The sequence below is a fragment of the Pelecanus crispus genome, chromosome 5 (genome assembly GCF_030463565.1).
Source record: "Pelecanus crispus isolate bPelCri1 chromosome 5, bPelCri1.pri, whole genome shotgun sequence".
In the NCBI taxonomy this organism is placed as follows: domain Eukaryota; kingdom Metazoa; phylum Chordata; class Aves; order Pelecaniformes; family Pelecanidae; genus Pelecanus; species Pelecanus crispus.
Window position 1 is genome coordinate 35,830,284 of NC_134647.1, and position 71,775 is coordinate 35,902,058.

General features: G+C 45.2%; 2 protein-coding genes across 3 annotated transcripts in view; one reads left to right on the plus strand and one right to left on the minus strand.

Annotated features, from left to right (window-relative positions):
- Nucleotides 1–13,504: 13,504 nt before the first annotated feature.
- NAB1 (NGFI-A binding protein 1) lies at nt 13,505–32,120 on the minus strand. 2 transcript variants are annotated; one of them, XM_009485113.2, is made up of 7 exons: nt 31,302–32,120; nt 25,488–25,621; nt 24,290–24,341; nt 18,522–18,632; nt 16,040–16,181; nt 14,739–14,888; nt 13,505–13,600 (listed from the first exon to the last, which is right to left on the minus strand). In XM_009485113.2, the coding sequence occupies exons 1-7, from the start codon at nt 32,118–32,120 to the stop codon at nt 13,509–13,511; spliced, it is 1,500 nt and encodes a 499-aa protein (XP_009483388.1). In that variant the 3' UTR covers nt 13,505–13,508. The 2 variants fall into 2 exon arrangements, with proteins under 2 accessions (XP_009483388.1, XP_075567133.1); XM_075711018.1 differs by lacking the exon at nt 18,522–18,632 and adding an exon at nt 22,665–22,667.
- Nucleotides 32,121–66,187: 34,067 nt separating this feature from the next.
- NEMP2 (nuclear envelope integral membrane protein 2) overlaps nt 66,188–71,775 on the plus strand; it is a 9,800-nt gene continuing 4,212 nt past the window's right edge. The window contains exons 1-6 of the mRNA XM_009479022.2: nt 66,188–66,292; nt 67,926–68,154; nt 68,326–68,398; nt 69,399–69,492; nt 70,188–70,302; nt 70,953–71,178. Of these exons, the coding sequence (XP_009477297.2) occupies nt 66,203–66,292; nt 67,926–68,154; nt 68,326–68,398; nt 69,399–69,492; nt 70,188–70,302; nt 70,953–71,178 (827 nt within the window). The 5' untranslated portion in view covers nt 66,188–66,202. The remainder of the gene's footprint in view (nt 66,293–67,925; nt 68,155–68,325; nt 68,399–69,398; nt 69,493–70,187; nt 70,303–70,952; nt 71,179–71,775) is intronic.

Consider the following 71,775-nt stretch of genomic DNA (forward strand, 5'->3'; position numbering starts at 1 on the left):
AGAGCAGCTGTTATCTGGTACTATTTGAGACATCTTTTCTTTGTTCTAGATCAAAGTGGCTCCTGTTTGTGCCCTAGCGAAGCCGTCAAACCGTTTCGTAACAACACGAACAAGAACCACTTTGATCTAGAAACAAAGGCAAGGTAGTTTAATCAGTATCAAGCCCAAACCACTCTTAATTAAAAAATAAAAAATAAAAATTGTTGAAGCTCTTATGTCATATGATGATGTGTCAGTAATTGTAAGGCACGTAATGCGCTGCCTTCATAGGTATGACATGAAAAGTTGGAATGTCAAAACATCCCCATGCACTAACCAAATTTTGAGATACCCAAACAAATGTTCCTCAAAATTCTAAAAAAAAATTACTTTTTTCCAAAATTCCAATTTATGGAAAACTTAAAATACTTGGGTGTGTTCTAATTCAGCAGTTATAGATTATTTCCCTTTGTTACATTTCATAAGAATCCTGAAATCTGGTGAGCTTTATACCTCTATCACTTACTGGTTTTCAAAAATGTCTTCTTGAAATGACTTCTGCTAAAGCCTAATTTGTTCAGCAACGTGTTATCGCATGAATTTGGTAAATTCTTTCTGAACCAGCAGATCTCGGGGTGGGGGTGGGGGGGAAGCAGATTTAGTAAATCCGGAATATTTGAATATTTCAAATACACGTTTCAGTTTCATCAAGAAGGTCCCAAGATAAATAGCCTAAGATTTTTCCTTAAATTTATGATACCTTTATAGATAAAAATAGCAAAATAAAATAAAAATATTTCCATAAAAATATTTTTATATGAATTGCATAAAACAAAGTTTTAAGATGGTCAAAAGACATTTCAGAATGCTTAATTTTTAGATTGTAAGATTACAAGCTTAGGGATGAAGTAATATTCCCTTGGTTTTCTCATCAGCTTTACTGGCCACCTCTTTTGCTGAATAGGGAAAGGAAAAAAAAAAAACATCATCTCCACCGTGCAGAAACAGTTCCTCGCTGGAGGCCGCAGTGGCAGCAGGAGAGGTAGGAAGGACCACGGGTTTGTTTTCCTCTGGAGAGCAAAGCTCCTTGAGAAACCCCGTCTCCTGCCCCCGGACTGCAGAGCATCTCTGCTTTCCCTTTCGTTTGCCGCCCCTCAGCCTTGATCGGTGCTCTTATTTATGCAAACTCAAAGCCCCATATTTTAAAGGACTGCTTCAGCACTTCAGCAGATGTGAAGCACAACAGCTGGATATTAATGCAACTTGGCATCACAACGATTTGGGGGCTTTTTTTTTTTTTTTAATTAGTGTGCTACCATATTACAACAAGGAAACAGTTTCTCTTCTTTTATTACCATCTTAACCCTGAGCCAAGTATTAAATAAGATTTAATTTAATTAGTTCTTACATTCTTCTCTTTTGCAGGATTATTCAGTAACACAAGGTTCTTACCCAGCTCCCTTTCTTGCAAGCAGATAAAAATCCTGCTGATGGTGGTGGGAACACATCAGACACCTAATTTACATGCAAGACGTGTTATTGGGTTATGAAAAGTAGAGATATTTTCAACCAGTCCTGCGGTTCACCTTTTGCTCTGCCACACGTTCACAAGCTGCTCTGCTCTGCGTGCGCTTCCACGGTACACGGGGGCATCGCCAGCGTCAGACCCCGCGCTCAGCACCGCGGGGCTCATCCCGCCCTTGGGTGGCTGCTGAAAAACTAAAGCTTCAGACTGTAGATTCAAGGTTTATATGCTGGCATCCCCTTATCCTGCTGGCATCACTCTTCTCCCTGATCTCTGGCTTTTCTCTGCAGGCTAGATGAGCCAGTTTTCCTTACCCTTGTGTTTTGGAGGAAGGATCGGTGGTCCTAGGAAATGCCACCGGTCTCCTCTCCAAGCACACTCCTGCTTGGGTTGTGGACCTCTGGCATTTTCAGCCCGCCTCTGCATCCGGAAGACATCCTCCCAGCTCGTTCATGAGACTGCCAGCTAGGACCCTGCCAAAAGCCTCGCTGAAGGCAAGGACTACGGCATCTATTGCATCCCCATGCTTCACCATTAAAAAAAAAAACCAGGATTAACTGGGTGGCTGCCATGCCCAAGCAGAGCTACGCTCAGTCTGTCATGGGGAGGCTCCCACTGGGATTTGAAGATGTGGAGTCACTGCTGCGTGTGCCCAAGGTAGAAACCCACCGAGCGGGACCCCAAGGGAGGGGGCTGCCAGGACAGAGCTCCGGAAGGGGCAGGCGCTGCGTGAACGTGGGTTGGAGCAGGAGTGAGCCCGAGTCTCGCCCCAAGCGGGAACAGCTGTGAAACACCGGCTGTGTCTCCAGCGCAGCCCCAAATGGTCCCCGGTGCTCGCTCTGGGCAGCGAGCGGTAACAGCAGCTGCAAAGGACGCTGCTGAAGGGTTTGACACCGCCGACATTTTGGCACTGCTAGCCATGGCCCATCACCTTGATCTGTCCCCTGGGGGACCAGGAGCAGCAACGCGCACTGGGCAGCCTGGACTGGACCCGGCTTGAGAAATCTTGTAGATGTGTTTGCTTTGGAGTGGGTGTCTCATCCTTTTGAGGCAGCAATAAATAACATAAATGTTGCGATTAGTCACTTAAAATCAATTGACATTGACAGCCACAGCCTGGATGGAGCACGGAAAGGGAAGCTTTTGCAAGGAGCCCTTGGGAAGGGGAGGCATAGTGTCGTTTCACGCAGATGATCTTTGAGGAGTAAAAAACTGTGCCCTAAGCTTATTAGCTAGGCAGCGCGTGCTCCACAAAGCACGCACTTCTGTCCAAAAATGAAGAGCATCACCTTGAAGCAGCGAATTACAGCAAAACCCAGAGTCTCTGGACAAATGCACTCAAGAGGACAAGCAGTACCCAGCTCTGAAGGCTTGTTCAGTCCAGAGCAGAAAACCCATAAGCTGAGTCAGGCTGCTCTGCTGTGAGACACATCCACCGATGTCACGATACTCCTGCCAGCAGGCTTGCCTGAGCAGGGGCTAAACCCTGCCCGTGGCCGACCGCCCTCCGCAGCCGGTGCCGGCTCTGCCTTGGGCATCCGAATCACCTGTGCCTCCGAGCGCACCGCTTGTGGCAAAAATGATAGCGATGCTCCAAAAGTAAAGCAAGGAGAAGTTTTGGCCACAAGCAGTATCTGGAGGAGACGTTGAGCGGCAGCAGCTCTGTGAGGGGAAGGGAGAGATTGATGGGAAGAGGGAGGAGGGGGGAGAAGCCTGGGCAGGAGTGGGCGTCTGGTCCAGGTACTGGTGACAGCATGCCAGGAGACTTTCGAGTCTGCGAAAAGCACTCTGTGAAAGAAAAAAAAAACATTCGAGCAGCAAGGTGAAAGGTCTGGAAAAAGCGGTGAGTGAGAGGAAAGGAGGAGGAGGAAACGTGGGCACAGAAGTAGGTGGTGCCACATAGCAAGTTTCTGATGTAGCCGGGAAAGGCATCCAGAGCTCCCGATTCCCAGTCCCACGCCCGCACCGGGAGACCATCTGTCCTCTCCTGGAGGGAAGGAGCCCCTGGGTCAGGCGAGAGCGCTTTCCTCATCCCGTGAAAAATAGCAGGCGGCACCAAGCCTCGGCATGGCACCGCTTCTTGGGGTTGCTGCTCTGGCAGCTCCGCTCCAAGCTAGGGCTGTGCCTGCTGGTACCTGCCCTACGGGAGAGCGGCATCCCTCCTCTGGGACCTGCCATACTTACCTGCCTCCTAAAATGGTGGCTCAGCAGATGCTTTAAAAGCATCAGATGATAGCTCTGCATTTTTTTTTCCCCAGTGCACAGCCATAGCTAATCCAATTCCTCCGCCTGGAACATTTTAAAGAGGGGGTTGGGTTGGGCTTTTGTCTGATGAAAGGTTGTCTTTCAGGAAGACAGACTTTCCCCCAAATTCTGTTGAACGCAGACCATAGAACAAAGCAACCAAACAAAATGGTTCGTTGGTGGGTCTCTTTTTTCTTTTTTTCCCCCTCCAGCCTTAAATCGAAGGAAAATTTTAACAATTCCAAACAGTAGTTCTTTTTCATGGTATCGTTTGTGGTTGTGAAAGCAGGCACAACATTCACCCCTTTCCCTAAGTCCTGACGCTCAGGCACCACTGGAGGAGGACTCATGAGCAGTGTTGGGAATGCCTTCGGGCTTGTCTGCGCTGCTCAGCTGCAGCGAGGGCACGTCGCCAATGCACTGACTTCATCCCCTGGAGCTGCCAACACCCCGCAGATCACCTGCCCTTGCCCTGTCTGCGCTCGCCGCGGCAGGTACCGGTGCCCTGAGCCACGGGGGTGACCTGTAGCAGCTCCAGAGCGGGGAGGACACAGTCCAGACAGGTCCTTTGGGAGGGTGCCCACCTACCGGCATGATCAAGGGGAAGCATGCTGGTGGCCCAAGTGTCTGCTGTTATGGAGACCGTGCTGCCCAGCACAGTCCAGGAGTTTTCTCATCTTGATTATTAAAAAGCAATGAGATGTAGGGGATGCCTACAGGGATGTTGGAGGACTGGATGCACGCACTCTCAGGTGTGCCCAGCCTCTCATCATCAGGCTCCCTCCAGGTATATGAGGTTAAGCACCCAAGATTAGGAGACCAAAAAATTGCTCAACAGTTCTGAAAATCAAGGTGTAGCTCATCCACAAAGAACAAGGCATCTCTGGTAGGTGGTTTAGCAGCTCCTCGTGGGGTCGGGAGCAGGGTAAGCAGCAGCAGGTGAAGCATCCTACCTCTTCCTCAGCACGGCTGCAGAGCTGCCCAGAAACCCTGGCCACGTGTTTCAAAGTGCTCTGCAAATATCACAGCCCGTGAAGAGCAAAATACTTCATGCTAATTTAATAAACAGGGTGTATAGCAGGGGGGTTGGATGGCTGTGCCCAGCCTCACTGCCAGCCAGGGACAGCCCACGAGGAAACTCAGACCTGCGTCCCCACGGCGCCCCTTGCCAGCAGCGCACCCCTCCTGGGTGCAAAGGGGTGCCAGCAGCTCCTCGCACAGCCCCAGCGAGGAGCAAACCAAAGAAGTCTCTTTCCATCCCATGGGAATGCAAACTTTTGACATTGTTCAAGAGGCCCCTTAGACGGAAGCCGTACATTTACATGTCCCTGCTTTCTCCCTGTGAAATGCAGGTGCCAATTTTGCTGTGTTACCAGTAATAAACTTTTAATGCCACATATTCAGGATCCCTTGTTTGCCCTGTAGAAAATTTCTTTTCACGCATCACAGTCAGACAACAAAGCACAGGCTGTTTAGCCGCAGGATTTAACACCTGTTGCAATACTTCATTGATCTAATCTTTTGTTTTAATTAAAAGCCTTTCAGTTTGTCTTGTAGGTTTTTTTTTCTTCCTGCACTGAACTCAGGCTAGCCACCTGCTTCGCCGGCTCCATCTCGGCCATGGAGTTCATATCAAACCTCTTTGATTTCCCCCAAATGCATGGAAATGGCTAGAAAAAAACCAAAGCCACCCCAACAAGCATCCACCTGGAGACCCAGCACCGTCCAGCTGGTGCTCGGTACAGCGAAGGGTGAAATTAAATGGCTCCAGGTAAGTGGGGAGCCAGCAAGGCGATTCGCACAGTGTCCGCTGCTCTTCAAGCCTCCTAATCTCTGTTTGAGGGAAGAAAGAAACAGCCTTTGGGAAATGAGATGGGACCCTGCTCTGTGGGCACCCAGGGGATTGTTTTGGACAGCAAGAGAAAGTAGTTTGCATGAAGGCGAGATTTAAACTTGGTTTCAAGCACTGACATGAATTCTTTTCTATCTCATAATTAAAACATCTACAGTTACATCAGAGATCTCCTGCAATGGATGCATACTTTAAAATGGCCACTTTGAATATCACTCTAACTTTTTTCCTCTGCAAATTTAAATAAAACCCAGGCTCCACCAGCCAGCAGAAGTCCTTTTTAGCCTTTTGAGTAGGTCACTCCAGAAGAGGAAAAATCAACAACCAGAGAAACGAGTTTTCAGGAGACAAGAAAGAGAAAAACCCAGCCGTAGAGATCCCACCTCCCCTGAAGCGATGCACTGGCACTGCCTTCCTCAGCCACTCACAACAACCCCGCGGCAAGAAGATGTGATTCACTGTCCCTCCGATTCATTGTTCCTATCAACCTTTAACAGCTTTTCGTATCTTTACGAGAAGTACAGCGACAGCCCTGTAAAACTGGCCACATACATGCTTAACACACCAAAATAATTTGAAAATGCTGTATTCGTGCCATTTCATAGAATCATAGACTCATAGAATGCTTTGGGTTGGAAGGGTCCTTCAGAGGTCACCTAGCCCAACCCCCCTGCAGGGAGCAGGGACAGCTTTAACTCGATCAGGTTGCTCAGAGCCCCGTCCAACCTGACCTTGAATGTTGCCAGGGATGGGGCCTCTACCACCTCTCTGGGCAACCTGCTCCAGCGCTTGACCATCCTCATTGTAAAAAATTTCTTTCTAATGTCTAGTCACCTTTCAAGGCTAGCAATACAGCAGGGAATCCTATGCAGCCCCAACCAGCCCTATGGAGTTCTCTGCAGCTAGTGCGGCCACCGCTGCACGTGAGAAAGAAAAGCCAAAATAATATCTAAGAAGATCACGGCAAGGCTTTGGGCATACCAAACGGCTGTGGTTTTCCATGCCTTCCTCCCTGCTCTGGCAAGAGGTATATATTAAAAGCCAAGATGCCTTTGGTGCCATCACCACCCACAGCATCCAATGCTCTCCTCTGCTTCCCCAAAGGCTGGCTGCTGCTGAGAGCCGGTGGGGCCGGCCGGCGAGGCAGCCAGGGCACAGCAGAGACGGCTGCTCCGTGTTGTACTGTGCTGTGCCGTGCCATGCCGCCGAGACCCATCAGGATGTGTCACAACACACGGCGTGTCATGCCTCACCGCTTTGTCAAGCAACAAGCAAAAAAAATGAAAAAAAAAAAAAAAAAAAAAAAAATTCGGATCTAATATGTGAGTGGGCCGGTATGTGCAAAAGAGATGAATATGAAATAAAACATGCTGGATGCTACCGTAATAACTGGGTGCACGCGGGAGAGGCTGGAAGTGAGCCAGGGTGGGGAGATACGAGCAGGATGCTCCTGGGAACAGCCTATGCGTGGCGGCGAAGCCGGAGCTCCTGAATGAGCGTGAGGCGGATCCCGAGGCCGCGGCGCGGGCACGAGGCTGACACCGCTCCGCCAAAACCGGCGGGAGCCCTCAGCCCCAGGTCACCTCCGGGCTGGGACCGTGCCCGCTCCCGGGCTCAGCCAGGGGCTCACCAGACACTCGGGGAGTTTCATTTTGTGTACAGGGAAAAGGCTGGATTTTGTCCTTTAAAAATAAGGCGCTTCTTATACACGCGCTGGGTCCAGTAAACTGCACTGCCAAGCACGGAGACAAATGACTTCAACCGGTCCTTGAGAAACATCAGAACGCGTCCCCTGATATTTCTGTGTTAAGGGGGAGACCAGCTCGCGCTTCTTTTTATGGCACAGCGATGCTGAACCTAAGGGCCCCTCGGGCAGCAGCTCTGCGTCTGTGCAAATCCCCTTTTGGGGACAAGCGGGGGGAGGGCCGAGGTGGCAGGCAGGCACCCGCTGCCGAGCGGCATCCCGGTGCCCTGCCCGCCGGAGGCGGCGGCGGCGGGAGGAAGGGCTGCCTTCCTGAGATCCCGTGGGTGTTCAACGCGGCCCCTTTTCAGCAGTCAAACACACATTTACGAAGCGCAAACTTTTAATGGCATATGGATGAGTCATTTGGGGGTTTCAAAATGCGTAAATATGATCGCATCCTAATTCGGTGTGTCACCGCTGAGCTACCCTGAATCTGTGGGGTTATGCGGCTCTGCAGAAACCTCGGAAATTCCTGCCCAACCTTGTGATGAAAAAATTCATTTGCATTCGTGTCACTGCACGCAGAGAGTTAATTTTTTTTATTATTATTATTATTATTATTATTTTGGCACTGCATTTCAACGGAGGTTTATGTGCAGTTTTACAACCCAGTACTGCTATGTGTTGCACCACCAATTTACAACTGAGTAATAAGTAAACACAAGATTTTTTGGCTACATAGGATTTTCCAAGGTGATTAAATAATTTTCTAAATAGCTCCAAGAATGAAGCTGTCTCAAAATTCCCAAGGTAATAGGAAATTAACTGCATACACACACGCTCTAAAGATATAGGAGGCATTCAAATTTACTGAGAAGTAATATAAAATATTTAAGAAAGCAAACAAAACTGAATAAAACCCCTTGCAATGTAAATTAAATCTCCCCTAACCAGCAGCAACTACCTTCGCTGCAACGGCTCCTCCAGGGGATGGCCCCTGCTCCACCCGAGCCCATCGCAGATGGTGCACGTCTCAGATACGCAGACTTTAAAGACCTCCAAATATTTTGTTAAATGGGCAAAAGCATTCATCCACCCTTTCAGCATCTCAAACCGCAGCCCCCCCAGGAGCAGTATTCTTTGTGGACTTACCCAAAGAACAGGGAGTCGGGAGCATCACAGATTTGGCTGGGGGGGGGGGGGTGGTTTTGGGGTGAGCAGTTGCCTGGGGCACCATCTGATGACCCAAGGACTTGGCAGTAGCCTACTTTGGGGTTTCCCAAGCTTTTCCATAGCTGGAGCCACCTCCGCTGCCTCCCTCAGCCCTGGGGTTGCTGGCTGCTGGAGCTGCCAGCTTACACAGGGAGGGCAGCCAGCCTTGACCCATCTCCTTGGGTGGGAACGGCAGCCCAAAACCACGAGAGAAGGGGACTCGCCCTTCACGAAGGCTGCAGGTGCAAGCGATGGGGCAGGGCAAGCAGCCCTGCCTGGGGGCCTTCCCCCGGCAGGGGCAGACCTTCATCCTGCCACAGCTGGACAACCAGGCAGGGGGAGCACAGAGCCGCCGGAGGAAGGGCTCTGGAAAGCCGTCCCTCCTGAGCAGCTCGAGGAAATTCATATTTCATGTTCTGCTCCTTCTCTGCCCACGGAGTTCTTTCTCGTGGTGGTGCGTAGGTGTATGTGAGGGATTTATCCTTTCCCCACTGAATCACTGCAGCGCAACATCTTTTCAACCCTTCTGTACAGCAGAGAAGAGCCTCATGGCATTTCTCCTCATTTTCCTGCTTAAGGAGACAGCCGGCGAGCTCCACAGCGCGACCCGGCTGCACCCCAGCTCAAGGCCGGGAAGCAGCACGACCCCTCCTAGCCCCCGCGGAGGCACGCCTGGGGGAGCAGACAACCCCTCTCCCGGCACTCCGAAACCACAGCCCAGCCTGCCTGCGGCCAGCATGAAGGTGCTAGGGATGCTGCTGCTTTTTCAGCTGGAAAATTGCTCAAGGGGAGGAGCAGAGCCGGGTGCCCTGAGCACGGTGTGCTGTCCCCACCGCCTCAGGAGCCCAGATCCAAGCCAAAGCGTTACCAAATCCCAATTAGTGCAGTAACGAGCGTTTGTGCTTTAACTAGGGGCCACTGGAAGATGTTTCATCACCACGCCTGAACCTGGTGTTTGTGTATGAGTTTTCTGTATTTCAAAAAGAAAGCATGGAGGAAATGGGTTCTGCTGCTGCTGTCACGGGCAAAGCCATCGCCCTGAGTAAAGGCACGGCCATGAGCAGATCCTTTCCCCGCTGACCCTCATATAAATTGCTTATTTAGAAAAAGACACGGGAGCTTTAAGGCAGGTAGCCAGCAATAAAAATTTTAAATGGCAACAAGTTCTCTTGGCTGCAGGAGAAACAGGCACCTCCTGAAGTTTCAAATTAACATTAATAACCCTCCCGCAACAGTTGTTTAATCCAACAGTGCTTTCCAACCGCGGACGTTGCAGTGTTAAGCTTCACAGCACCTTGATGAGGCACCGAATCCGGTGGGCCTGACACAAGCCTGCGGGTCCTCGTAGGACCATGCCTGTCCAGCATCGCTGCGTTTTTATTGAACTTCAGTCAGTCACTGCTAGGCCCAGATCAAGTTTAAAAAAAACCAAAAAAACCCAAAGACTAAAGCTTTTCCAATTATACTTGCATGCAGTCTGGAAAATCAATAAATAACTTGCGGCATATTCTGTCCCATCCTTGCATCTTCAAGACAACAGTGCCTAGCTCCTTCCTTCCTCCTCCTATTTCCTCTCCCAGAATAGAGCAAGATCACACTGGAAGTGCAGACCAAAACCAGCAAACATTAAGCCATCGGTTCCGATTTCCCACATTTAATCTCTTTTGGGCTGGGAGAAGGCAGGGGATCACAACCCTACTCTGTGCCCATCAGGCTGCATGGATTCTCCCCTCTGCTTTGAATCACACCCGACTTCCATGCCATCTCAGCAGCCTGCATGATTTTGATGGATTTTGGTGGGGTTCCCCCCAACTTCTCTTGATATTTTTGCTCCCTGGTCTGTTTCTCCTCCCTTTTTATACCCCACCTCCCATTCAGTTTCTGTCCTCCAACCATACTTAGCACTTGACTATGGAGATGTGGGCCGCCGTTTAGAACGCGAGCTGAAAGACGGTGGATCACCAAGACAACTGCTGAGGGCAGCGCAGGGCTGGGCAGCGATGCTTTGTCTCCAGAATACCCAAAGACCGCTTACAACTGCCTAGTATCACCTCCTAGCAGATCCGCTTTGTTTGCATTCTTGTGCAAATATAAGCACACACAAAAGCAAGAGTGCAGGAGGTGGAGAGAGCATTAAATAAGACCGCCAGGCTGCAGACCCTTCCTGGCTTTCATCAGTTCCTCCCTCTTTGCCTTGGCCCACTGAAGCCCCGCAGGCTGTGCACGTAACAAGGCCACCCATAAACGAGGCTTCAACCACAAGAGCAGGAAAAGACTTCCTCCAGTGAGAGCTGCACTGCAAGCTACTCCCTCCTCCCCTAGCCCCAGAAAATTAACATCTCCATTTAGAAAAGGCGATTAAAAAAAAAAAAAAAAAAAAAAAGGAAAAACCCTGGGGAAACTGAAGAGTTCTCACGGTGAATTTTATTTTGTAAGCAACAATATAAACATGTGAATAAGAACAGGCATCATTTGCAGGGCTGGCCTTTGATCCAGAGTACCCTGAATCTAGCAACCCTTCAAGAGTAGATGAGGGCAAGCCTTCACCTGCGACTCCAAAGGCTGGCCAAGCTGCAGTCCACCAAGACCTTTGTCATGGAAAGACCAACGCTTGAGTATTTGCTATTACCAAATGTATGTGCAATCTTGGAATGTACCTCCCACCTCCCCCTCCCCCAGGTTTAAAAAACCAAAATCATACAGCTGCAAACCAGTAAAAAAAATTGCTTTCAGCTTATTGAGACTGAAATGGCCTGTTGGACTATAAACTGAAATATCATTCTAGAGATAACCAACTGGTCGTGACACAAAGTACTGTATTTACAACTCAAAAATATAGCTGTTATATACTTTAATTTATAGCAAATTTAATACATTAGTGTTTACAAAATAAATTCTGGACTCAACTGAAACAGCGTGCTGCTTCGCAAGTTCTTTTTCCTTCCTCTCACTTTAATTGAAGAGACCAGCAAGCTTAAGAGCTTCTTCTGTGATCCACACCCAACTTTTGATCATGCCAGATGTTGAAAAAACAGACCATTTCCTGCATCTCTAAAGTCTTGTTGCTTGGCACCTTCTATCACTCAAGCTGTACAGTTCAAACCTTAAGCTGTCCTTTAACAAGTTCCATACACGTCTCATGAAAGCTACTCAGATACTAACCAGGGCACCAGCTAACATTACAAACTGAAGAAATATCTTATCCGTATTACTAGCTCACACGACAGGAAAGAGGAAATATAACTACACATTCAATCTCTTATTTCTAACAGCAAAGCTGCAAACTCCATCGCTTAAAGTAAGATACTTCAGTAAGTGAAACAGTACCATACAGTTCAAGAAACATTTTTTTAAAAAACAAACATTTTAATAGTATAAAAAGTTGTTTACTGGTGTTTCTACTATAAAGCTTTGTTCCACAGATCGAAAGTGATAAAATAATTAGATACGTTTACAGTGATAAGAGACTGCAGTGTAGACATTTCAGCTCACATTTTGCTGACCGTTTCAGTACAAGATAGACTGCGACTGAATCGTTAATACACATCTATGACACAGAGCAAACTGCAGACATGAAGTGCACACCTGAATATGGAAGTTTACCCACTGGCATGGTAACTTACTTTCTTCAGCCCTCCCTTTCCCCTCCAGAACACACTGTAGGCAAAAACTGTATTCAGAAACTCAGGCATATAACTATTTTGACTGCAGGAAAGCAACTCTTATTGAGGGAGTTGCACGGAGGAAAAATGGATGCACACAAACACACCATGGTAAATTCCCAAGTTATATGCCGACTATTTCTCCTTAGATAAAATGACATCTGCAAAAGTGAAAATGTACAAAAAATAAAAACTGTCAAATAAATAAAGAAACAGATGTTAATCACATATATAAAGAAACGTATTGGCATACTGTATGCAGTATACGGTATATTCATAGAATCATGTGGGCTGGACAGCACTTAATAAGGAGTCACATGCTAAAGTCATAACTCCTTGTCTCCCTCCTCCAAAACTTCTTATGGTTTCTGGATATCAAGTGCAACCTTTTACACCGATGCATAAATCCTGCATCATATTTCATCTTTGCCACACGTAGGATGCTTTTTTTTTTTTTTTTTTTTTAAAAGATCCACAGAGAAGTCCAAAAAGTTATAATGGTCTGAATCACAATTTTTGCAGCCCTGTCCATGCTACTTGGTCTCTTGGGTTTCCTACCAAATAAGATTTTAGTAATTGTACAGTATACCAAACCATCGGTTTTTCCCAACGAAATGGGAGCCAATCGCACAGACTCTTTCATACTCTAACCGGCATTTTCTACACTCCTGAACTGTAGGTAGGTATTACGCTTTAAGTGTGTTACACAAAGGCTGCTGAAACCATTGAAAGTGATGTAACAATAGTTAAGTGTCAAGTACGTCCGCTATAATACAGAATCAGGGTCTAGGTCTATCAAATGCTATATTCACATAACATTTTAAACCATGAAATATTTTATGCATTTTCCTTTTTTCTACAAATATTGTTGCAAACTTGCTGTTAATTGTGTCACGAGGTTCGCATTCCTAATTCTCCAAGGATTTTTAATTCAAATGTTTAACAACCATATCTACGCTAGGTACACTTAAAGTAGACATTGAAATTTCAAGTAAAATGAACTGTAGCCACATCTACTGGACTCAATACACGTCCCGACATCTAGATTTACTTTGATAAGTTATACAAATACATAATACATTCTTAAATAATGAAGACGCACAATATTAATTTGTGAATCTTCCCACGTTATAAAACCACTTTTACAGGAATGTTTATCCACCTGTATTACTGTTCTAGTTTGCAGTGTCTCTTGCTTTCCTGTTTCCACAGATTACTGTACCAGTTCTTAGGCTTTGGCTATTGAAATCTCTTATTTGAATGAGGCAACACTGGTTATTAAGGCTGGTGTTTTTTTTCTCTTGTGAAGTTTCATTCTTTACTATGACACCATTTTCCAGAGCAGAATGACTATCTTGTGTCTTCCGGTTCTGTTTTTATGACCTTCCTTTCTATGTTGTTAAAAGCCGAATGAGGAAAATCCTTTAAAATACCAAGGCCTTCTGCATTAAGAAAAGAAAGAAAGAGAAAAAAGATGTTAAAAACACTGCTTGGAAACATATATTCTGTTCTTAATTCAAGAAAAAGGTCCATGAACCATATAGATACTAACAGTTGAAGCAATAAATTCTGCCTCCTCCTGCTGGGCTTTAACCCAGCTGGGTTAGAACCACATCAGTTACATTGCAGTGAGGAGAGAGTAATCACCACAGATTTACTTCAATTCTCTCTGGGAGCAGGGCTTAGTGGAGGTGCACTCTTCACTTGCATTGTGAAAGGGAACTGGTAAAAATCCCCAACTAGAAATTTCGTTAAAGTGAATTATCACTGGGATTGGGACAAACAGCAAAAAAGATGAGCTAAGATTGCAATATACCAAAGTGGAAGATACAAAATTCTGCCCAGTCTTCAAAACAACTACTTTTGCTTCTTGTCTTTCAAATAACCTCTTTCCCATTGCATCTTCCAAACTCAGGTGGGATTTTATTATTATTCCTAAAGTTGCAAGAGTCTCAAGAATTCCTGGCTTCATCTCAGTGCGCCAAGTATTAAACTGAAACCACCCATATAGATTTCACAAAGGATTCTTGCTGTCCTCTATCGAACTTGGAATGAGTTTCTCCCAATGCCAGAGGTAAATGACAAGATTGCCAGTGCGCTGAAGTCAGTGAATGGGAAACCCAGTTCAGAAGACTTACTGCGCGATTTGGTTCACAGTACAGAAACAGTGCTAAGTCCTTATAAACCAGAATAAAAAGTGTCTTTATAAAGAAAGTCTGATGCCTTTATACAGAGTGAAGCCATGTTATAATAAAACTGCATTACAATGACAGCAATGTAAGTATTTAACAGCAGTAGTTTGGGTCAATGCTGCTCTCTGAGGACAGACACATGCCAGAATTTTTTATCTGAACCTAGTTACTGCATCCTCTAAGCTTTTCCCAAATAATACTCAATCTGATTCTAGATTAGCAAGTAACACTCCTCTTGAAGTTTTGTTCCAAAGCCTTCATTAAAAGGTTACACACAAAGCATGCCAGGCTGAGCTACTAGCTTCTTCACTCAGAGACATCACGTACTAGTAAGTTCATCACAGGCTTTGTAAGAAATGGTGGGTACTTTACAAGGGACAGCACTAACCCGAGGACTGGGACTTTGCCTCACCACTGGGGTAAAGCCGGATCAAATCACTGCACAGAGGTTTTCCAATATGCTGCTCTCCATCAAGTGAAATGTGCTGCAACTGTCTACTTGGCAGATTTGACATTCGGAGATTCAGCGGTCTTTCACCTGGAAGTTGTTCACAGTGAAAACATTGATGCATTATTAGAAAACAAGTAGAGACTTAAACACACACTAATTCTATCAGCAAAAGTGCATCCTAAATTCCAGGGAAGATTTCTAGCAAAACAAGGCTTAGGTAAATATGCTGCTTTGCAGACTATTCCACAGGCACTGCTGGAAAGGGACACTCAGCCAGACAAAAAGAAAAAGAAAAAAAAAAAAAAACAAAATTTAAAACACCTCTCATTCTGCTCAAAAAACCCTTTGAGATCCTAAAAATTCCTGCTCCCACTGCACAATTGATAAATTGTATGAAGAAGCTTGCACTATCAAGAAGAGCTGGATGTGCACACCTAATTCTTCCTGTATACTTGTGCACCATATTGCTTGCCAATACACACAAATGAAAACCTGTGTTTTAACGCTTACTTATATCATTCCCTTAGTTTCTCCCTCTACTGCTTCTCTTCCCCCCTTAAACAAACTAGCTCTCAAAAAATAGATACAAGAACTTCTGGTTGTATTTCCTGCATTTATAACATTTTGTCTCATTTCACAACAGTAAAAAGAAATCCAAACAGAAAGCACTCGAACAAAACAAACACTCCCAAAATTAATTCAAGCTAAGGAATAGCTAGTTGGTAAATCAAAGAGACAACCACAAAACTGCAAGCTTTTTGAAGAATAACAAGCTACTAAGAACATCATTAGAATCTGCTTAGTTCTAAGTAATTTACATAGCCAGCTCCTCAGGTTTTGTTGCCAGACTGCAGAAACAGGTAAACAAAAAAGGGTACCAACTATATTACTCCACAAAGCAAGAACACAAATGAAATGCAACATTCTGCTCCATTTCCAAAACTTAGGATAAAGCTAGAGCCAAGTTCTGCCCTCAATAACAGTAGTGCACTCTACCATCTTCCCTCCCCACGTTATCCATCGGGAGAGCAGTTTGCCCAGATACATCAGAGTAACAGAGCAGAATCTGACTGTACATCTGATTGCATTGTTTAGACTGTAAGCACTTCAGGGCACAGATCTTGTCTTGTCCATTCAGTGCTCAGTGTTCTATAATAGATAAATAACACCACTGACAAAGGTTGCATAATATCAAATGTATTTGCTGGCAGCAACACCATGCCTGGAAGCTCCCATACCTTGTCCATCAGCATTATCTAATGACATGCCATTGGGGCTGTGCTCTTCTGAGTTTTGTCTGTAACACCCTGTGGAAAGACGTCTTTCTAATGCAGCCTGGTTGCAAAGAAACTCCATCTGTTTTGCCATCACCTTTTCCGACTGCAAATGAAGCAAAAAAAAATTGCTCTCTATATACATACATATAGCGAGTCAAAACACAGGGGAAAAAAAACCAGTATCAGATGATAAGACTAACAGCCTAGATAAAGGGTTTTGTTGACTCATATGTACAGATGTGTGCTTTACAGTTTCTTCAAAACTATCAAGCAAACAAAATATTTTTGCACCCATAAAGATTTTCATACTGTACATCTGAGTCACTCAAGAATACTTAAAATGCAAGCTGCTGTAGTTCATCACACAGAAATACAATGTTAAATTCTGTTCTTCCAAAACATACAAAAAAATCACTTTCTGCACTTCAGGACTGCAGGTTACGTGAAGAGAATCTCAAGAAAAGCAAAAAATAATGTCTTAATTACCCAGTTAGCTCTGTTCAAATATATGCCTTCACAAAGTATTCCAAGAGCAACGGCAACATCTGCTAAAAACTTATGCCAAGATTTCACCAGACATCTTGGAATCTTTATTTTAGGAAACAGCACTACACAAGCTTAAAAATCTGCCATTCTGAAAGTGTAGGATGACAGTATGTTTGTGGGGGATAAAGGTGTGAAATGTCTGTCTAGAAGAAGAACAAGACCTATACACCTCTAGAGAGTGAAACTAAACAATGCAGTGCAACGTGGGAGGAAATGGCGTCTGAATGTTTGTCATTGACTTTAATGCCAAGAGAATTCTAACTTTCAATATAATCTTGTTCTTGAGAATGTAAATAAGCATCTTGCAAAAATAAAAAGAAAATCACAAGTCAAGAAAGTTGATTTAGAAGAGCCACAATGAACATAAGAACATAAAGTGTACAAACTTAACATGTACAATTGATAGGAAAAAATTCATTTCTCTTTCAGGTAATGCCATAATTGCTTCAACTAGTACAGAGGCCTATTAATTGCAGAGCACTTCACTTTTCTTGGGAGATGATGAAAGCCCTGACTTCCCATGAAAGTCTGCTTACTCAGCATAGTGCAACAATTTACAAATACAATGACAGCGTAACAGACCAGCAAAATCTGAGTTTCTCCAGCACAGTGATGACCCTGGCAGCAGGGTAGCGACATGACTGGTATTTACTTACTCTGGCTTAGAGCTCATCAGGTTCTGCAGAAGAACACTGTTAGCTCAAGTTTGGTTTTGGGAGGTAGGTTAAAAAACCCACTATTTTCAAATAGGTTACTTGCAAGTGTGCTTTAACTTTGCTATTCTGTCACTCCTGTTACAACTTTTGAACTGCAAAACAATTTTTAAAAAGAACAAAACATTTCTCACTCATGCCGTCTTTGTTGTTTAATTGGGATAAAACCAGAATTTTAAGCTGCAATGATGCTTCTGATCACCATAGAAAAACATGCAGAATTGCAGATACATTTAAGCTTAAAATAAATCTCTAGTCCATTGTTACACAGCAGTGACCAATGAAAACTTTAAAGCACGTACAAGATGAAAATAAGCTTGCAAAAATCAAGTTCCTTTAATCATTATGTGACATCAGAACACATAGCATAATTGCTTTTTGATGTATCACAATGAACAGATTTGTACGACTGTACACTACTTTGCAATAGAAGAAGGTAAAAGACAGGGTAACACGTCTAGTCTCAGAAAACAGGAGTATAACTCCTAAATGTAATCTTACGTGAAAATTTGGTGATTACATTTCCCCAACTCAGCTATAGAAAATAAATTTGTTGCAACTTAGCATGAAATCCCTCCTTGGCAACAACTGGCAGTAGGAAATGCGTATTTTGCCTCAAGGCTGGGATACACTACAGAAAAGACAAAGAAAGAATCAGAAAGCTGTCTTCATTTATAAAAAGCTTTCTGGATACTCAAAACACTGCACTTCCACCAGGCTAGATGTGATTTAGAAAGGCAATTTATCCTCTTGGATCCAGAGGTTCACTATTTCCTAAATATATTGGCTTTTCTTCTCACAAGAAATGTCAGAACTGAGGACTCCAAGATCGCCTACTCTATTCCTCTAGACTCAGTAACTTGAACTTTCCATTTATAGCTAATAATGCAAGTAACACAGCACGTACTGTACCAATAGTGCCCTACTTGGTCCCAACAGGCAATCACGTATTTTCAAGCCTACTACACTAGATCTTATCTCCTTGGAAATAACAAGGGTAAAGCTGTAGCACTGTGTCAGAAGAGTTTCAGAAGGTAAACCCAAATTAAGAGTGATGCAATCACAGCTAAGCTAGGTAGCCTTTGAAGATCGATGGCAATTACATCAGTCATCAAAACAATACATCAAAATCAATGTACAAAGACATGGCCTGTATTATTCACAGTGTAGTGTAGTTGGTTTACCTGGGAATTAAGAGCTGTTGAGTCTTCACTCTTTCCTTTAGCCAAAGCAAGCGGCATTTTGTCTTGCTGATAGAGTGTCTGGACTGTGTCCTGGAAATCAGGATAACCATCCTATTGAGCATAAGAAGAAACCAAACACCAAGAGGGACATATTACTGATTTTTCTTCATCCTCTCTGTATACTCAAAAGAAAAAAAAAAAACCCCACATTCCTGAACTTCTGTGAAAATTCTGGACTACAATGTACATGTTTGTGCTATTCACTTCATTTAAGTTTGTGCATAAAACACACACAGCCCCTCTACAACAACTGCTATATATCTAAAATTGCACACACAGACAATCGTATCTCATCTATCTCAGTTTCAGGTGAATCCAGACTACTGTTGTCACTGACATTAAACTAGTTTACATTCAGCCTTGCCAGGCAGATTTAGGCCTATGGTTTCTGTCACTCATTACATGCAACAGCTTTGGAGATTCTTAAGAAATCAAGTTTATATGTAGCTGAGAATAAGGCACAGCAGCAGGATATACTAGCCTTGAGAAACTGAGCAAAGCCTCCTGAAATTCAATGTATTTAACACAGAACTTACACTACTATCACAAAATGAAGCATCACCAGAAATATCACCATTTTAAAAGTAGGGTAGCAAAGACTTTATATACTATGGGAAATCATGATTCAATAATTCTTTCAGTCTCAAATGCTTATGACATGCAAATCTCTTTTGCAGCTTGCATATGTACCAATAAAGCAAATAAAGTTCCTGTGAAAGCCTGCCAGACTCCATTAAAATAAATTAATCATCGAAGCAAAGGTTCAAGATGAGAAATTTATCCTGCTCAGCGTTATAAAAGGAAAGCTCATGTAAAATAGAGGAACATCCAGAATTGTTTACAAAAACACAGTAAGGTGACTTAAAATGTGAGAGGAAGTTAAAGATCTTAAGACAGACCCAAACCTGAAAACAGTGACATCTGTCGCTGAGGATCCACAGACCCAGCTATCAAAAGTACACCAAATTAGGTTATTTTCCTTGCGGCTTCTAGAGGCACGTGCACATAAATAATAATATTTTTGACAATAGCTGGACAAATGGGTTACAGCCCAAGAACAAGAAAAGCAACTTTTCAAAAAAGCCACAGGGAAAGGACTACAAGGTCCACGCCGTTGGCAGGCTGCCCACTGCCCTGCAGAGTGGTGGTCAGACCCACATCAGGTGGCCAGACCCTCAGTGCAACGTAATGCCAATAATGCCATTCTTTATGCTCGGGAAAAAAAAACTTATCTGTCTGAACACTGCAGATTGCTTTTATCCACCCAACATACTCCCTCAGGGAAAAAAAAAACCATGATAAGTATGCAAAATTTCATAACCAGGTAAATTGCCACAAAACCTCATCCTCTAGAAACAAAGGCTTTGCAGCATATTTCCGTGAACACTGACCATTTTCATAGTTAGACCTGAATTTGTTTGGGAGAGGAGAATGATTATGTGTAGGAAGATGAGAAACTGAATACACAAAAACCTGTCACTCAGGATCCTATTTTTGCAACAAAACAGGTAACACGGCTCTTTATAACATATCTGTGATCATTTGCCAATACAAAACCAAAGGCTGCTCCCTAAAAGCGGGGCCAGGAGCCCGTTGCTGCCTGTTGCCGTGACTGTCACCCGTCAGTCACGCAGATAACTCTTGGATGACGATGCAGTTCTGGATCCCCTTGCCAGAGCCCTTCCCCACCGCTGGCTCTTCTCGGCGCCCCGACAATAAGGGCTGACAAGGAGCAGGCTGGGCCAGGCGACGACCTGTTCTGTGCCACGTTTGCCTTGCGGTTCCTTTTCCCTCTGTGGTCAGGAGGGCCTGCTGCATGTAGCACAGCATTTTTGTTTTGCCATGCTGCTGCTCAGTTGTTTTTCAAGCGGCTTTGTGCAGCAGATGTTCTCAGTCCCACATGTGCTTTTTCGCTCCCTCTAATGACATTTTTCCTATGCAAACAGTAGCTTCTACTGCTTTTGCCGTTTTTGTGAAAAACACAAATCCCACACTTCGACTGGTTTTCTTTTCAACCTTCTCAGCAATGGTGGAGGTGGGCCTTTTCTCTCCTCTCCCTCCACCCATACCAGCACCAAGGGAAGACGCTTCCTCACAGCCTCCGCTCAGGTCTTCCTGCCTGTGCCCCCTGATTCCCACTGAGCTTTGTGAAATCGGCTTTTGCAAGCTCTCCCCACCCCCCCCCCCCCGTTCAGCTGAGCAGAGACACTGACACACAGAACAATTCCTTTGTACCACAGACAGCACGAATATTATTAAAACTCTCTTTCTTTGCTTTCTTGGCTGTTCACTCTGACTCTGAAGGGGAACCTCGTCAACCCCAACGCAAAGCAGCAAGAGCAATGAGTAGCTTCTCCCTCCGTGCCTTCTGCGTGATATACCTGTGACTTGTTTTGCTTTCTAAGCTGGTGCCACAACAGCTCATCGCTTCGAGCGGTGCTGGTACTGAGTCACGGAAGATGACAAAACAAGGGGTGCCCCCAGCCCACAACACCTATGCAGGAGAGATCCTTGTTCCGCAGGAGGATGCGCCATTTCCAACCCTATTTGCCTGTCCTGCTCTTTGTCCAGAGCACATTTAGGAACTACAACCCCTTTTTTATAATCTGCTTCCAAATCCCAATTCACTCCATTCCCTTTTTCACTCCCTCCACACCTTTAGTCTGTTATTTGCCTGGAATTTTTTCCCTTCTCCTCTCTACACTTCACTCCCACAGCTCGCCCACCCACTCTATGAAGAGGGGGAGAGCTCGCAGGGGAAGCGAAAGGCTTTTACAGGTAATTTGATGTAATTCATGGCATATTGTTTCTTTGTAATGCTTGTCTGAGTTTCATATTCGTGAAGAGGATAGATTTACAATGGTGGCTGTAACCTGGCAATGTTGCAGCTTGCACACACAGCTCTGCTAGCTCTGCTCAAGGATGACCTTCAGAGTCTCTGGAGTTTTTAAGTGTTATTATATTTCAGGAAATTAACTCATCTTTTTTTTTTTTTTTTTTTTTTTAAGTAATCTTTTACACTATGCAAACAGGGTGTGAAGTCTTTCCAAATTCAAGCACTAGTATTTTAGACTACACTTTGCAAAGACATTAATGACTAATGGGTAAAGGAATGATGAATCAAAATACAGAGTTCAGCCTTAAAACAGAAAGGCAAAATGACCTTTACCCCCCCCCAAAAAAAAAAAAAAAAAAGAGAGAGCTAGTTAGAACAACAAAAAAAAAATATCACCAATGTTCAGATCCTCTGCATGGTATTAGCATGATAGTGAGATAATAGAGCCACAATGAAGCATTACAAATTTAAAAGCAGGATAAGGAATTCTTATCCAGAACAGAAGGAAAAATCTGCAGCATTTGCTACCATGTTCATTTTTACCTCCACCTTTCTAAAACACAAAACCCCCCCCCCAAAATTCCCAAACATACTACTAAAAAAGGACTTTCTTTTTTTCAAAATGCAAGCCCCAAGAACCCAAAACACTACATGTAAAAGTGATCTACTGTGTAATACTGCATCTTTTTTAAATTTCTTTGGAGAGAAGTCCATGATTTACAGTGTACCTCAGAATTATAATGCACTGAAGTAATGGTTTACTCCTTAGAAGGCTCCCAAACTTGTAAGGGAAAAGACATTTATGTTGATAACAACACTGGTCTTTTCACAATTAGTAGTACTATGCTATCAAATGAAAGATTATTTCATTTAGTTTAATTTTCTATTTCTTATTTTGGAAAAAAGTCCCATTTCTGAAACAGCAATTTGTACAGTTAGGACATGAAATTTTCACAAGCGTTTTAAAACACAACTGGTAATTTTAAATAAAAAGAAAACCAAGTAAACATCCTTTGTCAGAATTATTGAACTAAAAAGTGTCTAGAGAAAGTAGGCCTTCCAGACTCTTAAGATTTCACCATGCAGAAAATAAGAGAATGCACATCTCCTAAGGCTGTCCAAATTTCCTGCTCTCCAAAAAACCTAAAGTTTCAGCCTGTATTTTTCAGGAGTTAAATTTTACTTTTTCTTTCAATGAAGATCCTGTGGAAAAAAGCACCTCCCTTGCAGTGTGTCATTTTAGATACTTGCTCATCATCAATTATTACTGAATGAAGGAAAACCTTCCTAATGCTGAAATCCAACAGTCAGTGAAATACTATTTCAAGCAGAGGAGTGGCAGCTCTGCACCAGCTCCAGGACTAGACCGGACAATAGAGGGGAGACTCAAGCAACCATCCTGCAACATGTTGGTCAAGGCAGATAATGGTGAAGGTGGGTAATATCATTTAACACAGTTTTTCCCTGCTCTTTTTTGTGGATCAAAGAACAAGCATAGGTCAAAGCAAATCCTAACACATGTAAAGGGCATTACTGACTTATCAAAGCTACCAGTAAATCCTCAATGCACATGTGTATTTTGTATTATATAAAGTCAAATTACAACTGTACACAGACTGATGAACTTAATAAATAAATAAAAGATTAATTCCTCTATACCTATTCATAACTACCTTTTCAACACTAACTGCTCTCACCAGGGTTTGCCTCACAGGAAAAGCCTTTGTACAGGTAACAAAGCATGGCACTACTCATCATTTATTACAGAATGAGTTACATATGAGAAACGCATTCCAGAATATGCCACAACTCCCCTCTACATTTCAAGAATGTAACGCATATCCGTGTCACATACAAATCTAGCTCAGGCCTAGCTTACATTCTAACGCACATTTAACCTACACCTCTTGGAGTAGACAGTACAATAAAAAAAACCCCCACAACACTAAGGATGAATCACATACACACATAACAGTGAAACAGTATTTGTTTAAAAAAAAAAAATTAAAAAGGAAGATCTACTATTCTTATGAGGTATATAGGTATACATACTTACAATTTTTTTTTTTTTTTTCCTAATTAAAAGTGACTTTTTAAAAGGCCTCAAATTTACTTTCCAGCAGTGGTAACTGAAGAAAAAGGTAACCTACATATACGTGGCTCCTGCACTCCTAACAAGAAAGTCCCAGCATCTCTCTAAGCAACATCTTGTGCAGGGGTATGCATTAGCCATGTGTACCTGTGGGTTTTTTTTTTGTTTGTTTGTGGGTTTTTGGTTTTGTTTTGGTTTTTTTTACACAAAACTAATAAAAAAACCTGTAAATTAATATCTACAGGCACAACCATTTGCGTTGACATATATAGCTTTTAGTTACCTTTTGACTCTTCAATATGATCAGTTTTACAATTTATAGCATAGTCGGAGACAGCTAGTATTCTGCTATCAATCCTTATCCAGAACTCTGGATTCTGGACATGATCAAAAGCTGACTGAAGTGAATTAAGCAAACCGCACCTCACACTGACTTACAAGCAGGAGGCCTTATGGGAAGATGGTTCCTATAGCGCTTTTGAGCTTATTCCACCACAGGAAGTCAGTCAGTCCCATCCCTCCCCCTCCTACTCACTCAGAGTGCAAAACACTGAGAGTAACTTTACTGTTAAGCAAATCCTACTCTTTACCCCTGCTCCTACAGGTTTCTCCATCAAGCATTTCCATTTGCAGAGACAGTGGTGATGTTCTCCCCCTCTCTCACACCCATCAACTGTCTGTCAAATGTTTTTCTGACAAATTTCCTTGAGACCGAACCCTTCAAAACAAAAGTGAATTTTAGCATGCATAGGTCAAAATACAGGAGTTACAATACTGTACCTCTATCTTGATTCTCTTTGGTGACAGCTCATCCCTTTCTCCACATTTAGATCTAGAAGAGAATACACATACACTATCAGTAAATGGCACATTAACACTGACCATCAGAAATAATAATGAAATACAGAGTCAAGGGAAAAAAACCAATCAGACAAGAACAAGCGAGATGCACAGAAAAAAGCCTCCAATTCACTTGGACATGGCAGTAAGTGTCACTCAAGTATAGAGGAATACAAGCGCCTTGTGCTGTTTTCAAAAGTGTCAAGAGACTCATGCACTCTTCCTCCAAACAGAAAGGAAAGCTACCTGAGCACGGAGAATTACAGAAACGCCTTTGGCATTGCTTACCCAGAATGGATATATATCTACATTAATCACTGTGGAAGAAAGGGAGCAACGGAAAATCATAAAAAGCTCCTAGAAGTGTAGGAAAATCATAGAATCATAGAATCGTTTAGGTTGGAAAAGACCTTTAAGATCATCCAGTCCAACCATTAACCTACACTACCAAGTCTACTCTAAGCCAATCAAGGGTAGACTAGACTAAACTAAACTAAAAATGTATTTTGAAAGGATATTGCGTTACACATGAGGGGGTTAACACTTAAAAACAATATATAGAAAGTATCAAGACTTTCAATCATATTTATTAACCCTAAAGTTTTAATTATATTTAAAAGCTGTTAAGCCTTTGTTACTGTTTCATAACAGCAGTTCATTTAACAGAACAGTAACAACAGAAATTAGGACTCGGCTTCAGTTTCTTTAAAGCAAGTTTGTAAGCCACTCCCTATGACCTTATCTTTTTCATTCCCTGGAAACTAACACACCAAATCTGTATATGGAAAAATAATAATTGATACATTAAGCAGCTTTGGCTACTCTGCCTATTTACATTAACCTTGAAATACACAAATGCCTCAAATATTTGAAATGCCAACCTCTCAGATGCCTCTCAGCATGCACTATCATGACAAAATCTGGAAAACTAGAGAGCAAATAAAAAGGTAATTCAAGACAGCTAAATCTTAGCAGTTTGAAAGCTTCATGACTTAAATAGCATTTTCCTACCCTCCTCAGAAGAGCACTTTGCTAGCTAAAGAGCAGGAGGAAAGTGTCTCTAGTGCTTCAAAAGAAATGCTATCAGACTGATTAGTTCCCTGAAAGTAAAGGTCCTTTAAGTTAATTAAAGCCTTACTTGGTGGTCCTGTAAGTATACTTGTATGTAACTTCTCGAGAGATTTGCCGAGCTAGTGCGAAGAGTTCATCTCTCCTGGTCAACAACGCGTTATCTTTTACACACAGCTGAGCGGCTGCTTCATTAACTGTTAGCTGGAAATTAAACACAAAAACAGGGATTCAGGATTTTGCACACTTTCACCCATTGTGCTTGTAAAACTACCCGTTCTTCTGAAATAATAAAGAATTTCAATTGCAAGTAAAATTACCTATAATTGTATACTACACCCTGGAGGGTTTCTTCAGTTTATTTATACCTTTACTAAGCCAGGTAAGCCTCTGGGAAGAGAAAAGATACAAATGTAGTTGGTGCATTTAATGTCATTTAAAGTAAAACATTACTGTAAGTGTCTCTCAATGTGCGCTGCTTGTGCCTCATTCCAGCATTAATTAAATCTCAGTATAAAACAGTAGCTCTGAATGTTCACAGTGTTTGGCTCCCAAAGCCTGGTGTACAGGGAATACTATTTTTATAAAAGCAATATGCCCAGGACTTGGGGGAGAAAAAAAAAAAAAAAAACACCCTGACAGTGTGGGTACAGATGGCTTTCCCTGGTGAATACAGCATAAATTCTGTAGAAGGTGATGGTTTAAGAAACGATTAAACTTTTTTTAGCTATGTTTCTCACCCTCGTGTTTGTGAAGACTATCTTCAGACATGAATCAAATGTAACTTGTTTCAAGGATGTTTTCCTGAGCCTGTCGGGACACATTTCTAGTGCCTCTGCTGCTGGCAACAGTTTCATAAAGAGGGGAACAAAAAAAAAAAAAGCCTTAAGTTAAGGCTCAAAATGGTTTCGCAATAGAAGCCTATAGGAAGTGGTGATACTGTCATGAATTATACCAGCTTAACAATACTGCGGTCTGAAAAACCTATGACCTATGGCCAACAGTACGGACAAACAACAAAATTATTAACACAATGAGAGACACTGGAACTGAGATGCTGGAGAGGAGATTCCCTGCTCCTTCCTCAGTAAGCAGGGGCTGAAGAGACATTTTCACTTCTTCCTCAGCTGAAGAACAGCCAGCACTTGTAATGAGGCTTAACAGCAAGAGGCCAACAGAATACTACAGGTGTGTTTTCCAAAGTGCCCACAACTCTTCTTCTCTTTATTTCTAGAAATTAAACTGCTTTGAATGGGCTTGGCTTCTCACAAATGAGCACCAGCTGCTTTGCTGCTATTGTCAACAGATGTTCTGTATCGGTCTCAGGCTAGTGAATATTACAAAGCAGCTAGGTTTTCCACAGCACAGTCAGCATATTCATGACGGACTGAGATGTGCCATCCCCAACCCTTGATCTGGCAGTGCAGAGAACAGCTGCAGTTCAGCACAGAGGGTTATGTGGATGAGGATGGGCAGGACCGCACACATGTGACCTCAGACACTAAAAACACTGCTTGTACAAGAAGTGGTTTTCATGGAAGCAGACAGAAGGTGAAGCTGAGGACAGACCAGCAGGTCTGAAGTTAAACAGTGTCTCTTGGGAGAAGGCTAAGACACTTGCTCCTTTACCCCTGTCTACCACACTGCAGAACGTTACTTCTGAATTAAATCAGAGGCCAGCAACTCACCTGAAACACCGCACGCTCCATCCCTGAAGGATGGAAGCTGTCATAAGACATGAACAACACACAACCATGCTGTCCTTTGCCACAGTGCTTTATGTCATCCAAATGAGGGGGAAAAAAAAAAAAATTTTGCCTAATGCAACACTTGTTCTCCAGGGAGGTTGAAAAAACCCAAAAATATGTATCAGAAGAGCTGAGATTCTCTCAGCAGCCTGTGCCCATGCAGTATTTCTAGTAAAACCTCACACAGAACTGCTGTTCCTAATATTTCATAAGCATTTTTTCCTGTGTTTAGCATAAAAGCCTCTGATCCGAGTAGGGCATTTCCTGCGATACCTGAATGCCAATCAGAGTGCAAACATGTCTTTAACAGATGAACTAGATATGTTGCCTGATCTTTTAGTCTCTGTACAGACAAAAAAAAAATCTCACAGAGATCAGATGTACAAGGGTGGGAAGTTTAGGTTTAATCTGTGAAACATCTCTAGGTTACTATGTTCCTACAATATAATGTACTAAAATAACAAGCTATCACCCCTTAGACAGGAACAGTTGTTCTACAATGTCTTATCTTTTCACAAAAAACACGGGGGGGAGATATAAAAGATTAATACAATACTGATGAAAAGAATTACCATCCAAAGCAGGCATTGATTTCTGTAACAGTGATAGTGATTACTTTGCCGAGGATGAATAATATGACTAATGCTTACAAAATAATTTGAGATTTTTTTATCCCTCTATAAAGTGTTAAAAGGTTGCGAAGAGCTGAAACGCCTGAAAATACTTTGGGTAGCTGTAGGCAAATGCTGTTTATCCTAATGTATGAGAAAAGCCAAATGTTTGTTTGTTTTTCCTGGTTTCTTCTTTCAGGTCACATCCAGACTTACTGAATTGAAGTGCATCATGGCTTCCTGCCTTTTCAGGAGACCTAATACTGCAGACAGAAAGTATTACATGCCTAAAAATAAAGATTCTGTTTGCTGGAAGCCTTAATGGTATGAAGCAGCACATAACCATACAGGGTCTATGGAAAGGCATGGGTATATTCCCATCTGATGGGGTTCATAGATTCCCCCCACTAAAAAAACCACATAATTAAATACCAAGTCCTACTGTTTTGGTGAGTCAGCAAAAGAAAAGGAAGGGACCGAGCTAGACAAAATTTATTACTTGCATTTCTTATTCCTGTTTCTCTCACTATTAAACAGGATTTTTCTCGGTTTTATAGGTACCTAGGCAAGCGCTGAAATTTTAACACGCAAATTACAAATCTGACTCAAACAAGCACAGGTCACCAAGTTCAAGGGCATGCCTCATACTCATCCCTCCTCCAGTCTAACTTTAAACATGAAGTGCCCTCCGTGCTTGAAAAGCTGTGTAATACCGAGACAATGGGATGGATTAAGGACAGTATGTTTATTAGTTTTGGAATGTCTTTGAAAGATTCTGCATCAGATTTTATGCTAGATCAGTGCCTTATGCAGAGAATCCTACCAACAGCACACACTTCCAAATCAGCTCAGTATCTACAGCTCTCGCTGGCCTCTAATGGCTGCTCAAGCCCTCCGAGACACTCTAGTGTTCATACCGAAACAGAGAATATTCTCACTAACTCACCACTAATAATTCCATCAAGTTTAAGTTCCATTTGCATGCAACTCCACTCTGCTTGAGCAGCCAGATACACCCTGATCTTTACATTAAGAAGCCAACCACTACTTAAGCTTTTTAAATTCATAGTGAAGTTTATTCAGCTGTTCATTGCCAGCTGCAAGGAGAAACCTTGAACTGTGAGGCAGAATGACAGCCTTGGAATGTATTAACACATGCAGAAACAGAGTCTCCTGGACAAGCAGAAACTTACCTCCCTGGTTGTTTAAGGTCATTCCTTCTGAACAGCAAATTGTTTAAGCCATCAAAAACAAAAACTCACTGAAGCTGAGTTTACAAAAGGCAAACTCTGGTTTAGCAGATTTTAAACAAAAAAAAAAAAAAGGTCTCTTTGCTACTATTTGTATATTTTCTGCTTTAAAATGCAAATGGAGAGAAAACTGTTCAAGACAAAATTTTGTGAAATCCGGCCTCTTTAAGCAAACAGTCAACCAATTATGAGCAAATTCTTCTTGCTTGCATGTGTGCAGTTCCCATCAAGTTCAGCAAGGCCCCACATGCGTAAGTGAGGCATAAGTCAACCACATACTCCTTTGATCTTGTGCCCTTAATCATAATAGCGATAGAAATATTTCCTAAAGCCAAACCATGCTCTCATTCCATTTTTAAACATGGTTTTACAGTGATGTAGTAAAGATCTGTAGTGCAGCACTAAAAAAAATTAACGAGGTAGAGCAGTCATCCTTTCTTCCAGTTCTTTGCTACCCTGCTCCTTCAATCTACCACCCCACTGTTCACTCCTCCACCTTCACAGAGCCACTCCTGAGCCTACCACATGCCTGACACAAAGGCTGCCCCTGGTGCCCACCTTCCATTACACTGCTGGATGCCAGGAAATTATCCTATGAGAAGTCTGCCCAGATTTCAGAGTATTTTCTGCTGCCGCTACCCCAGAGACAGATTGCAAAAGCACACAGCTGCACGCGTTGTATACCTTGATTGCCTCCATCCTCAGGTGGGGAGAACCCCCTTTCTCTGAACCCCAACTCTGCAGCAATGTACACAAGGAATCTACACAATTAATCCTTTCAAATCCTGCCTCCATCTCATACGCAACTTGCTCTGTTACAGCAGAGACTTCCGCAAGGTCAGGGGAGTAAGACAAATCTGTTCTTGCACACTGGATGAATTCATAGATTGTCAGTGCTCAACATAAAGCCACAAAGCACGTAAGTGAAAGCTGCACAACTAAAACTGTGTGGTAGAAATGCGGCTGACTACTGACAAGTTCCCTTGGAAGCATCTCCCCAGTGTGTAGTAAAAGCCCTAGTGAAGTCACTGCTGGTGATGTGCAGTTGCCTTATAAATGTAAATACATAAGCACAAATGTAAAGAAATAACGCCTTGTTTCTTTCTGCCCTTCTACTCAGAAGCATAAAGAGAACCTAGTCTTACGCTATGGATCACACACCTACAAAACTTCTTCTTGAAGCAAAAAAAGGCTAAAGCCAGTACAATTTTTTTGGCACTCCTGTAACATAAACATTGCCTTTCCTTTTGGGAGCTAAGCCTTACATGCCAAATTTGAAATCCAACTGAAATTTCGCAATCACTGTTAACTGTGAAAATGCTGATGCAGCATTCATATCAACAGCGTTTTGGCACTGCTTTGAATTAATGTTTGTTCTCCTCTTGTACTGTACTTTGGCACTAGGGAACTATTCCCCACACAGACACACCTATTGCGTTACAACATATGCAGAGTGAGCCTCAAGAATGCCAGAAGAGAAGCAAAGGAGGCCCGCATGGACTTTTAAGGACAAGAGGGAACAGATGCTACGCAGGTATTAAAGGACAAACCCCCAAGTTACAGCCACCCATCAATACTGGAGACAGTCCTTTCCCTTCCTCCTCACATACTTTGCACTTCACTTGACCAGCTTAAGACCACCATGCCCCAAAAATCCCACAGGTTGTACAATTAAGCTTCATCACAACTCAAAACACAAAAAAATCCCACCCCACCGGGTGTAGAGACCTCATCAGCAGAATCCTTTTTACCTCAAATGCACAAGCTACAGAGCAGGGTCTCAAGGTAAGGGAAGACAGCAGAGGGTAGTAACCAAGCCAGGTGATCCTGTTACCAGACACAAGCGACTTCAGCTACTAATCTTCCAAACAACCAGACTACTCTCAAAGCTGCACGGGAATATCAAGATAGGACTGCTTTAAAAATGTGCCGAATGCCTAGAATCCCAAGGGCCATGCTCAGTGCAATACTGGTTTGCTATTTCAGTGCCAAACTGTTTAAACCAACTGTCTGACAGGCTGCACCAGTGACTGAGCGGTCTGATGACACCAGTTGAAGTCATCAGTGCACACATGCACACACCCACCCAAGAAAGGGTACTACTTCTGCACCTGAGATTTCTATCCCATGGCAGGACAGCCTACAGCTCGTGTAATACACACAACTCTCATCACCTAGTGAGAAGTGCCTGTACAAAAAGTGTACCCTGTGAACAGCATCTCATAAAAGGTGTAGGAATAGGGGAGGAAGCCCACTGTCGCTCAAGGTACTTTACCTCGTGGAGGGTGAGATGCTTGCCATCCTTTCTTTTTGAGTCAAATCTGCCATATATTGCACTGTACTTCCTGATCTCCTCCTCTTTGTGAGGGTCCTCGTCACTCATCTCAAAGATGTGACCAATCATCTTTGCCAGTTTCTTATTTGTTTTCAGTAACTCCTTGACTTCATTGGAGTCACTTTTGGGCAGGGAGGGAACCATACGTTCTACGCATTCAGCAACTGACAGAGCAGCAGCGGCATCCAGGGTCTCGCTGTTTTCCTTTGGTGAAGCTGGAGAGCCAAGATCAGCCGGGGAAAGACTATGTTCGCTCTCTGTGGTGTGGTGTCCTTGCCAGAGTCTCGGTTCGCTGCCGCTCTGCAGCGATAAGTTCCCCACCACATCAGATTTGCTCGCGCCCACGCTTTGCACGCACGTCGTGGCAGCACATTTTGGAATCTTCAGGTGAGGCTCTCTGGTGTTGCTGTTCCTTTCGTAACTGCTGCAGGATATCCCCAGCCACGCAGGAGACCCTTCCGGCAGCTTATATATTGGAATGCTGCTGACTGGTAAGGAGGTGAGAGGCTGGTTAAAAAGACCAGGGTTTGTGACCCAGTCCCTCAAAGCCTTCTGCAGCCTTCGAACATGAAGTGGCTTGCTAGCCATGCCTACTAGAGCCATTATCTCCAAAAACTCCTCTTCACCTGCTTCACAGAGCTGCTGGACATCATCGCCACCCTGCTGAATAAAGGCATCGAAGTAGAATAAGAGATTTGCTTTTTGTAGTATTCGATACAGCTGCAATTCCCCAAGGGTTCTGGGTAGAGCTGACGCCATCACGGATGACAGAACCTGCAAACAGTACAAACAAAGAGAAGATGAGCACCAGAATGCTGACGTCCAGATGCATTCCCCCCACCACCCACCCTTCCGTAAGGCTGTCAACTCAGAGGACAGGACTTCTTTCTCTCATTAGAAGAACATGTATGGAAATGAAAAAAAGGGGCAATAGCTCTATTTTTTGACTAGTTAACTTAATGGAAACATTTGTGAAAAAACATATCAGCAGATAGTTGCGATGCACCTACAAAAAAGATGATTCAAACATGAAGCCAGCTTGTTTTCAGCATTCCCACTTCATGTTTGTTCCCAAGAATGTCATTCAATATTGCTCACTGCTTCTACTTGACTCTCTTTTATATGTTCAGATCAAAACGATCACAAAACACTCTGAAGAATTACTGAATACTTGATCCCCTGAAGAAAAAAAAAAAGCTCATCAGTTTCAATTCTCCTCAATTCTCCAGTCATCTCCCCCCATAGCAGTGTAGAGGACTGTAGAAGGCAAGCAAAGAAGAAAAGTGCTTCACAGAACCACAGAGGATTAACGAAGCTGGATCAGTAAAAGGGTGTTTTAGAACCAAGTACTTCCACAGTTTTCCCCACTTCCCATAAAAAGGATCTAATGCCGCTGCTGATCTTAATTAAGGGAGCAACATCCGCAGACAAAGCAAAAATGCTGACGGATTCCAACACATATACTTTAAAAATGTTATTTCGAATTCACCTGCCTGTTCCATTTGCTAACAGGCCTGCATGTCATTGATACTTATGACATGAAATACCATTCAGAAACACAGAAATTGCACTCTAAGGGCTCCCAACAGACAAATTGCAGCAGTATTGTACCCTTATGGCTGCAGCAAAACCATTTGCACAAGTTTCAACTTCATAAAACCCATTATCCGCAGTTATCCCACAAATAATAAACTCTTTAGAGAATTCTAAGATCTCACACACACCCCCCTCTTCTCTCTACGATGGCTTTCACAACTACAAGCAGGTAATTTCCAGTATTACTGTATTAAGCTAAACCACCAATCAATAAGGCCTAAAGCATGTAATTTATAGTTGGTTGGGAAAGTAACAGAACTAAAACATGGAACTGGTCTGTTAACACTACTCTGACTCTACTATCACACTGCCCTTTAAAAAACCACGCAGCAATAACCTAAAAATCAGCACTTACAGAACGATTTGCACACACACACACACACTGGGGGGGAAACTATTTTAGTAACGTTCCGCTCCCCTCCCCCCAGAACTCTGATGCAAGAATATATGTATGGTTTGGGGGATTGGGAGACTGGTAATCAAAAATGAAACTAAGGCAGAAATTATTTCTACAATATGCACTTCCCCCCCCCCCCCCCCCCCCCAATATGCGCTTTTTCTTCAACGATTCAAAATAAATGTACAGATGTAACAAACGGAACTCAACTTCTATTCAGGAGGCATCTGAAAGATCACACATTTGCTACAAACCTTTGATTAAACTCTACTAGAGAAAAATAAGATCAGGAGGCCAACAGAAACTTTACAAAAATGTATGTGGCAGCAACAGGATACCTACAAACAATATTTTCAGGAAGAAAAGACCTGGAAAAAAATCAAAAAATACAAAAAAAAACCAAGCCCACCAGCTGCACATATCAATCTTTGTATGCTGGTATTTGTAAAACAGAATGGACAGCAATAGCCCGCTAGATCTGAGCAGCCACCTCAAGGAGCTGCTGGTGAGTTCAAGAGCTAATAAACCGCACACTTTGGAACTCAAGAGTGAAACTGGAAACATTTAAGAGCTATGCATTTTAGAAATACAGTTTAGCTTTCAAAAATAACAGTTAATTGCATAAAAACAATTAAGTACTGTCTACATTCAAAGATGTGAGCAGCAACAAGGAAAATGGGGAAGATCACTTAAGGTAATCCTTTAAGCAGTACATAAATCAGTATTTTTAAAATTGTCATTACTTCACAGAAGTTCTTAGAAAAATCCTCCCATTCCATAAAACTTTGACAAGACAAACAAAACTAACAGTTTATGCTTTAGTGGCATTTCAGTAAACTGTTCTTACCCTCCCATTTCAAATGATGTTGACTTGCTACCATCAATACCACAAATCAACTTATATAACTGTTACAAGAATACCCATTTGCTCTGAAAGTCATCCATCTTAGCACAAAATCTACATAAATCTACATAAATGGACTTTGTGCAGAGAGCTAAACTGATTCCTGGGAGTACGGTGGCAGTGAAATGACACACAGCCCAAGAGCTCCAGGCAAGGCATGGAGCTCATTTTTCCAGCCCACAGGCTGGAAGAGCAGCAACAGTCCACGAGCAGCCTTTACCTAGAGGCTTCTAATCAATGAATCTCCTCATGACAGGTAAAACTGGATTAATACGTACTATGGAGGCGTCAGTAGCGAGTCCACAGTTCAGACTGCGTTGAGATTTGAATTTAAAGCAAGACTGAAATGCCTTTGTTTTGTACTTTAAAGACCAATTCTGTTTTCCAAATTTAGTACAGGAACTCCTGAGAGGGCCACACAAATTTTCCTTTTAAGATTGCTACCAATTTCTGCAGAGAAGACATTTTCAGACACTTCTCCTTTTGACCTCTTTTCTCCTCTCATTAAACTGAGTTCCTTCGGCACTCACCTCAACGACATCCCAATTATTTCTAAACTTTCACAGGGGGAAGGCTCCCTACCCTTTCGCAGACAGTCTCACCACACCGCCAGCTAAGCTGATTTTCCAGACCTTACCAGTCCACTCCGCTGGTTCAGCTCAGCTCACAGCTTACAAAGCCAGGAAAGCAGGTAAGCTAGTCGAGCTGGAGGAGTAAGACGAGGCTTAAGAGGAGGACAAGCAACAAAGAAAGTTTGCTGGGAAAGCAGCGCAGCACTGCTAGAACCAGAAGAGACCGTTAACTCAAAGGACACACGGCATTGCTGTCGCTGCCTGGCTCTGCTCACCTATCTGGCTATGGCAAAGCCTTAGCACACCCACTCAAGTCTCAGTTCCACACATCTTTCAGGTGACCTTTAAATTGCATCTAAGAGACATTAAAGTACTGCTTTCCACCACTGTTGCTCTCTTTTCTTAGTGCAGCAGTGGCCGTGCTTTTGGGGTAAAGGGTGAGCACAAGAAGAGATTGTGCAACAAGAAGACACGGGGCGAGCTCATGGCCAGAAGACTTGTGTATGCTCCTCACCAGGGAGAGCACCTCCCCCTGGGGCACCATGTGCATTCCCCCTCTTCCACAGCCTGCTCGGTAAGTCTTAGGCTTTCTGACCTGTGATCCCAAACCAACCTGGCAAACCCTGCGAAGCTAACGCGAATAATCTGCTGCCTTAGGAGCAAGCAAGTAGATCTTCCAAGGTACGGCCAACGGCAAACCCTTTTACGGCAAAAGGCGGGAACGCAAAGCTGGCACGGGAAGGTCTGCAGGAATAAACGAACGCAGCGATGGCAGCTGAGCTGCTACTTCTCCCCTTCTTTGCTCATCGTCCATACCAGTAAGGAGTGCGGGAACACACACGAAGAGCAGCTGTCTTTTACATTTTTCACATATAGAACAAAGAAAGCAGCTAGGAAATTCCCCGTAACAGAAAAAGCTCTTTAAAATATGTGCAAGGTTGCATACTGTTATAGCCACGGAAGCACCAGGAAATCACAAGTTAGATTTTCACTCAGCCTTTGCAACCCACAACCATGCATTCTCATTTTCCACGTTACCTCATTCACATCCACAGCCTATCACCCCATACGCCATGCCCTCCTCTCCAAAGGCTGGATGTCACCTTAACTCTGACCACAAACATAACCCCTAGGAAAAAGGAAAACAAAAACCGCAGAGACACAGACAGCACTACTAAATATTTGTAAACAATCAGTGCAGGAATCACAACCTGTTCCTGCAACCGGCTCCCTCTACCAAGACAACCGGCGGTGGCAGCAGCCCAGCGCAACATCTTTAACCACAGGAAAACACCCTTTTCTTCCCATTCTGCCTGGTCTGAGTTCAAAGCTGCACATTCCCCAGAGGTAGCAGGAAGACAGGCAGCTACAGTAAGCAGGTGGTGGATGTGGGTGAAGTACTGGGAGAAGGAAAGCTCGGGAGTTGTGGGATGTAAGCACGGGGCAAGGACTTCACTAGCACTTTTCCTGCTTTTTAAGGCTGCACTAGAAGTAAGAGCAACTGAGCAACCCCAACTGATTTTAAGAGATTTTTATTTCAGGTGAATTATATTTGAGCTGTCACCAATTAAATTAGGAATACGCACAAGGAGCAAGTGCGAACATCACATTTCTGTATTTTAGGCAAAAGTGATTATTTCATAATATATCTTGATCACTTTGGGCGTTTTGAAAAGTCTCTGAAGACAAACCGGATTTGGATGTGAGAGCTGGCTGCTTTGCATATTCATTACATTTTTGCAGCGTTTCCAAAGGACTTTTAGCAGGAGAAGAAAATTACATGTAGCTGCAGAAGCGAGACTTAGCAAATTAAATAGTCGTGTCTAGCTCTGAGATGTGCCAAAATACAACCTATTAAGTGAGTTTCACATTCAAATACAGATGCGTATCTCGCCGCAACTAATAAGAAACTTGAAGCGTGCAAAAAAAATTAAAAATCGCGTAAGGATTTTAAAAAAAAAAAAAAGCAAGCCCAAATAGTTTACGAATCCCACCCGCTCGGTGCGAGCGTCCCACCCGAGCCCGGCCCGGGTTACCTACCGCCCCGGCATGCCAGCCGGGACCCGGCCGCCGCCGGCCCCGGGCGGGCCGCCGAAGGGAGCCGACGGGAAGGGAAGCGACACAGCGGGCACCGGGGGGGCTGCGGTCCCAACGCGCCGCCGCCACCAAGTTCGCAGCCGCCGAGCCCGCTGACAGAAACACCCCCGAGCCGCGGCGCGGCACCCCGGGGGCCGCTTCTCCGTAAAGGCTACGGCGAGGGGCGCGGGTGCCCGGGCGGCGGACAGGCGGGGCGGTCGCGGCCCGGCCCGGCCGGCGGCGCCCGGAGCCAGCGGGCCCAGAGCTCCCGTCACGTCCCACCAACGGCCGCGGGGCGGGAGGAGGGGGCGAACCACTGCGCGGGGGACGGCGGGGGGGAGAGGCCGCGGAGGGGCACGGCACTACAATGCCGGGGGAGGGGGAGTGGCCGGTACCACAGCGCCGCCCCCCTCCGCCCGGTACCCCGCGCGGGCCCGGCAGCCCGCCGCCGGGGCACCGCCCCCGCCCGTCCCGTCCCGTCCCGTCCGTCCCGCCCCGCCGCCCCCGCCCCGCGGCCCCCCCGCGGCAGCAGCAGGCACGGCGGGGACGTTCCTGTACTTTCCACCCACTCCCGCGTCCCACCCACCCCCCCCGCGCCGGATTTCTCCGGGAATCACCCACGCACGACCCGCCCGCTCCTTCCGGCCGCCCCCCGCGGGACCGGGACCGGGCTGCCCCAGCTCCCCGGCCGTCCCGCACGTACTCTGCAGTAGGCTGCCGCCGCCGCCGGCTGCCCGGGGCTTCCCTCGATGCCGTCCCGGCGCCGCAGACTCAGCCCCGCCGAAGTTCCTGCCAGCGCCCCCCCCGCCTGCGCGCCGCCGGCCCAGGCTCCTCCTTTCCCATCGACGGGGCGGGTGGGCGAGCCGGTCCCCGCCACCGCCTCGCTGCCAACGGCGGGGGGGCCCGCGCGGCCGCCCCGCGCACCTCGCCTCGCCGCGGCCGCGCCTGCCGTGCGCGGAGGCCGAGCGAGCGGGCGGGCGGCGGGAGGGAGGGAGGGAGCGGCCTGCGGCGCCCCCGCCCCCCCCGGGCCCCGGCCCCGCCGCCGGCCCCCGCCCCGCGCGCGCACACGCACACGCACACGCACACACACACACACACACGCCGCCCCCTCCCGCGCGGTCACATGGGGAGATCCCGCGCGCGCTCCGCCGCCCACGCGCGGCCGCCGCGTGACGCAGCGCCTGGCGGGGGCCGCCGCCGCGCGGGGGCGGCACCGGTTACCGGTACCGGTAGCCGCCGCCCGCCAGCGCGCCCCGCCGCGGCCCCCTCCGCCCGGCCCGGCCCGGGAGCCACCCCCAGCCGCCCGCCGCCCCCCGCCCGGGCGAAGCGGGCGGCCCCGCCGGACGCCGCGGTTTCAAACTTTCCGCTCGCACCGGGCGGGAGCTGCCGCCTCCCCCCCCAACGCCGCCCCGGGGCTGGCGCCGCGCCGGGGGCCGTGCGGAGAGGCCTGCCGGGGGCGGGGGGGCAGGCGCACGGTGCTGCCGCCGGTGCTCCCTGACAGCCCCGGGAGCGGGGTGGCGCGGCCGGGCGCGGAGAACCGAGCGGCCGGGCCCCCGCCGGGTCTGCGCACCAGCCCGGGGGCGGGGGGGGCGACGGTGGCAGAACGGGAGAGCAAGCCGGATGGTGAACCCCACCGCCTGGTTAAAACGTCTCCGGCAAAACACAAACTCGACAAAATAACGATCCGGTAAAGGAGCGGGTACGGCCGCGGGCGGAAGCAGCGGGATGCGGCTGGCACGGCGCCGTGCCCGGGGCCGGCCGCCCGGCGGGGCGCGGGGGTGCCCCCGCCGCAGCGCTGCCCCGGGCCGGCCTCGCAGGCAGGGTGACGCCTTGACACCTTCCAGCCGGCTGCGGCGCGGGCGGGCTGCCCGGGGCCCCCCGCCAGGAGGAAGGCTGGCCGGCCCCAGTCACCCGGCGCCCAGTTTGCGGGACACCCTGCATCGCCTCTGCGGGGCGAACGACACCTTCCTCCTCCTCCTGTCTGCCCCGCGCACCCCAAACGCACCAGCCGGGGCGATCAGTCCGGTCGTTAATCAAGCATGAGGTGCGTGGGGAGGGGAGGCCCCGCGGCCGTAGTTTGGTGTTACCACCTAAACATCTTGTGCCCTGCACCTGGAGGGCTGCCCACCCCTGCTCCCAGGGCCCCTCCGAGCGCGGCCACGTGCCGGCTGTTTGGGAAGTGCCCCCCAGAAGGAAGGACGCACCCTCACACCTGGTGAGGAAGGTGGTACGCGAGCTGACGGTACCCCACAGCCTGGGAGATGCGTTTGGGTAGTACGGCAAGGGCGGAACTCAAAATACGGAGCAGGAACAAAGTCGATCTTCCAATTTGTCCGCCTGAACCCATAGTTCCATAAGCCGCCTCTCGTTCTTCTGGGGTGCAGCAGTGATACCAGCTAATGGCGACAGCTCGGGGTACTTCAGGCGGTGACGTCGAGGACCTCCATCTACAGCTTTATGAGGTCATCTCCATTAGCCACTCGATTACCCAGTGGTAGGTTTTTCTTCTTTGTAAAAAACTTGATGTACGACATGTAATGCAGTGACGGGAGATCACATTCTTGCTCCTCACAGGAGTCTTGGTGAGGCTAGGGTCAAAACTTGGTCCCTTTTTTAAGATACTGGGATTTTATTAGACTTTCTTATTTTGGGTTTTTAAGTCTGTGCAAAATACAAAAATCTGTACAAAATACCAAGTGTCAAATCAAGTGAGAAGAAATGATACCATGTTATTTTTTTAACTGATGGAGAGTTGATTAAAATAAGAGTTTTTAATAATGTAAATCATATTTAGTGCAGGTAACAACAGAAAAGGAATTAAATGCGGGAAAAAATTAGAAAGCAAGGGAAATAAGCCTCAATAAAATATGCCTGTCTCGTAGGCAACGTCCAACTCTTGTCATAGCCGGGAATACCTATCACACAGGGTTTCCTTTCAGGTTTCATTGCCTTCCAATCACTTCCTTGGCTATCAGAAAGCTTTGTTACAACTTGCGGCTGTTTGTCTGAGCAGGGACTGGCCAGCCGGGAAGTTGAGTCACAGGCTGACTCTTTGGTAACTACGTCCAGATAGAACTGAGCTTCTCTTGCAGTTTTTCAAATAGAAGGCTGCTGGTTTTGTAGCATCTTAATAATAAACCTAGGGCAAATCACTGTCACAGAAACTATATAAATACATCTAAAAATTAATATATGATCTAGGAACAAAGTTTAAAAAAAGTTTTCTAAAGAGGCAGGACTGCATTCTGTAGCTAGGGAAATGCAAGCGTCTTTATTTCATATCATTTTTATTTTGTAACACCTAAACTCTGAAAACTCGCATTCCTGCATGAGGTATTTTCCTGTTTTCCAGTTAGTTGCGACCGTCGAGCTAGTCGCTTTGCGTTAGGCCTACTGCCGCTGCCATGCAGCCCGTCGTGGGGAAGGGTGCTGGAAGGTGCCGAGGCGGGCGCCGGAGGGCTCGCCCAGCCACACAAGGCCTCTCTGTCCGTCCCCTCACCTCTCCCCCTGCCCACGTACACATGGCGCGGACGGGTGGGCGGCTGGCGGGAGCAAAGGCTCCATCTGCATCGCATACCCTGACCGAGAAACGGGCATGCCGCTCTTGAGGCTGCTGGCAAGCCCATGCCACAAATCAGCAATTGCCCAATCCTAAAATCATCCCGCGGGCAAAACTGCCGCTGATGGTACGGAAGGGATGTTGCCCGAGGAAAAATACCTGTTGCCTGCAGAAATAGGCAGCACCTGCACCTGGAGCACCTCTGCAAAGCAGAGGCACGGTCAGCCCAGCTTTTGCCTGAAACCGGAGTGACTGTGGTTGTCTCCTTGACTTTGGGGTGTGATCCAGTATCCCGACGGAGCAGACGAGGAGGTAGAAGCAGCTTTTCTCCCTGGCATGCTGTGGTTCCCATGAGAAAACTCAATTGCACATTGCCCAGCAAAACCACAAAAATGTTCACAGTGCTGCCTTCTCTCCTCCCACTCAAAATGTTTTTGCATACGCCTTTAGGCACTACAATCATGGTAATTAAAGCTGTAAAATATTATTAGTATCACACTTCTACAGACTTTACGTCCTAAATGCTTTACATACTATGCATACAGTGCAACAGAAATCCAGCCACTTGTGTGGGGAAAAGGAGCAGGGACGGTGCACGTCGAGATGGGAAGTCAAATTTTCACTAGGGGTGCTCAATGCAAATCCCTTCTCCTGCAGGAAGTTCCCAGGAAACCTCTGAAGTCCACCCAGTGCAATCCTGTGCTGGGGCTCAGGCAGAGATCCTGCACACCTGGAACTGTGTGCGCCTGTCCTAGAGAGACTAATGTCACTGCTTCGGGAGCGTTTTAAACGGATTTGCAGAGATGCTTACAGCACTTAGATGTGCTTCCGACGGCTGCCAGCGAATGGAGTGTAACTCAGCCCCTGTTCTGGGCTACTGAATATATCAGGGCAGATGTAGGACAGGGCTGAGTAGACTGTAGTGTCCCCTGTGGCACGTGCTTAGACCAGGAACGGTGGCATATCTGCTCCAGTCTGGCATCTCACGCTGGGGAAGAGGAATAGGACAAACGTGTTCTGCTGTCTCCCTTCACCAGTAGATCTGAGAACACTGGGCAAAAAGCCAGAGGCAGCCGATGAGACAAATTGAGACTTCCCCAGCGAAAAGCAAGGAAGTGTTTTTACAGTGTTTTTTAGCACTGTCCTATCACTAAAATTCAAATAATTTCCTGCCCAGGTACTGCTTCCGCTTACATCCCACACGCTGGACAAACCAGCACCGAGTTTGATCCTTCTCCCAAATGTCCTGACGTCTGGAGGTAAAAGTCTCCTTCAGAAGATGTCTGCCCTGCACAAATGGGAAGTGAGGCATGGAAAGAGTTCTGGTAATTTTATAGCTGTTTTCATGCTTTTATATTTTGATTTTGAAATGGTTGTAGTTTTCTGAGTGGGTAGGTGAAAGCAAGAAATTGTAACGCTAAGAAAGTAAATAAATCAGGTGGATCCACTGATGGAGGTAGAAGAACTTCAGCTCAGAAGACAACCTCTATTTCAGACCTCCTTTCTTTCCTAAAATGGTTGCAAACTAGGGAATAAATGCCCAGTTTTAAGACCCTTACCTAGCGTGAAGACTATCTAGTCTGATCTTCATGACACAGGGCCTACAGAGTGCTGAAAAGCTGTGATGAATATTCAATGTAATGCACAAAGAGCACACACACCCTTGCACCCAAATAAGCCCACCCAACCTTCTACACGTGCTTTTTCTACCACTGTGCTAAGGTACCTGGGTGGATATCATTAAAATTCTGGCCAATTCCGTGAAGTGATTTGGTTCCTCAAGACCTCCAAAGAATGAGAAATGGGCTCATCCATGGCACGCGTGGATTTCCAAGCAGATATGTTCTGCCGCTCCTCGAGGACTCCCCATAGCCATTGCTGTTCAAGCAGTCCTGCCCCAGCAGGCCCTGCGAGAGAGATAACATGCTCTGCCATAGAAAATTTGTAAGGCTGAGCAGTGTGGGACATGGGGAGGTAAAGCACAGCGTTCGAATGGGGGAAGCAATAGATGTGCTGTCACCTCTACAGAGACAGCACACAGGAGCAGGGAGTGTCTCTGCAGAAGCGACTCCTTCCTTCCCCGCTCAGCGCACAGACCTTGCCGGTACAGTCTGACTCTCTGATGTTCTGTCTGAATAAACAAAAAAAGATTGGAATCACACATGGCATAGGGACACTCTCATAATATACAGAAGAAATCTGCAGATGATCAGTTCTCTATTTCCTCAGACTCCCCAGATTGCAAGATTGACGAGGAATCTGAGTAGGATACGAGTGCCACAGAATCAAAGGGGAAAAAAAAAAAAAAAAAAAATCAATCAGTAGCGAGCGATTATATTCAAGGAGACAAATCAGACCCAGAGGCAACTCCAAGGCTGCCAACACAGCAGCTGGTACAGCTCCCGGAGAAGCTCCACACAGAACGTCTCCGTGGTCGGTCCCCAGCCTCCCCGACGGCCACCGGAGGAGTGTAGGGGCAGCAGAGGAGGAGGAGCGGAGCGCAGGGGCGTAAGTGCCACCTCTCCCCCTCACCCCAATCTGCCTCCCTCTAGCAGGTCACAGCTGCTAGCTGGGGCGCAACACATGCAGTACTACTGCTGAAAATGCCTGTTGAAACATATTTCTCAGGGAGGCTATTAATGCCTGTGAAGAAAACACTCAAATTGTTTGCTGTTGATGGAGAAGAGAAAAATGCATTGCATAAACACAAATGTTATTAGCTGTCATTGAGGAGGCTGCAGGGTCTAGTGGCTGGACCATGTAGCTGCGGCCAGGGACAGCTGAACTCCCTTTCTAGCTCTCCTCTGCTGACATCTGACAAGTTATTTCACCTTGCAGCACCTCAGTTTACCCATCTGGAAATTAGGATAGTGATTGGACTGCTTCCCCAGTGAAGCAATTCTAGATCTGCTGATGGAAGAGCACTGGGTCAGAGGCAAGGATTATTATTTAGCATCATAAATATTCATACCGTTGTGCAATGGGCAGGACTTGCTGAACAGATGACAGCACATGTTAGAGACCACGCCCCAGAAATTTTACAGTCTCCAAAACACTATACCTATAAATCCATCCAATGCAACAAAGAACAAATACAGAGCAGGATGTATTTTTGGCAGCTAAAACACCTGACTGAATGCATGGTTGAGAAAAGAGCTTTGAAGAAGCATTTGCGTGCTTGGTGCACGCAAATCAGAAAGTGGCTTCTAATGAAAAGGACAGTACCCCCCACACACACAGAAAGCTGTGCAGGATGGGGTGGAGCAGAGCTTCCAGAAAAAAAGACCTTTAAACTTGACAGGAGGGTGAAAACCAGGAGAACAGGGTCAGGGCTGAGTAGCAGAGGAAATTATCTTATCAACACGGCAAGTGATATCTTCCTATTGATTTTCAAATGAATAGATTTTATGGCCAGGAGCAACTGTTTAAAATTATCATAGTCTCACCTCTTGTGCCCTGAAGATCAAAGAATTGCATCTAGTCATTTGAATTAGATGAATCCTATGTAAATAAAATAGTGTGCTAATTATAATCAGTTGGAGGATACAGGTTCAACACAAAGACCTGTGCAAGTGTACAGTTCATAAAACAAGACTTTGCCAAAACTTCTCATTTAGTCTTCGTCAAAACAGGCATGAACCTGGAAATTACTCCATTTTAGAGTTGTGCCTGCGTGGTATTTTATCTGTGCCCGTTTCAGTCCCTTGGGAAACACAGGTCCTGCTGCTGTCCTCCCTTGAGGCACAGACCCGAGCGATGTGTGCTTCTGCAGCTGAAGGTGGGGAAGGGCTGCACGATGGGCAGTTGATAGTCAAACTAGCAACTGCTTGTCTGGCCACCACAAGCACCACCACACCATTTCTTGCAAGGGCAAAAAGGTACTGGTGCTCACTCCACCCCAGTCTCACCTAAGCACTTGGGAAAAGCTAGGCAAAACATCCGATAGCTGGGAAATGTGATGAAACATGGAGCCCTGGAGGAACTGAACATCTTCACAGGTTCAGCCTGCATCTGAAGAAGAGCTTCATCTGAAAAGCACAGGGAGGAGGAGGAGGAAGAACAACTGCTGAGATGTCAAAATATACAATTTCAACTTTTTCAAAATAGCAGGGCTGAACTTTTTGCTTTGAAATGGCCTGTTTCAGATAAAAAGCACCCCAAAATGTAAAAACAACAGGTGTGTATGGGGGAGAAATCAGGAAAAAATTACTTTTGAGAGCTCAGTACACCGCGTATTGTGATGACGACGGAATCATCATCTTGACTCAGACTCACTGCTTTGGTCAAATAAATACAGGCACGGCAATAGTGCTTGTGATTTGGGACACAGTTTTACTTCTGTGCCTCTCAGCCATAAAACCAAAAAGGCCATTCTTTGCCCAGTCCTAATGAAAAATCGGGGGGGGGGGGGGGGGGGGGGGTAAGAAAATACGCTAAATGCAAGCATATCTAGCAGTAGGTTTGCTAGGGTAAGGCTTGTATGAGACATCTATGAAGGGATGGGAAAGCATCAAAGGACTTGTGACCCTCCCTGTGTGGTTACCACCATCAGTAGTTGCCAATTGCCACCCCTCCTGCGCCAACGCGGGCTCTCACCCCAACCGAAACAATCCAGTGGCTGCAAGACAAGCGAATGAGGCCCCAGTGGAGGCTGCAAACCCCAAAAGCTCAGGAGCGCAACGAGGGGGAGCGTAAAACCATCCCCCAGAGGCCCTGGGTATTGCCGAGGCATTGCTCAGGACCCTCCTTCAGGGTAAAATTGGTTTATTATTTAATTCTCAGTCTGTAAAAATAGCTGGAGCCAGCAGCAGGAAGGGATGGCGGGAGCCGGCAGCTCCGGCGTGAGCGACAGCGCGCGCGGCACTGCGCCTCCGGAGTGGGAGTTTGGCTTCACAGCCAGGCGCTCAGATCTCATCAGTAGCCCGAGGGGGTTTTCAGTTTGTAACTTTAATCTTTTAATCTGGAGCTCTCCTCGTGTGCGTGGGCGAGGAGCACGTGGTGGTGGGTTAATCCTCTGACGCTTCTCCCTCGCTTGCTGCTCACCGTGCGGTGGACCCACGTTTAGGATGCAAGATGAAAACCAAGACCAGGAGGCAGCAATGGGCCAAGAGATCATCCCAGGGAAAGGGCTTTCAGCAAACGAGGAGACAAGGCACCCCAAATTTCCTAAAGACAAGGAAAGTCAGGGCTAGCAGAGGCCTCCATTACGTGCAGGTGGAGACATGAGTACCACAAAAATAATTAAAAAATTGTAACCTGGCAATAAAAATACATAAATGCAAATGGCAGTGTGTGCTTGCAGTTGAGACCAGGACAGTCCTGCCTATGCAGGTAGCAGGCAGTGCCCTCTGAAAACACCCACTCCCCAAGAGCAACATCCCAAACTCCTCACAGGAGAGCCCGGTGCATGCTCACTCTGCACCTTGATACAAACCTCTCGCCACTGACATTTAAAACCAGAGGACAAAATCTTGACCTTGCAGAGATCAAGACATTATTCACCACTTATTTTCAGACATCTGAATCCATGCTGAAGTCCCTTGAAAAAGTAAGCTGGCTTTCAAATGCGCTTGTACTTGCATCTCCTGAGCTCCTGGTGCCTTTATACGGACCTAAGTGCCTAAATGTTAAGACACATGAATTTAAATACTCAGTGCCTCAGTTTATCCATCTCTCAATGACAGCTGAGGGTTGTTCACATCACAGCAGTTTGGGAAGCCAACTGCTTGCAAAGAAGCCCGAAGCCTACAGGTGAAAGCCTGCGGGAGAGGGGAGCAATGATTATCCTCCAGGCCCTTTTTCCAAGTAAGGAGAAGGCTTCTGCGCCTTCCAGCTCCTCTCTTGGCAATGATCTGTGTGTAGGCAGTGGTCATAATCAGGAAGTGCCTCCTCCAATTTACAGCTGGTGGTACCACCTGTGCCTCTCCAATTCCAGCCAAAACAACCACCTCCTCAAACCCACTTGTAAGGAAGGGCAGAGGATCCAGCAATGACAACTCAGAGGGAAAAGCAAGACTTGGGTTTAAGTGCTGACATTTTCCCTAGATGTGTACCACCGTTTATCAGTAGAGTATTTTCTTTCTTCTTGTAAAAACAATTGCAGTGTCTGCTGAGAGAAGACAACCCCACCATACCGCAACAGTGAGCAACTGATAAATGATAGGGCAGACATGGGACAAGAAGAAAAGCTTAAGATGTTCAAATTTGCCAGGCCAATAAGGGACCAACATACATGTCTGTGTGGCAGCTGGAATGCAAGAAAGTGGAGTCGTTACTCGTCACTTCAAGTCTGTCAAGGATTTTCTTCCTGGAAGGAAAACAGCAAGTTAGTAACTGCTGGCGAGGCAGGGAACATATCTGTACAATTGAGATATAGCTGTGTATACGGGAGTACATACATACACATACCTCATTGGTATTATCCTTTTGTCCGCTGCACTGGTTTTTGATTGCCAGGTCCTCCCTGGCCTTTCACCTCGTCGTGGTTGAAGCCATCTCCCTACTCATGGAGCATCTCAAGAACCAGTTCTGGATTAACAGTCACTGCTTTAATCTACTCCAGACCTTAAATGGAGCTCTTTTACTTGGGGAACTGGAAACCTGAGGTGCTTTTCAGTTACAGAAATTTGTAAGAACTACATTTCTGGTCAGCCAAAACTAACACCAGAAAGGGAAGTCTTGCTGTTGCCATCGATGCAACCAACAGCAGGGCTTCCCTGACTTCCATGGATGAGATAGTCCGGACAAAAAGAACAGAGGCCACCACCTTATGAGCTGGCATTCATTTCGGGTGGCTTAATTTTTCCAGATATATGTCCCTTGTGTGGCATATACTGTGTTCCTGCTCTGGTCCTATTCACAAAACTTAGGGTGGCTTCTCTGGAGCATGCAGGGCTGAGAGGCACCGATTTTCAGATTTACTAAACGCCGGCATTTCCAGTTAATCTTGGAGCTGTAGGTGCCAAAACCTCAAGGGAGTCACTTACCCTCATTGCAAATATTTCAGCCTTTCTAATGCCACTGGAAAAGTAATAACCTTTTGAGAAGACTTAAGGGCACTCTAAAAGCTATATACAGAAAAACCAACAGGATCAGAATGAAAGCCAACAGTTTCCAATATCAGATAAAACACTTCCTTTCATCAGCGTTTTCCCCTTTTCATTAGCTTTTCACCTACTTTCCGTAGCCTCAAAAAGTTATTTTTGAATGACCCATTTGTTGCAGATTTCCTGAAGTGGCCCAACCATCTACTCATCTTTGAGAAAGCACCTTGCTGTTGCCTGGTCCTATAATTACTTGCATCAGGCAGGTTCTCATCTTCCATTTAGATTTTTTGTTAATGGATGATGAAAGCAGAAACATTTCAGCCACACAGCTCCGTAAAGCTTTTGATCTGCAGCTTTCCCAGTCCAGTGCCATGGTGACAAGCCAGCACAGAGAAAATCCGCTGCAAAATAACCAAGAAACATGCATTTTGCATTTCAGAGAGCGTGCTCTTCACGTGGCAAAACACCTGTTCAAAGGTATAAAGTAGGCATCTTGCTGTCTTTTAAGGCAGTCCTGCCATAATGCCTACAAGTCACTCTCCTTAGGAAAGGGGGATTTTATTTTCTTCTGCTAAACTGTGTATCTGTTCATCAAACTGATCCCCACCATCTGTACCTGCTGAATCCACGCAGTATACTCCCATCACCTAAAACTGGGGTTGTCTTGTAAACGGGATCCAGCACAACGGGGTTCTGACCCATGCTTGGGATATCCTGGTGGTACTGACACACAAACAAACCACAACTTTTCTTCCTCTAATCCGCAAAGACCGCTGGTCACCTCACGTCCTTGTGTCAAAAGAAACCCCTCCAAGACAGCTGGAAGCATGCATCACAGCATCACCGGCTCTGACAGCTGTGACCAGTCTCATGGGCACCTCCACTGGATCTAGAGTAAGAAGTCCCACCATTTTCTTCTCCTAGCTGCTTCCTTGAGGTAAAGCAGCAAAATTGGTCTTCTCCTGCTATATGACCCAGGTGGTGGTGCCTCAGAGAGCACCAGTGACAGCTGGATGAACTGGAACAAGGACTAGCCTTGTGATTTGTCAGAGAGCAACCGGTGGCCAACAGAGACATGTGAGACCCAGGCTTTAGCAACAGACAAAAGCAAAGCCCGTGGCTTGCTTTCCTCTGTGCAAATTTGACATCAGTGAGAAAGGTCACATACAGGTATTGAACACAACTAAAATACATGCAGAACCTCTTCCAAGGGGTTTGCTAAGAAACAAAGCAGGAAAGACATGGTCACCTTTGAGTAACATGTGAACAGTGGCAAGGCTTACCCCAATAATTGGTGTACAGGCCTTTTTGTTTTCAAAATTAGCTGCCAGCTTTTCAAAGACAGAACAATATATAATATTCTTAAGGTGCTGAGTACTAGCAGGGCTGAGAGCTTCATCTCTTACTTAACATTTCCTGTAATGTAACCCTGTTTTGAGATGCTTTGATCTTGCTAAACTTTAATCATTTGGATTAAAATTTTCTATGCCATGTATTTACCTTGAGTTGATTTTTTTTAAAATCAATACACCTTTGTGTCTGTTTTCAGAAGTCTTACATCAGCATCCTCACTATACAAGACATTACAATCACTCACTAGACCCACTACCTGCAGGAGCAGGGGTAAGTAGGTCTGGTGTTACTCCACAAGAAACAGAGAGCTAGAGATGTTACATGAGCAGATGTTTTTGACAGCAGGTGAAATTTTTTGTGGGAATGAGCAGTTTTGCTCACTCCATAAGCCTTTTCTATATTGAGACTTATTTTTAGCATTGGCAAGACCTAGCTCATTAAGTTAACCTACACAAAAGATATTTTACAATAAATTAGCATCTCAGTTCATTACAATGTGTGGAATTTTGCAACCATCTGAAAGCAGGACACATTTAATTTCACATGGAAGGATGTTTTGGGGGTGTTATTGACCTTTCACATGTACTGCTAAAGGGAATATCAGATGGCAGATCCTACATCAGTGGTGGGGAGTAAGGAAGAAGCTGAATGCCCAAAGGTTGCTGCTGTCTCCTGTCTCCCCTTACATTGCACAGAGAAGTGGATTAGGCTCTAGATCAACCACTACAAGAAGAGGACCTCGTCAGCCACGCTTGGTGATCACTGCTTTCTCCCCACCATGTAAATGAGAATCAGGGTTTGGGGTTCCCTGCTGTCCATCGTATGGCTGGTGGCAACGATCTAGCTCTGAGGGATGTCACTGAAAACATTGTGCGCAGTTCTGACTTACGGTGCTTTGGGTTTCTTTTCTTTCCCCCCCCCCATTCTTTTTTTCTCCAGCAGGAACTGGTTAGAGAAAGGATGAAGTGACTGTGGGAAAGAAAAAATGTGTGAAAATGGGAACCTGAAGAAAGTAGCAAGAATTCCTTAGAAATCTATTTAATAGCAAGAACGTTTCAGGTTTGTTGAGAAGCAGAACTATTCCTCTCTGTGTCACAAGCAAAGTCGCTGAACTACGCTATTTTCCCCTCAGCTAAAAACCAGCTTCATCATATAGATTTCAACCATGCAAGCAATGAAAAATAATTTCCCCTCAGTTTTTTCACAAAATACTGGCAAAAATGGCACATGTTTTTCCTATTATTTGAATTTACTTTTATTTCTGCCAAACGTAACTTCTGACTGCCAATATGTGCTCCAAAAATATGACTGAAATACAAAGTGAGACTTTCCCTCTGATTAAATGCTCTTATGGTTTATAGTCATGTAAGACCCCCTGCCTAGTACTTTCCTTAAATTCCTTCTCAGTCTTTAGAAATTCCTGGCCAAAGAACACAACGTCTGGGAAGTCCGACCACAGCGTTTCAGGGAAAAGAAACTAAAATGAGAAGGATTTCAACAGTTACAGTGGATAAGAAATAAACACAGAAAAAAATTTTGAAAGGCCAGTCCAGCACTTACCCACAGATCTCAGCAGTAGTTCCAGGCAGGATTTATTCTAGTAATAAAAATATCTAGGGGGTACAGGTATCCTAACACTACAGAAGTAGGAGCACTGGTAGAGCCGAGTATACAGACACACTGTCACCTCTTACCTGCCTGCCCAGAGCGATCCGGGTGCGGAGCAGGTTCTGTGGGATCACAAATGGGCAATTTTGTGAGCTGAAGACTTGGGAACAGATGAAAGCTTGGGTCCACCATCCCCCAACATAACCTGCCAGAGAAGTTATTCTGGTACAGGGTGGGGAAGTTAACTGTGCTAGATAAAGGAGTGGTATTAAAATCTCCATTTGCCTGGAGCAGTAAAGAAACCAAGAGAAGTAATAGTGACTCTCCAAGGGATACAGCTGCATGCCACTCCTTTTTGAGGGTGAGCTGCGATACTTCACTCTTACCTGTTGAATTCATGTCCAGGGAATTATAAACTGGAAGAAAAACTAGGGGGGATTATTTATTTATTATTACCAGCCTATCATGCAGCATTCTTTATCTGTGATTTAATAGCTCTTTTACCATTTGTAACTTCTGCGATTTCAACCAGAGGGAAAGATGTGATAGGATTTTGCATGACTCACGAGTCTTGTGAAATACTTAAAAATGGCTCATCTTTCAGGCTTTTTAACCAGATTGAAGCAGAGTAGAAACCTGAATTCTGTAAAATGGCCTGGACACTGAGCTTCCATAAAGTATACTTCGTGCTTTTTAATGGTGATTTTCTTCTGAACATACAAACTGTTCTGGAAAATTTGGCAAATATCTACCTGATTAAGGCCACAAAGGTGTGTTTCTACATTCTTGGGTACATTCTCACATACGTGCACAGAGCTTCAGGCTTTTTTTTTTTTTTTAAATCAAGGCCAAGTTTTCAATTGGCAAAGTAGATCTGCAGATCTGGATTTACTAAGCCAATGAGAAATATTACCTGAAGCTTGCACACATTGTTGCTCTGCTCTCAGCTGAGCCCCACTCTCAGTTTCTGGGGCCAGACTCTCAGCTGGCGTGAATCTGCATAGGGCCACCAGAAATCCGATTGCCAGAGATCCCTCACCCTTATTTTTAGTAAGCAATTGCCATATGGATTTTCCCTTCTACTTAGCTTCGATCTACTTGTGTCCTTTCTCCCGCTCCCTTACCTCATTAGCACTTATGACAGAAAGGGAGGTAATTGCCAGCACCTCCTTGATGAGAGGCAGACTAAGCACAGCTGTAAGCTCCTTGTGCCTTTCTGTATGCATTTTTGCAGCACAGATATTCTCTCTGTTGCAACAGTGATGCTCTATGCATCATAGGCACCGAGCCCATTTTCTGTTCGCTACCTAAGACGCCAGAGCCCACTACACCCTCTCAAGTTGCAGGTCCTCTTCTCTGATCTCTCCATCCTTCTCTCTGGTCACAGGAACATGAGTTTTGAGCTTTCTAGTTTTCCAACGCCTGCATTGTTCACTGCATTGCCAACCTCAGCCAAAGGCTCGGCGGCTTCCTCTTGGATGGAGAGGCATTGTAAAGAGGGGACGGACTGAAGAGGCAGCAAGAGAGAGCAGAGGCATGTCCCTGGAGATTGTCCTTCAGTGCGACTTTGAAAAAGAAAATCTGTGACCAACACACAAAGTAATAGGTTACAGGCTCCAAATGGTGGCATCTGGAAATCCTGACCTTTCTCAGGGTGGGGAGAATTGTTGTGCTGCCGTTCCAAGTAACTCTTCTACGAGGCTTACTAATAACAACAATTAGTAATAATAATAATGGGTTACAGAACAAATTTTGGTTTCTGACTATCATTCAGCAGGGAATGAAACATATCACAACTGTCTCTTAGAAGTGCTGGGAAAACTTGTCATAGTTAAGAATGAAAGTATTAGGCAGATGTGACATTTAATATCTGAACTGCCATCAGGCAGGAATTTGCATTGTTAAATTGCATTGTTACCCAAGTTAATTAAAAAAAAAAAAAAAAAAGAAAAATTTGACAGTGAGCACTAGGGGCCAGCTTCATCCCTAGTGCAGCACTGTTTGCTGCAGCCCCTGACATCCAACAGCGGTTCCCTTACCACGGCATCCCTTTGGTGGCAGTCCCACGGCTGGGAACGTGAGCAGGCTTCATGCGGGGTTCCTGCACGAATGCATCAAACATGCTGCACTTTTCTAGGCCAAACTACATGGGATGACAAACCAAACAAAAATGAAGAAACTTTCCAAACCAAATGAAAGTTATCTCTTTTTTCTCCTAGTCTCTTGTCTCTGAAATGTCTCGCTCTGTTTGCTTCAACCTTTCAGCGCTGAAAAGGCTGCAGCACAAAAGTAGCAAGCTGCAGATGGATGGACTTAGTTCTGGCAGAGTTGGATGGAGCAGGAAGGAACTTAATGGGGAAAAAGTTTCACTTTTCAGTAGACAAGAGACAAGCATTTCTCTATAATAAGACAACAGGATTTGACAGAATCTCTTGTGTTTTAAGCTTTGTATGCCTTTCTTAATAAAGGACTAAGCTCCCTCTCTCCTTCTGACACAGCACATAGTGCCTCAGATAAAATCCTTTTGAAGAACAACATGCACACACAGTATAATCTGACATTACTCCAGTGCTACAGGGAACATCTTGAACATAATTGCACCACATGGAAGTTGACTTGCTATGAGAAAAACACACAAAAAAGCTTTCACAACAAATCTGTAAACACATTTATGCTCCCAATAGCCATGATAAATCCAATTAAACAGCCAGGATTTATGCTACAAACTGTCACTAAAGGAGTTAATGCAGTTTCTATGGCAGGGAATATACCAGCTTTAAGCAAGAAATCACAGTTCCTAGCTGCCTGAGGTTCACAATTTTGTAGTCAAGCCTCACTCGAGAGGACTGGCAGCTGAACCAAGACTCCTTAGGCCCAGCTCACTTGTATCCCATCCACGGTGGTACTGCATTGCCTCACCCTCACTCTGCCTAGTCCTAGCATTGCCTTTCCTCTGCCCCAGCTAGCTCCTTCAAGATGCTCTAATGCCTCCTTCAGCAGTGCTGGTAAAAGGACTGAGGGCATCAGAATGAGGTTTGCCTGGCTTTGTTACAAGCTTCGTTTCATTTCAGGTATGACACTGACACTTACAGTGACAAGAAATACCAAAAGTCAAATATGGTCCTGCAGATGCACGTACCGTGCCCCACACAATACCAGCAAGCCTGATTTCAGGGTGCGACACTACAGAGAACCAGTTGTAAAAGCACAAGTCTTAAGTGTGAAATAATTTATTTGCCAAGGTGCTGTTCAGCATTCCCATGGTTGTTAAAAAACATGGTTAGCGGTAATAACCACACTTCTAAAGCCAATTACGCAGAAGGCCTGGTTCTACTCTGATGTTCTGCTCCCAATACACCAAAAGCATAGAGCTACCACGGAAGAATTATTTCAGCCTGGAACTGAAGATTTTCTTTCCTGCAGATGCCAGTACAGAACAAAGGAGGAATGCTGCCTTTGCACTGGGAAGAGCATGGTGTAGTGCAGCATCAGGGAGCAAGAAACTCTGTCCAAAGAATGTCCCCTTCTGAGGGGCATCAAGCAATGCATGGTGAGGTTTGCGGTGGCTACCTGTTAGCCATGCTGAAAATGAATACTGCTAAATCAGTAACAACACAGTATCTATAATACCACTGCTCTTCATCAAAGTCACCAAAACAATTTAAATCTCATCAGTATTTCTCATGAGGGAGGAAATCCTATTTATGACTGCTCGGAACAAAATCAGCAGCAGCTGATACAGATGCCCACTGAAACCTGCTCCCCGCTACAGCACAACAGTGGAAATCCTGGTTGGTGGGGGGCATCTCAGCACTGCGCTCTATTTCTGAGCATCCTAACCACACGTTAGTCATTTAGGTAAGACAGCTTAATTATCCTTCAAATAAAGGGAGTGCAGTGAGCCCACATGCGTTCCGCCCTTCAGCTGGAAGGGGCTGAGGAACGCTCTAGCCATTGCTCTTGTGCAGTCTCCCGGTTGCTAGTTTCTATGCATACAATAGGTAACCCCTTCACAACCTTCTGATTTCCACTATTCTTCTTCAAAGGTTTGAAGCCTCCATTTTCAGCGGACATAACAATGGTCTCTCTCAAGGCTGCAGTGCTATGACTTGCAGCAAAAGAAACTAATATAACACCTGGCTTGAATGCACAGCTAGGAAGCAAAACGAACAACGGGAAACATTTAAAGAGCAATATATGCCTACATAACATCGGCCAATGATTTTGAGGCATTGCAAGTTTTGTTCACTTAGAGATGCTTTAAAAGTGTCTAATTCTCAAAAGCAGCTGTACCATGTCTTTCTCCAAAATTAACATTCTTCTAAAGGCATCCCACAGCCATGGCAGATCAGTTCAGAGAACTTGGGCATCTTGGGCTGGAAGATGCTGTTGCCGACGGCGGGCAGGGTGGATGGGAAGGGCAGGAGCAGAGCTGTGCCACTGGCAGCGGTGACCCGCCTGTGGAGCAGGATGTTTCTGAGCCTCTCCTGGCCTGATGCCAGCAGGCACTGCTTTTTCCACCACTTCTTTGAACATAACCATGGATGTTGTTATTCCTGTCCTTTCTGCATCCAGGTACCTGGAAAAGCCAGGATCTTCTCTCCCTACACAAGGGCTATAGAGACATAGATACAAACAAATTAAGAAATGGACAAGCATCAGCTGCATGATTTTAGCCTGCTGAGGTTTTTTTTTTGGGCATCCAAGCTGCTGAAGCCACACCTGCCTGGCTCAGACATCGTTCTAATGTTTGCAGAGCTGCTGGACACCTTGAGCAACAGTGATGAGGCTCAAGTGCTTTATGAGTATTTCCAGGTATGTCTAAATTGTTTCTGACCTCCTTAGACTGCAGTCTGTTTGGCATATGGAGCTGGCAGGATCTCCTGGTTTGTTTGGTACTTGTAACTTCTTTGAAGCAGGGAACGGCGTTTGCCAGCTTACCAGTTCTGTGGTGCGTCACTACACCAAGGAAGCTTGCTTGGAGCTAGGAACTGCCGAAGGTCCAAATCAGCTGGCAAATAACACCTGCCTATGGACGCTTTCCTTTGGAAATACAGTTCTGGGAATTCAGGCTTGAGGTTTAATGACACAAAAGAAAAGCTGATGCTTCCAGACTATGCTGTTTTTGAGATTAAAAGCTTTAAAAGTTGGGGGTTTTTTTCAGGAGTGAAAGAAAATGTCCAAGTCAGAAGCTCACTGTCCAGCTAACTTTAAGCCTTTGACATAAAAATGGACAGACATAAAATATCCCTTTGCTTTAATACCCACATTACACAATTGGAAAGGCTAGAAGAGCGCTGTGCAGTTAAAAAACCTGGCTTCTCATGGAAACAAAGAGTTTCTGCTTTCAACCTGGAGTCACTCTTCTGCCTCCATCTCTCATGCATTTTCTGCAGTAAACATATACATAGTTCAGCAGGCCTAATGCTGAGGTGGGACTGCCCGGGCACCAGTGTCACAGAGGAGCGTGGTACTGATGCCACAACCTTTAGCTGATTTATAACCAGACTGAACGTGGCTCCACACATTGGGGAAACTGGAGTACGACACAAGGTTGGTCATGAGTAGATGGTAGGAACCACAGGGACCAGCCCAGCATCTACCCTAACTTTCAGAAGGTGGTCTCAATCCACGGGTTGCTGTCATAAATGATACAGTACGGTGAAAACAGGCTGTCTCCCTGCGCAGCATACGTGTCCTTCCCCAGTCTCAACTAGCCAAGAAGAAATTGCAGGTCTCACTAACAGCTTGCCCTGCTACAGCATGGACAGGGCTCTCCCGGTGTTTTACACTGTGGAGATGTGCCCTACAGTCAGGAGCAGCAGGATTTTTGCACGGGCTGGGCACCAGCCTCGGCACCAGAGAAACCCCACCGACTCCAGCAGAAACAGAACAGCAGTGCGCTGACAGCGAGGTGCAATGCTGTAAAGCCCCAGGACGAGTCCCATTGCAAGGGCATTTGGCAAGTACCTCTTGCATTTGGCACGAGATCAGAAAACTAAACCCTGCTAGTACTTTGACGAGAATGCCTCTCTCCTCTCCTCACCACCCCATTTCTTTAAGTTATTCTTTCTTATCTTAGAATAGGTGCCAGACATGGAAACACTTTGCGAGGAGGATGGAGTGGAGAAAAGTATTACTTTCTGCTCGTTTTGTTTTTCGGCTCTCTTGAAGCTTCTTCGGCCACTGCCAGAGACAGGAGCCTGGGCTTGTTCAACCTTTCATGTGAGTCAGTATAGCAAGTCTTTACCTTCACTTTCCAGCTGGCACGAAAGGAGAAAAAAAAAAGGATTTATACTCTGCTGCAGTCACCGTCACAAAAATCCTGTTGTTGTCAGCGAGAGTTAATACAAATGCTGGGAAAGACTGAAATGACTGCAGTGAGGAATATTTGTAAAGACCTATTTGGGGCACATCCTGCATTCCTCAAGTGCCTGCAGGAGCAGCTGTGACTAGCAGGGGCAAAATGACTGTACATCCTGGCTCTCCCTATCTAGACATTCACACATGCACCAAGTATCTCTTGCTTATCACTATTTTACAAAAGACAGCCCTTTAAGCAAACTACCTTGTTTTAGGGAAAGACACCGGAAAGCTGCCCTATGGGTAATGTACAATGTAAAGCCATTAATCAAGCAAAGCCACTAGCATATCTCTACCTAATCATTCAATAGCACTTATTTCTTAGTCTCTCCCATGTTTATATTTGGATAAGAAAAATACAGCAGTCAAAAAATTCTGAGTTGATAAGGAAAAAAAAGTCATTAAGCAGCCCGTCTGGAGATGCATAGAAACTTTACAATGAAGGAGGACTGTGTCTGAAAGCAGGAAAGGCAATGGCCGCACCCTGCGGGGCTAAGCCAGCAGGTCCCTTGAATTCCCCTGGCCTCCACACCTCTGTTAAGCCAAGCTGCTGCTTCTCCTTAAAGCTTCTGGGGAGCATTTTCTCACCTGAAGCCTCACAAGACAGTTTCCACAGAACAACTGGCTATTAGCAAATTACTCAAGATCAGAGCATCAATACAGCAGACTAGGTTTTGAGCCAGTTTAACCCTGTTATTGGCTTGCGGACAGGCCCAGTTCGGAAGAGGTGCCTACCAAATATGCACCTGGCTGATCAAAAGTCCTCAATTTTCCCCGACCGGTGTAATGGTAGACGAGCAACTGCAACGGCATTCATGCAACAGTGTGATTACAAAGTAATTGGAAGACATTATCAGAATCTTCTTAATACAAAACAGCATCCCTTGATCTAAAAGAGCTTGACAGGCCCCTCTGATGACACAGAGATGAATCATGAAGGTAGTTGAGCCCATCAGGGCTAAAATGTCATTTCAAGAACCACTGGAAAGAGAATAATTCTTTGCACATTTGTTTAACACTGCTAGCAATTCATTTCTCCAAGAGTGCTTCGTCAAATCCCAGAACAATTACCAGAGGCTACTGTATAAATGTAGTAACAAGCAACAACAGTTAATATGAAGGTAAAGCTGAAAGCACAAGACAGACACACATGGACTTATCCATGAACAAGACATTGTTCCCATGGCCTCCTTACAAAACCGTAACACCTCCTGTGGCTTCTCATAGCAGACACAGGGGTTGACTTTATCCATTAGTTCCCTCTCTTTCCCAGGCTCTCAACGTTTGTTTTTTTTTAAATCAAACATGGAATGATGTTTTAAAGTTCATGACAGTGGGCAAGTCCTCTGTTTCTCCACAGGAGGGATGCAGCAAGACAACCGGTCCTGCAAGGTGATGACCTGGCTGTCTCTCAGTGGTGAGGGCTGTTCAGCTGCCAGCGAAGTCCTGGGTACACGTCTGAGACTATCAGTCGGGATGCCAACCTCAGTGGTAGGGCTTGGCTTTTGTGACGTGGTTATTTGCCAACTAAAGACCGGGCTAGGATCACTGATCTATTTACCACAGACCGTCCATAATCAAAAGAAAGTAATAGATTTTGGTACCTACTAAGCTGAGCCTCATATAAACTAGTGGCCTAAGAGCCAAAAGTGCTAATTTCTGAGCCAGCACGTGCAACCACACCCCATTTTCTAGCATCTCCATCCACCAGCCTAGTTTACCCTTCACCCGTCCTTTCAGAGGGAATGTCCTTCCCTGCCACACTGGCATAGATAAGGGCTTACTCACAGCAGTACGCCCATCTGCCTGTCCTGCATCCAGCAAAAGCCTCTCATAGGAGAATATATTTTCTTCTAGGATTTTATTAGTATGCAAATAAACAACCATAAGTGTGCTTTTTCTTTTCGCCATACTAGATGTTATTAATGAGTACCGGCTCCTTTCACATTGTTTGCTCTACTGTGGAGCCTCCTCACAATTTTGGGAGCTTTCCCCACAGATAAATCCATGTAAGGTGCCTGCACAGCACCGCAGGGCAATCTTACAGCTGCTCTTAGGCTGTATCAATGCTCCTTTAGACAAATAACAAGATCCCTTATGCTTAAAAATGGGGGTTAAGAGGCCCTTGAAAAATGAAGTCTATAACATAGTAATCAGAGCAAATTTAACAAAATAAATAAGAGCTCGTGGTCAAAAAAAAAAAAAAAAATACTGCCTCTCTACTGCAGATTCAAAGTGAAGGAGGAATCCAGTCAGATTTGTATCACTGCTTCCTTGCTATATAAATAGCTGCAATAGGCATGCTAAAAATAAACCAGATAAATATTTAAGGCCCACTGCTACTTAACTTACTGTTGTGCTTGCTTGCTTACTGTTGTGTAAATCAGGAATAATATCAATGAGATCAACGAATTTACACCAGAATACTTTGCTGAAGTCAGAGGAAGGGACGGTGTTTCCAGCAATTGCAGCCAAGTCCTCCCATGAACACTTTAGCAACGGCTGACTGAGCTTTCCTTCCTACTGACCTACAGGCCCCTTTGATAGCAATGGGAAAACGAGCGTAGGCTTAAATGCCAAGAAAGCTGCATAAATCGGAAGCCATACGAGAAGGAAAAAGCTGCTTTACTCAGAGGGGTTTATCTGAAAACATTCAGATTGCACTCGCCTCAGACACACCTGACCCCCGCCAGTGATACAATGGGAAAACATGTCTTACAGCACGTAGATTTTCAAAAGCATGGACAGATAGAATAAGCATCTTGCACTTCGATTAAATAGGCAAAGGTTTAAGAAAAAACAGCATAATGAAAAAATATGGTCTTTTTGCTTAATCCGTAAGATAGGACACAGGTAACCTTTAAACCAATAATTTCTCTTGTTAATTTTTAAGCTTAGCCTGAACAAGGACTGCAAAAGATATCTACTACCTAGAGGAGTTTAGGAGAAAGAAATATTCCTAGTAGAGCAGTACCTAGCTCAGTATCTACACATGTCAAATAAAATAGCGATTACCATAAAACTACTGTAAAAATAAGTAGCTATACTTTTCTTTTGTAGATCATTTTTCTCCCCCCAAAATAACTCAGTATTTTGCCCGTGAAATATTCAGACTAATGCACTCCTGAAAAAACAGCTGGAGATGAACAAAAGAGTCTCAAATGGCTCTTCTGTCTAATTTTAACTCTAAGAGACCATTTTACATCAAATAAAAAGACAACATAATGTACCTGATAATAAATCGCATTATTTGCGAGGGCACTTACGGAACAGGAATTATTTGTATTACTGGAATAAACATTCAACAGAATCCACCAAAACATGTGAAAGTATTTAAAGGGAAATACAGTAGTTCTCCATCCTGAATAAACCAAGGCAAAAAAAAACCCCAAAACAACTGTGCTTAAGCATGTATAGCTATTGTGTTATTCTGATTACATGGGAAAACTAAAGACACAAAGGCTGCCTGTTTTGCTATTTTTGTTTTCTTGCTTTTCCAGGAAACCAAATATTAAGTACCTGGCTTACAAACCTCCTCCAGCAGTTGATCCCACTTCCTTTGACGTTCACCTCCTACGAATGACACAATCCAACGCCCACGTGCCAGCGCTAAGAAAGCAAGAATGCCGTGGCTTCAACAAACCCCCATCCACTTGGGGCTGGCCAAAGAAAGATAAAACACTCTGCAACTCTGCAAACAAATTATACCCATCGCTGACGTAAGGAGGGGGAAGGGAGAGCAAAGGGGATTAAAAAAATTAAATAAATCAGAGGAAGCATCCTTAGTCATCCAGAGATTTTAACAGCACACCTGGAAATTAAAAGCCTCTATTAGCTCTAATTAGCAAGTAAACAGTAGGCTGCGACTGGATAACGAGCATCGCCTTGCAGAGTGGGAACTGGGACCCCAAGTGCCTCATCCCCAACTTGGGCTTACAGATAGATGCTGCAGGGGAGAGGGGCTGTCTCCAGCAGCACTAGGGCCCGACGTAGGCGAGGCTTCGAGGAGCACCCAGGACCTCCCCACCAGTGCCTTACACAGCTGTAGCCTATTCCTATGGCTGCACAGGCCAAATAAATCATCAGCAGTGAGTAGCTGGGGTCTTTGTGGAAGAAAAAGGATTCAGCAGCGCAAAGAGGATTTAGTATTACATCTAACGTTGCAGTCAGCTTTTAAGCAGCTAGACAAGGGATTGCTGGTGGTATCAAGGAGCGTTTCGGGGGCCAGAGCGTATTGGGTAGCACAACCCAGAGGTCCAAAAGCCTGAGAGGAAAGCGCACGCTGGGGGCATGGCTCTGCACTGTTCACCTGCTGCATTCCCAATTACTAAAGTGGCAATTTGTCACAAGCATGGAGCTTGAGAGCCCTGACCCATTCCCAGAACTGCTAGCATTGCTACCTGTCGCAGCCAGGTCTTCCCCTGAGCTCTCCAGCCAAAAGCCAGTATCACTCAACTCTTCCTAGCTTGTGAGACCTGGGAAGGGCAGAGCTTCCATAAGCTGAGCCGCACCCATAAGCGACCTCCCCCTTCTCCCCCATTTTGAATTATATTTATGAGCAAATGATTAAAAATACTGCCTTTAAGCTCAGAACCCAAGCTTTGGCCTAAGCACCATCACCATTTAGGAAGTCAAACGAACAAATGGGAAGCAAGGAAAACACTGCATAATTACTCAGAGCCACCCTGTAAGGAGGGCTGTAGCAAAAGCACTGAGTCTCTTTTGTTAGGGATTTCTTGCTGCAGTAGAACACTGCCTAATAGCTGCTGTATCCTGCTTGAGCGAGTATGTTCTCCTTGGAAATCAAGCACAGATTTCTAATCGTTTTTGACAGAGTGCGGTCCCCTAAAGCTACATTTTCCATCTGATTCACGCTGACTGACTGTAACCCTACGACAGTTATTGAAAGTTAATTAGCAGTGAAGTGCAAAGAGCTCTAGGAATGAAAATACAAGTGAGAACTGAATGTGGAGTGTCTCCTTTCCCAGAAAAAGTACTGTCAAGAAGGTTAGCATAACTGAAAAAACATTGCAAATTGAAAACGTGAAAGGGATTCCTCGAACAACTTGGCTGTGATTGTCCCTTGCTGTTTAGACATGCAACCGAGAGGTAACGTATTTCTAAGGGTTTATTAAGGAAGCAGGTAAGCACAAAATCCAGTATTTCTTTCTTCACCACATTTGCTAGAGAAAGCGCCTGAAAAGTTATATAAAGACAACACCCGAATTACATAAAGACAAATAAAGATATAAATCAATCACTGCTTCCTTTGGAGAATGAAGTTTGTCAGATGTTGCAGACACTATCAAATCCCAACTATTTTTGCCCTTATTCTCCACTTCCTCAGTACTTGCAAGGAAGAATCCACAGTTACGCGCAAGCCCAGCCAGCACCGAGCGGTTGTAGGAGGCGAGGCGAGGAGAGTCGCAGCCCCGCACCACCCACTCCCCGCAGATGTAAGTGCCAAGACAAGGTGCGAGGCAGTGGGCAGCCCCCTTCAGGTGTTAAAAAAGCCCACCCTGGCACCCCTGGGAATTGGATCCAGCCCTAAACAAAAATAAGACCAGAAGCAATCTTCGCGCAGCGAAACGGCATAGTTTCAAGAACAAGGAAGGGAACGCATTGTAGCAAAGCAAGTAGGTTGGAAAGGCCAAATGTGGGGCTCGGTATAAAAATAGACGTTGGTGATGCCAGAATGCCATGGCAAAATTGTGTTTAATGATTTTCATAGAATAGGAAAAAAGCTCCAGCCCTTTCCACCCCTGACTGCTGACTGTGACTCACACGCGATCTAAAATGACTGCAGTGAGCAAGTGGGGACTGGGCTGAGCTGGACCTAGCTCGTGTCTTCACAGTGCTGACAGGGGAACTGCGCATCCTGCTCCAGGCTCTTGCTGTGGCTGCCTGGGAAATACAGAAAAGCTGCGGATGTTCACCTCCATTGAAGCACCTAGTAACATCCTGTTCAGGGAATTCCTCTGGGTGGGCAGAGGTTCCGATTCACGCGTGCCCTTCAGTGGCTGAGCCAAGCCCCGCCAGCTGCAGGCACGCTGGTGACCTGGCTTGGCCTTTCCCTCGGGCTGGCTGGGGAAGGTGGCATCGGCCACAGCGGGCCTAAGGAGACGAATATGAACCCTCCTCTGCTCAGCTGGGGTGGCTGCCTTGGTTGAGGTTTGGGAAGTGTCGCGAGCTCCTCACGTGAGCCTTTGTTTCGTGACCAGTTTGTATCCCGACTGGTTCAGTCCGGTCAACGTTTTTGGGACCACAATCCAAAGAAACGCTTCTGCTGAGCTGTCACATTCATACGACTCTTCTTTTTCTTTCCAAGCGCGCACTCTTAACCTCCGCTGCAGCCCTAAAGCACAAGTGAGGGAAACAAGCGGCGGGATGTAACAGGCCGCGCCGAAGGGCCGCGCCTGCCTCCGGACAGGCCGCTGCCCGAGGCCGGGGCTCCTGCCTGCTCCCCGCACAAGTATTTAGGATAAACCGAGGCGCACCCTCCAGCCCAGGGCCGGGCACCCCGAGCCGCCCCGGCCCGCCGCCAGCCCAGCGGGGCCCTGCGGGGGCGGCGGGGGAGCGCCGGGCCGCGCCGCCCCTTCCCTGAGCCGGGCCCCGCCCTCGCCGCGACCGTTAGGGGCGAGGCCGGAGCCGGCGGCTGCTACATGGGTCCGGCGGGGCCGCCCCGCCGCTGGCAGCGCCCCCGGGCCCCGCCGGGGCAGGGGTCGGGGCCGCTCCTGCTCCTCCTGGCGCTGGCCGGGGCGGCCGGGGGCAGCGGGGAGGCGCCGTCGGCAGGTACTGGCCTTCCCCTCCCGCCGCCGAGGGCCTGCGCGGGGCTGGGAGAGCGGCGGTGGTCTTGGTGGTGGTGGCGGGGGTGGGGGTCCCCTTTCCCCTGCCCGGGCGCCCGCAGGCCGGGGGGGGTGGGGTGGGTACCTCACCCCCCGTCCCCTTGAGAACAGGGAGCGGGGGGACGCGCTCTCCCTCCCCCCCGGTCTCCCGCTGTCTCCATCGCCCCCGGTACGGCGCGAACCGCTGCCTCCTGCTTCTGCCCAAAATGGCGCTGCCCTACGGAGAGGCCGGGGCCGCCGCCTCCCTCCCTCCCTCCCTCCCTCCCTCCCCGCTTCGGCCGAGAGCTAAAGTCGCTTCGGGGACCAGCCGTGTCCCCGAGGCGCTTTGCTGGTTTGTCCTGCTTGTCCCCTCGCAGTTCAGTTTGCACAAGAATATTCGCTTGTGGGGCAGGCAGGCACAGGCGCTGGGGGCTGGCCTGGGAGAGCGCCCACGGACGAAGCGGCAGCAAGCGCGCAGGGAGCCGGTGCCTCTCTCCCGGTTCAGTGGCCGAGCTTGGAAGGCCGGGTACCGCTGGCACGGGAAGCTGACCTGAGCCTATCTTATTCCCTCCGGCTTTCTCATTAGCTTGGTTCAGGAGAACTGGGTGCAGAACAGATCCTTTATTAACGAGGGCGGTGAAAACCCTAAAGGTTATTCGCAGTTGTAGTAGCGATACGTAGCTCAAGAAACTGCTTTCCCCCTTGCCTGGCTGTTCCCACGTCTTGAGCATCATCCAGATTCTGCAGCAGATGCCGGTTCTCCCCACTGCTTGCAGTCTCGCAGCTTGGGAGTTGCCCTCTCTGTGTGTCCTCACCGTAGCTACAATCCTCCTCCATCTCACAATTACCTGTTCAGGAGCATCCTTCCTTTTGGAACATGATTGCTTCCCTCTATGTAGCTTATTTTTCTCAAGAAAATGCCTTAAAATTAAGGGGGGGTAAGAAAATAACTTTCTAGCATTGTATACAGAGGACATGACTTCTAATGTGGATGGATGGTTTATCTGTAGTGGCAGAAAATCCTAACACACCCTGCAGGGAAGGGGTGGGCACCCTCAGCTGCATTTTGGTCCTGCTAGGGTATTGATGCTTCCTATCGCTGCATTATCTCGGTCTTAGCCCTGGGTAGTGCCCAGCCTCACCTGCTTGCTGCATTGGTTGGCAGCACTTTTCAGGGACAAACGAATCCTTTTGCAGCTTCCTCTAATGACCTTTATGGAAGTGCCTGTCAAGAGGTACAGTCACCCCTTGTCTGAAGGGTTGTGCTCCCTCCCGCTGGATTTGCCGTGGATGAAAATTAATCAGATGGTTAATTTTTCACAATAGAAATGTCCAAATTTTAAGTTTAAACCAATTTAGTTTAGCAGGATCATCTGTGGACACTTTTAATTCTGGAATGACTTAATAAACTTAGGTAAGAACATCCACATAGGTATTCTTCATTGGCTTAATTAAATTGGTTAAAAAATAATCTAGCCTAAGTTCAGCTTCCTTACAGAGACAGGGCAGGTTTTTACCTGCAAACAGTATCTCCTTGTCCAGATTGAGACTGTTTCACACATATTCATTTTGCTGTTCTGAGTATATGACAGTGTTTTAGCAGTTATTACTGAGCTTGGCTTAGATCTACATTTTCTATTCAGTGAGCCAGATGATTCTCTCTGCTCAGATCTGTAATTATTTCCTTTATTCTTCTCTTTAATTATGTTCCTGGAACACTGCAGTAATGCACTGTAGGGTATATTTCACACATGTATATAGATCAGAATGTATGTTATTCTTCAAAGTTTGCTCCATTAATCTTTTAGGTGTATTTCTGCTCAAAAGTGCAATTTAATTCTGAAGATCGTAGCGGGTCACTAACATTTCAGGAGAGTTAGATTAATTAGCATCCCTAATTAAATGACTTACAGCAAGCTATCAGTGCGGTTGCCTTATTACATGTCATGGCTGGACTATGTCAGGAAAATTTGTTTTAGAGAGTTGTGTTATTTAACATTAGAAACATTTCCAAGGGAGAGGAGTAAGATTTCTGCGACCAACAGCCATGTCATGTGCTAAATGACTATTTTAATATGCAAGCCTGTTTACCTGCTCAGACTCCCACAGTTGCATTCACCACCGGTATAAGCATCGACTCCGGTGGAGTTACACCCACTCATGCCATCAGTGAATTTGGCCCAGAGGCCCTCAAATTGTGAGGCAATAAGTGCCATCAAAACACTGATAATGAAGCCAAGCTTTTATGGATTACATTTGTAAAAAATACCACCCTAGATTTTTTTTTTTTTTTCCAAAGGTGTTGCAGTTCACTCTGGAGCCTAAATGACTTGATTAGAAGTCTAATTGGAATTTTCATCTAAATCATATTGAGCATGCTACCCTGCAGCATAGTTTTTGATTATCTGCAAATTGCTTGTGATTCCCTCAGCATTTACAGCAATGAGATGGAGTTTCCTCTATTATACATTTGTATTTGCTACATGCTTAAAATGAACTTTTCTGCCCCCTGCCCAGGTAGAAACTGTAGCCTTTTGCAGGAAATGGATGTCATCCAGAAACAGAATGAAAACTGTTACTGCTATGTGCAAAACAGAACCATTCACTTACAGTACATTTGGTCGACTCTTCAGGTAAGAGGCCGTTTTAGGGATCATTCAGATACGCAGCACATTTCACGTGAACCTTTGCCAGCAAAGTGTACGATCAGTTAGCAAGATCAAAGCAGTATCTCTGTGTAATTAGTAGTTTGAACAGTGAATAGGTGGGACCATGATAAAAATGCAGCATTGTGATCCTCCACTTTGGATGCAGTGAGGTTTGGTCTCTCTTTATTAGAAGGATGTCAGCCAGGCTTCTAGTATGGTGCCACACAAACATTAACTTAGTGGTCCGTACTGTTTTGTTGCACACCTTTTTTACTGATGGACTGCTGTTAACCTCTGCCACAAATGTTTTTGCTTATCACCAAACGCCTTTATAAAACTTCTAAATTTCAGGATAAAGTGCTGTTCTGTGATTCACTTGCTGTGACATACCAGGCCACAGTATAGGAACCAAAGGTGTGTTAGATTGTGACTAATGGAAAAACCAGCAGTAGCAGCGCATTTCTGTTTTTCTGCGTAACAGAGGGTCATCTTACAAGGAACATGTTTAGAGATTATCTCGAAACAATATAAAAATCTCTTAACAGTAGAAGCAATAATAGCTAAAGGAACAAGCTGACTATCTGTGTGGTTCCTTTTTTTCCCTGGAAAGTATGTCTCCGGACAAGAGAAGGAACACAGTTTCACTTCACCTCTGTTGAGAGGAATTTGCTCTCGGGTATAAGGAAGTGGAACATCTTTTTGTCTGTTCCCAGGACTATTTTCCTCAGGAACATGCTGCAGATGTTTCTGTGAATGGTAGCAGACTTCAGGTGGTGAAACCCTCCAGCAGTCACACAAGCTTTCCTGGAGTAAATGTTTAAAAGCATGAAGTTCAGGTCGTGTGTCCCGTCGTCGTGTCGTCCTCCCCACCCCCCTCCCAACAAATTGCTTGCTGATGCGTTGTCTCTTCTCCCAGCAGAAGCCTGGTTTATTATCTGTTGCATCAGTTGTTTGTAGATGGGTTTTTGTTGTCTAATAGGCCCTGATCAAGAGATCACAATCACAATCTTCAGGAAGATCTTCCCATCTCCGAAGATCAACAAGATCTTTTACCAGTTTGGTGGGGGAGGGTGCTAAGAACTAACAAGAAATACCCAAATACCCAACAGGAATGTGCTTATATTTAAATTTCTGGTTATGTTGTCTTTGATTTTCCTTATACCCCTTCTGTCCCTACCATGGAAATTGCATTATCAACTACAAGAAAAGCAAGTCCAATTTCTTAAGGTTCAGGAGGGGAATGGGGAAGCATATGAACATCCACAAAAGAAACCGTGGTCAGTCAGATATTATGGATTTTGTTAGAAATTTGTGTGGGGGCAAGTGCCATGGTAAAACCAAACCCACTGATGTTTTGGATGGATTCAGAGGCCCCGCCATAGAACTTCACTGACGCTGAGTTCTCTGAATCACCTTGTAAAGCCTAAACAATTTAATACTTGCATAATATTAATAAGGAATATTAAATAACTAAGAATTGCACTAGCGTTTTATTCTTGAGCTCCCTATACTGACTTCCGTTATCACATGTATGGCTTATATGCTATATAGTTCAGAAAAACAAAAAACCCTAGTGATTCTGAGCTACTTCTCTCTGTATTCTGTTGTTTGTTTTTAGGTAAAAGTTAACAGCAGAGAAATGTTCAGGTTTGAGCCTATTTTAGAAAAAAGCAACTGTCGTAATTCAGAAACTGTTTTTGAGTTTGCTGCATGTGTTGTTCAAATCTTCTGGAAACCAGAGACATCTACAGAAACTTTCATAAGCATAAAACAATATGGAGAGGATATTTGTTTCAAAATACAGCCCTTCAAAACTGAACCGTACACTGTGAGTGTGAAACGAGAAAGTAAGTAAAACAGCTTTCTGTTTAGACTAGATAGATTGGTATTGCCAGTGTTACTGAATGTACCATCTCTTCTGTAAGAAGCTTGGGACTTTTCTGTTGATATTTTATATCATCAGCATTTCAGATTGAATTAGTCTAAAGTCCATTTCTATTTTTTTCCCCCTTTTTTAGTGCTAGATGGAAAACTCTTGTTTTTGTTTGTAGCTGGAATTTTTCTGTTCCATTTTGCAAACAGCCTGAGCAGGTGAGTACTAGCTGCTGGTTTTTGATCTTCTTTTCCAAAGCCTGTGCATCTTTGGTCTGTTTTCTAAGCTAAAGAGGCAGTTCTTTGGGAAAGTGAACTAAGGAAACTGAACATATATTTAAAATGTCTTCATACCATTTGTGTTTGGACAGATTGTGGCATATCTTGGAGTGCTGCACTCTATTAATCACTTAGCTGTGGTAGGGTTCTTGTATCCAAGCTTCCTGCACTGGGTGACACCAAGACAACCCTCCGCGAGGAAGTGTGCGGATTCAGAAAAATTCTGTCTCCCTTTTGTAGACCAGTGAGGTTAGCTGAATGCTAAATAATGCTGCATGCGTTATAAATTATGCCTTCCTGCAGCGAGAAATGCTTAGGATGAGGCCATCTGGGGCCTTGTCTACCTCCACCTTTGTGCCAACCTTTCCCCATTGTTCTTTTGGTGCACGTTTTGCATAGCATGTAAGGGAGGATACTTTAGCAAAACATGTGTCCCATGACTTCAAAGCAAAATGACTCACAAATCAATTGTCAGGAGGCACCTCTAAAACAAGCAGAGCAGCAATAGGTTTTATAGAGTTAATGCTGAATTAAAAAGTCAGACTTTATAAATCTATAAGCTTAGAAAGAAACCTTGTGGGTTTGTGAAGGTTTTCTACATTTTAAATTTAAAAACCCCAACTTTTCTTGCAGTACAGAACCATATATAGAAGAAAATGAAATTACTAGAAGGTCAATGAAATCAGAACCAGTGTGAGCTTTAAAAAAACCCAACACAATCTCCTAGCCTGTAACAACTCCAGTGACCTTAAATACCTGTTGGGAATTTTTCCTTACATGGATTTAATATCTAAACTGGGCCTGTTAACCATGTAGCTACAACTCTAACTTACAGCTGTGTTAAGTTCTTACTGAAGATCACTGCAGTCTTTACAAATGTCAGCATTTTAACCAGTTACAAATTATACTTCTTACCGTATTCTCTCTTGTTTTCTTACAGGAGTGCCAAGTTCTTTTACCTTTCTGGAATAATACTGGGTGTTCTTGCTCTGCTAGTCTTTGTCCTGTTGACACTTAAAAGGTTTATTCCAAGGGTAAATCTACATTTATAAAACAAAATAATAATAATCATCAACATCATAATATAGGAAGTGAGGAGTACAGAGCCAGATTCTGATCTTGCTCTGTTTTTGTGGCCAGGTAACTCCACTGAAATGACTGCAGGATTGCTTGTGTCAAGTAAATGTAATTAGGTCAGAATCAAGTTCTAGTTAGCTTGCTCCTGAGTTTAAAGTAAACAGGAGATTGTTGGTGTACAAGAAGAGTTTATTCTGAAACAAATTATTTTTATTGGACTGGAGCTAAGCTTACTTTTGAGTCTATGAATCAATTTAAATCAAAATGTAGTTTTAGTGGCAACTGGGACAGATCATCTTCCGTTCACCACAGGCAATTCATTGCAAGGCAGATGTGAATTTTTCCTTTACTTTTACAAAGTCTGTGCGTTCCCACAATCTTGCTGAAATACACTGCAATAGGCATATACCATGACACTGGGACAGATACACAAATACAGAGATGCAGTTGCTCCACTTAGAATTGATATTGTTTAGTTGTAGCATGCAGAGCACTGTACAGTGGAAGTCTTAACACAGATCATAAATTCTGTAGGTCTGCCGAATATCACATCTGGTTTTGCCTGCGAGTTGCCATGCACACAATGGTCCTAATTCTGACTTGATTCTTTTTTGAAGTGTGGTTTTTTTGGTTTTTTTTTTTTTAAATCCAGCACAGTACCTTCTGGATCTTAATGAGTGGCTGCTGGATGTCCTCTCTCTATTTTATTTACTGCTTCAAAGAGAATATGCAGTGGTTGTGGTCCGAACACAGAAACTACTTGTTGGGTAAGAAAATTACCAAAAAATGTGCTGCAGATTTTGGTTTAATTTAGTGGTTAGAGGAATAGCTGCCCATAAAAAACAAAATCAAGTGATTCATTTATGGAGTACTTTTTTCTCCTAAGCCACAGACATTGGAATATTCCAAAGGTTCCTAATCAACTCAAATGAGCATTTACTTACGTTGTATCATTAAATAAGGAGTTTGATATAGTGGGCCAGTAGCAGCTTGAGGAGCAGATTTTGCCTGTTATTATTTGTTCGCTGATTTGCCTCTACATACTTCCCCTGTAAGGGCAGCTACGCTGTTTTGTATTTTGCTTGATCTGGGAGCTGGATGCTTAAGTTGCTAACTGGATGTGGCTGCAGGGGCTGACAAATCTATTGATCTGGCACCTGCTTCAGCATTCTGGCATGGAGGGAATTCATGTGCAGCTCATAGCATTAGCTAAAGGCTGTTCATAGATCACCTTGTGAAGTCTTTGCACCCTTTTGAAATATAAAGCACGTATAACATAATGCAGGTATCTATAAGACAACAGAAGAAACAGGAGGCTATACTTCACAGCAATGGCGAGCTTTGTGAACCAAACTAGTGAAGTTTATATGGGTAGTTTGCATCTTTTTCTCCATGTCCTTCTTTTCTGTTTCTACAGGGTATTTTCTGGCTGTTGGAATTACCAGCTTTGCCACTTGCTATCAGCATGGACCGCTTACCACTGAACTGAGCATAACCTTGTTCACGTGGACGCTACAATTAACAGCCTTTGTCTTGATTTACTGTGGTGTCACCGTACCTCAAGTTGCGTATGCAGTAATAGCAGTCAGTCTCTGCTCAAAAGGCGTGGGTTACCCCCTTGGTGCTGCTTGTCACATAGGCAGGTTTGTACGTATTTGTGAATGTCCAAGTCTCTGTATCATCAGGAAATACTGGAGGCTGATAATGAAAAAACCCTTACACTTGAATAATGATTTATGAATTTCTAATATTAGTTCATATCTGTACCAAATGTAAAGCTACGATAGAAAAGGTTTAAATCCCTGAGACAGAGGAATTTAATTATTTTCCATTTGGCAGTTTTAAGCACAAGTTTTGTTCTGTGGAGAACAGAGAAATGCGAGACTGTGCTCTTAAGTACAAATGTAGCACCTTCTAGTCTGCAGCATATGGTAACCACAACATTTCTGTTTGGTTGATTAGACTGCAGCAATACTGCCTTGGTTTCACATGTAGTGAGAGAGTCTGCAGGTAACTTGTACTGAATCTTATGGGATAAAACAGTGTACTATCACCTAAGAACAGATGTTAAAAAGTGACAGTCCTTGCAGGTTAGTGTAGAGTTCAGAGACTAAAAACCTGTGTCCACAAAAATAGTGGTTTCCACTCGTTTTAGTTTTCCAAGGTTATTATCCTAGATGTACATGTCTACCTTTAATTCGTGGAAACAATCTTTACCACTGGGGAGACGCTCCCCCATA

Bases quoted from the DNA above. Each gene is read 5' to 3' on its own strand.
- NAB1 (XM_009485113.2), bottom strand. From the start codon at position 32,120: ATGGCGTCAGCTCTACCCAGAACCCTTGGGGAATTGCAGCTGTATCGA. The intron at 25,622-31,301 runs GTAAAGTACCTT...TTTAATTTCCAG, and splicing joins AGCATCTCACCCTCCACGAG to CTAACAGTTAATGAAGCAGC. The intron at 14,889-16,039 runs GTATGGGAGCTT...AACAACTTCCAG, and splicing joins AGATAATGCTGATGGACAAG to GTGAAAGACCGCTGAATCTC.